Source organism: Ranitomeya variabilis, chromosome 5 (assembly GCF_051348905.1).
Source record: "Ranitomeya variabilis isolate aRanVar5 chromosome 5, aRanVar5.hap1, whole genome shotgun sequence".
Lineage (NCBI taxonomy): Eukaryota > Metazoa > Chordata > Amphibia > Anura > Dendrobatidae > Ranitomeya > Ranitomeya variabilis.
In genome coordinates this window covers 681,711,875-681,781,128 of record NC_135236.1, presented here as the reverse complement: position 1 = coordinate 681,781,128, position 69,254 = coordinate 681,711,875, and the positions used below count along the sequence as shown (strand labels likewise).

Below are 69,254 nucleotides of genomic sequence, written 5' to 3'. Positions count from 1 at the left end.
GAGTCTCTGGGCGATAGGAAGCCAGTGAAGGGCTTGGCATAGGGGAGAGGCCGGGGAATAGCGGGGAGACAGGTAGATTAGTCGAGCAGCAGAGTGTAGGATGGATTGGAGTGGTGCCAGGGTGCTAGAGGGGAGTCCATAGAGTAGGAGGTTGCAGTAGTCGAGGCGGGAGATGATAAGGGCATGCACTAGTGTTTTTGTGGTGTCACGGTCAAGGAATGCGCGGATCCGGGAAATGTTTTTGAGTTTGAGGCGGCAGGAGGAGGCAAGGGCTTGGATATGTGGCTTGAAAGAGAGGGCAGAGTCGAGGATTACCCCGAGGCACCGGGCGTGTGGGACTGGGGAAAGTGAGCAGCCATTGTGTTATGGTTCTCAATGGCAAGAGAACATAGCCCAGCAAACATAAGTACTAGCTCTTGGAAGGATGGAAGCTAAACTGACCATGAACTAAACCTGCCGCACAACTAACAGTAGCCGGGTAGCGTTGCCTACGTTTTTTATCCCTAGACGCCCAGCGCCGGCCGGAGGACTAACTAATCCTGGCAGAGGAAAATATAGTCCTGGCTCACCTCTAGAGAAGTTTCCCCGATAGGCAGACAAGAGGCCCCCACATATATTGGCGGTGATTTTAGATGAAATGACAAACGTAGTATGAAAATAGGTTTAGCAAAATTGAGGTCCGCTTACTAGATAGCAGGAAGACAGAAAGGGCACTTTCATGGTCAGCTGAAAACCCTATCAATACACCATCCTGAAATTACTTTAAGACTCTAGTATTAACTCATAACATCAGAGTGGCAATTTCAGATCACAAGAGCTTTCCAGACACAGAAACGAAACTACAGCAGTGAACTGGAACAAAATGCAAAAACAAACGAGGACTAAAGTCCAACTTAGCTGGGAGTTGTCTAGCAGCAGGAACATGCACAGAAAGGCTTCTGATTACAATGTTGACCGGCATGGAAGTGACAGAGGAGCAAGGTTAAATAGCGACTCCCACATCCTGATGGAAACAGGTGAACAGAGGGAATGATGCACACCAGTTCAATTCCACCAGTGGCCACCGGGGGAGCCCAAAATCCAATTTCACAACAGTACCCCCCCCTCAAGGAGGGGGCACCGAACCCTCACCAGAACCACCAGGGCGATCAGGATGAGCCCTATGAAAGGCACGGACCAGATCGGAGGCATGAACATCAGAGGCAGTCACCCAAGAATTATCCTCCTGACCGTATCCCTTCCATTTGACCAGATACTGGAGTTTCCGTCTGGAAACATGGGAGTCCAAGATTTTTTCCACAACGTACTCCAACTCGCCCTCAACCAACACCGGAGCAGGAGGCTCAACGGAAGGCACAACCGGTACCTCATACCTGCGCAACAATGACCGATGAAAAACATTATGAATAGAAAAAGATGCAGGGAGGTCCAAACGGAAGGACACAGGGTTAAGAATCTCCAATATCTTGTACGGGCCGATGAACCGAGGCTTAAACTTAGGAGAAGAAACCCTCATAGGGACAAAACGAGAAGACAACCACACCAAGTCCCCAACACAAAGCCGAGGACCAACCCGACGCCGGCGGTTGGCAAAAAGCTGAGTCTTCTCCTGGGACAACTTCAAATTGTCCACTACCTGCCCCCAAATCTGATGCAACCTCTCCACCACAGGATCCACTCCAGGACAATCCGAGGATTCCACCTGACCAGAAGAAAATCGAGGATGAAACCCCGAATTACAGAAAAAAGGAGACACCAAGGTGGCAGAGCTGGCCCGATTATTGAGGGCAAACTCCGCTAAAGGCAAAAAAGCAACCCAATCATCCTGATCTGCAGACACAAAACACCTCAAATATGTCTCCAAGGTCTGATTCGTCCGCTCGGTCTGGCCATTAGTCTGAGGATGGAAAGCAGACGAGAAAGACAAATCTATGCCCATCCTAGCACAGAATGCTCGCCAAAATCTAGACACGAATTGGGTTCCTCTGTCAGAAACGATATTCTCCGGAATACCATGCAAACGGACCACATTTTGAAAAAACAGAGGAACCAACTCGGAAGAAGAAGGCAACTTAGGCAGGGGAACCAAATGGACCATCTTAGAGAAACGGTCACACACCACCCAGATGACAGACATCTTCTGAGAAACAGGAAGATCCGAAATAAAATCCATCGAGATGTGCGTCCAGGGCCTCTTCGGGATAGGCAAGGGCAACAACAATCCACTAGCCCGAGAACAACAAGGCTTGGCCCGAGCACAAACGTCACAAGACTGCACAAAGCCTCGCACATCTCGAGACAGGGAAGGCCACCAGAAGGACCTTGCCACCAAATCCCTGGTACCAAAGATTCCAGGATGACCTGTCAACGCAGAAGAATGAACCTCAGAAATGACTTTACTGGTCCAATCATCAGGAACAAACAGTCTACCAGGTGGGCAACGATCAGGTCTATCCGCCTGAAACTCCTGCAAGGCCCGCCGCAGGTCTGGAGAAACGGCAGACAATATCACTCCATCCTTAAGGATACCTGTAGGTTCAGAGTTACCAGGGGAGTCAGGCTCAAAACTCCTAGAAAGGGCATCCGCCTTAACATTCTTAGAACCCGGCAGGTAGGACACCACAAAATTAAACCGAGAGAAAAACAACGACCAGCGCGCCTGTCTAGGATTCAGGCGTCTGGCGGACTCAAGATAAATTAGATTTTTGTGGTCAGTCAATACCACCACCTGATGTCTAGCCCCCTCAAGCCAATGACGCCACTCCTCAAAAGCCCACTTCATGGCCAAAAGCTCCCGATTCCCAACATCATAATTCCGCTCGGCGGGCGAAAATTTACGCGAGAAAAAGGCACAAGGTCTCATCACGGAACAATCGGAACTTCTCTGCGACAAAACTGCCCCAGCTCCGATTTCAGAAGCGTCGACCTCAACCTGAAAAGGAAGAGCAACATCAGGCTGACGCAACACAGGGGCGGAAGAAAAGTGGCGCTTAAGCTCCCGAAAGGCCTCCACAGCAGCAGGGGACCAATCAGCAACATCAGCACCCTTCTTAGTCAAATCAGTCAATGGTTTAACAACATCAGAAAAACCAGCAATAAATCGACGATAAAAGTTAGCAAAGCCCAAAAATTTCTGAAGACTCTTAAGAGAAGAGGGTTGCGTCCAATCACAAATAGCCTGAACCTTGACAGGATCCATCTCGATGGAAGAGGGGGAAAAAATATATCCCAAAAAGGAAATCTTTTGAACCCCAAAAACGCACTTAGAACCCTTCACACACAAGGAATTAGACCGCAAAACCTGAAAAACCCTCCTGACCTGCTGGACATGAGAGTCCCAGTCATCCGAAAAAATCAAAATATCATCCAGATACACAATCATAAATTTATCCAAATAATCACGGAAAATGTCATGCATAAAGGACTGAAAGACTGAAGGGGCATTTGAAAGACCAAAAGGCATCACCAAATACTCAAAGTGGCCCTCGGGCGTATTAAATGCGGTTTTCCACTCATCCCCCTGCTTAATTCGCACCAAATTATACGCCCCACGGAGATCAATCTTAGAGAACCACTTGGCCCCCTTTATACGAGCAAACAAATCAGTCAGCAGTGGTAACGGATACTGATATTTAACCATGATTTTATTCAAAAGCCGATAATCAATACACGGCCTCAAAGAGCCATCTTTCTTAGACACAAAGAAAAAACCGGCTCCTAAGGGAGATGACGAAGGACGAATATGTCCCTTTTCCAAGGACTCCTTTATATATTCTCGCATAGCAGCATGTTCAGGCACAGACAGATTAAATAAACGACCCTTAGGGTATTTACTACCCGGAATCAAATCTATGGCACAATCGCACTCCCGGTGCGGAGGTAGTGAACCAACCTTGGGTTCTTCAAAAACGTCACGAAAGTCAGACAAGAATTCAGGAATCTCAGAGGGAATAGATGATGAAATGGAAACCACAGGTACGTCCCCATGCGTCCCCTTACATCCCCAGCTTAACACAGACATAGCTTTCCAGTCAAGGACTGGGTTATGAGATTGCAGCCATGGCAATCCTAGCACCAAAACATCATGTAGATTATACAGCACAAGAAAGCGAATAATCTCCTGATGATCCGGATTAATCCGCATAGTTACTTGTGTCCAGTATTGTGGTTTATTACTAGCCAATGGGGTGGAGTCAATCCCCTTCAGGGGTATAGGAGTTTCAAGAGGCTCCAAATCATACCCACAGCGTTTGGCAAAGGACCAATCCATAAGACTCAAAGCGGCGCCAGAGTCGACATAGGCATCCGCGGTAATAGATGATAAAGAACAAATCAGGGTCACAGATAGAATAAACTTAGACTGTAAAGTGCCAATTGAAACAGACTTATCAAGCTTCTTAGTACGCTTAGTGCATGCTGATATAACATGAGTTGAATCACCGCAATAGAAGCACAACCCATTTTTTCGTCTTAAATTCTGCCGTTCACTTTTGGACAGAATTCTATCACATTGCATATTCTCTGGCGTCTTCTCAGTAGACACCGCCAAATGGTGCACAGGTTTGCGCTCCCGCAGACGCCTATCGATCTGGATAGCCATTGTCATGGACTCATTCAGACCCGCAGGCACAGGGAACCCCACCATAACATCCTTAATGGCATCAGAGAGACCCTCTCTGAAATTCGCCGCCAGGGCGCACTCATTCCACTGAGTAAGCACAGCCCATTTACGGAATTTCTGGCAGTATATTTCAGCTTCGTCTTGCCCCTGAGATAGGGACATCAAGGCCTTTTCCGCCTGAAGCTCTAACTGAGGTTCCTCATAAAGCAACCCCAAGGCCAGAAAAAACGCATCCACATTGAGCAACGCAGGATCCCCTGGAGCCAATGCAAAAGCCCAATCCTGAGGGTCACCCCGGAGCAAGGAAATCACAATCCTGACCTGCTGAGCAGGATCTCCAGCAGAGCGAGATTTCAGGGACAAAAACAACTTGCAATTATTTTTGAAATTTTGAAAGCAAGATCTATTCCCCGAGAAAAATTCAGGCAAAGGAATTCTAGGTTCAGATATAGGAACATGAACAACAAAATCTTGTAAATTTTGAACTTTCGTGGTGAGATTATTCAAACCTGCAGCTAAACTCTGAATATCCATTTTAAACAGGTGAACACAGAGCCATTCCAGGATTAGAAGGAGAGAGAGAGAGAGAAAGGCTGCAATATAGGCAGACTTGCAAGAGATTCAATTACAAGCACACTCAGAACTGAAGGGAAGGGGAAAAAAAAAAAAAAATCTTCAGCAGACTTCTCTTTTCTCTCCTTTCTCTGTCAATTAATTTAACCCTTTTTTGGGCCGGTCAAACTGTTATGGTTCTCAATGGCAAGAGAACATAGCCCAGCAAACATAAGTACTAGCTCTTGGAAGGATGGAAGCTAAACTGACCATGAACTAAACCTGCCGCACAACTAACAGTAGCCGGGTAGCGTTGCCTACGTTTTTTATCCCTAGACGCCCAGCGCCGGCCGGAGGACTAACTAATCCTGGCAGAGGAAAATATAGTCCTGGCTCACCTCTAGAGAAGTTTCCCCGATAGGCAGACAGAGGTCCCCACATATATTGGCGGTGATTTTAGATGAAATGACAAACGTAGTATGAAAATAGGTTTAGCAAAATCGAGGTCCGCTTACTAGATAGCAGGAAGACAGAAAGGGCACTTTCATGGTCAGCTGAAAACCCTATCAAAATACCATCCTGAAATTACTTTAAGACTCTAGTATTAACTCATAACATCAGAGTGGCAATTTCAGATCACAAGAGCTTTCCAGACACAGAAACGAAACTACAGCAGTGAACTGGAACAAAATGCAAAAACAAACGAGGACTAAAGTCCAACTTAGCTGGGAGTTGTCTAGCAGCAGGAACATGCACAGAAAGGCTTCTGATTACAATGTTGACCGGCATGGAAGTGACAGAGGAGCAAGGTTAAATAGCGACTCCCACATCCTGATGGAAACAGGTGAACAGAGGGGATGATGCACACCAGTTCAATTCCACCAGTGGCCACCGGGGGAGCCCAAAATCCAATTTCACAACACCATTGACATTGATGGATAGGTCTGGTGGAGGGGTAGAGTGAGATGGGGGAAAGATGATGAATTCTGTTTTGTCCATGTTCAGTGGTAGAAAGCGAGCAGAAAAGAAGGCTGAAATAGCAGACAGACAGTGCGGGATTTTGGTAAGTAAGGAGGTGAGGTCAGGTCCGGATAGGTAGATCTGTGTGTCGTTGGCGTAGAGATGGTACTGCATACCGTGGGATTCTATGAGCTGTCCCAGACCGAAGGTGTAGATGGAGAAGAGTAGGGGTCCTAGAACAGAGCCTTGAGGAACACCGACTGACAAGGGGCGAGGTGAGGAGGTGGTGTGGCGGAGGGAGACGCTGAATGTCCGATCTGTCAGATATGATGAGATCCAAGAAAGGGCCAAGTCTGTGACGCCAAGAGATGAGATTATCTGTAGCAGAAGGGAGTGGTCCACAGTGTCAAAGGCAGAAGACAGGTCCAGGAGAAGGAGGACAGAGTAGTGTCGCTTGTTCCTGGCAGTTAGTAGGTCATTGGTGACTTTAGTTAGGGCAGTTTCAGTTGAGTGATAGGAACGGAAGCCAGATTGTAATCGATCAAAGAGGGAGCAGGAGGAGAGGTGAGAGGACAGTTCAAGATGGATGTGTTGCTCCAGCAATTTGGAGGCATAAGGAAGAAGAGATATCGGGCGATAGCTAGACACAGAGGATGGGTCAAGGGAGGGCTTTTTGAGGATGGGTGTGATCTTGGTATGTTGTCAGGACTCACCTTGTGTGGTGGATCCTCTAGTCCCAGGTCTGGGTGAACACACGAATCCCAAGAGATTATGCAGCAGCAGGAAGGCACATGTGGAGCAAGGACTCGGAGCCCTCTTGGGCCGCAGGCAGACAGGATGCAGGAAAGTGCAAGACAATGCAGGAAGATGCGGCCAAGGTAGATAGAGGTGCACAGCAACACAAGCAGGACAAGAGTCTTAATACCAAGACACAGGTGTGCTTCTTGGTGGTCTTCTATGTTTCAGGCTTCTATAGCATCATCGAAGTCACGGATGTGGGTTTTTTGGCCATGATTTACTAAATAGCTGTAAAAATTCATGCTTTGATGCAATGTTCTTGCAGCAAATAAACATGATGTGCAGCGTGCCGAAACGCGCGTTGGGGATGACGCCATCCAGGAGACTAAGATCAGCATCAGCATTGTAAGTCACACCTCCACTTTTGGACTGACTTCCTATACTTTTATATGGTCTCTCCTTCTCAGTACACCTATTTCACACTGTTATTTGTGCCCAGATATTTCAAAGATGATTCATACATTTCAAATCACCATGGATTTATGGTGACACCAACTGTTGTTACGCTGCACTAGCACTTTATCTATTCATTCATTCATTTATAAACACCTTGCACTTTTTTGTTATACTTTTATCATATGCACATCTTGCGGTTTACATAATCTTTTGATTCATTCAATCTTTACATCAGTTTTTTACAACTTTTTTGTGCATTATTTATATCAATATATGTATCTTGCTTTTTGACAATTTGGCACTATAAACATCTACTTCCATTTGTTCTGGGTGCGCGTCCTTGTTTTTAATAACTTTTATTTTGTAATCTAATACATTTAATTTTGATTCTTCACCACGATAACTTTGGACTTTATGGTCTTTTTTTCTTCGCTATATTTACCGACTATCCATAATTTTACTTAGGGTCTGAATATTTTTGGTCATAGGATATTACTTGTTATTATATATGCTTATTTAATTTTAAAAGTACACTAATACCCTGCCACCATCAAATGTATTTTTTACTGCAATTTCAGAAAATTGCGCCAAAAATCGCACCCCGATCCTAGTGACAGAAAAGGAAAGTGCCGAGATAGGAAGCTGCTAAAACGAAGAGCAAAAGGTTCTAAAAAAAAAAAGCAGAGACATTTATTTTAATTTTCCAATTCCTTGTTCTTTCTTCCCCCCCAATCTCTTGGGGAATTGTGGCTCCCCAGCTGTAAAGAAAACTTCAACTCGCAGCGTGTTCAGACAGGTGTAAATCTTTAGGACATGCTGGGAATTGTAGTTTTCTTTAGAGCTGGGGAGCCATAAACTGCATTACCCTTAGATCCTAAAATAGTTTGTCACAACTTGTGGATTGCATAACTAGACAGTCCGATAAAGCCGACATCTACAGAGCGGTGTATAGGAGCAGGGTTACACCTAAGCTCAATAGACGGTGCTCAGCCAAAATACACAAACCAGTCTCATAATACCAGCACAGAACAATGGCGGCACTCCCCAGATACAGCGCCGCTTCTTTTATGCTCAAAAAGGTTCATAAAAGGCAAGAAAAATGCAGCAGGCAATGGTGGTTTTGCATTTTCCTGATGCATCATGTCACCCAGGGATGTCTTATAGCGGCCGTTGTGTTCCATGATCCAAGGTAAACACTTAGCAGAAGATATGAATCGTACCTTTTATGATCAGTTTATAAGTCACTGTATTACAAAAAAACAAAAAACAGTTCTTTTTTTTTTCCATTCGCAATATCCTTGCGCAGAGTCGGCCACCAATAATGTTGGGAAATGAGGAGATCCGTCTTCTGTCCGGCATGGCCAACCAATTTAGACGAGTGACCCAAGAGAAGGACCAGTTTCCTATCTGGTTCAGCACCAGAAGTCTTCCCGGAGGAGAGACGAGACAAATACAATGGAGCGATTGTAATTATTTTGAAGGGTTCAATAATGTGTTGAGCTGGAAGTGGAGAGGAAAGATGAAGCCGGGGGAAGGGGGGGAACAGAGACCACCTGGCCTGTCCGGGATTTATCTGTTGGGCGGACTGTAGATAGGCTAGATTCTTGTGGTCAGTGTAGGTAACCACCGGATGCATAGTTCCTTCCAGCAAGTATCGCCACTCCTCCAGAGCCTAGCAGTTCCTGATCGCCAATCCAGTAATTGCATTCCGGAGTGGAGAAAATTTTGGAAAATAAACCACAGGTCACCATGTGACCGGATGAGGACTTCTGGGTAAGAACAGCTCTGGCCCCTAAGGAAGAAGCATCCACCTCCAGAAAGAACTGCTTACTGTTGTCCGGACAGTGCAGCACAGGAGCAGAGAAGTTCTGTTTCAAAGACACGAAGGCACTTTCAGCCTCAGGAATCCATGTCAAAGGATTGGACCCCTTACAGGTCAGGGCAGAGATGGGAGCAGTCAAGGAGGAGAAATGGGAAACGAACTGGCGGTAGTAATTTGCGAATCCAAGAAACTTCTGGATGGCTTTCAAACCATCTGGATGGGGCCACTTCATGACAGCGGACACCTTCTCGGGATCCATCCTCAAGCCGGTCTTGGGGATAATGTAACCAAGAAAGTGAAGAGCAGACGAACTTTTCATATTTGGCGTACAGACGTTTCTTCCTTAACCTCTGCAGCACCTGGGATCTGGAGAGAACACCAAGATATCATCCAATTATACTACTACAAATGTGTAGGGAAGATCCCAGAAGATGTCGTTCACCAGTTCTTGAAAGATTGCAGGTGCAGGTGTGTTACAGAGTCCTAATGGCATAACCCGATACTCGTAGTGGCCATCAGGGATATTAAAGGCAGTCTTCCATTCATCTCCCTGGCGAATCCAGATCAGGATGTATGCCCCCGAAGCTCGAGTTTCGTGAAGACTCTGGAATCTTTAAGATGATTGAAGAACTCAGAGATGAGGAGCAGAGGATATTTATTCTTGATCATGATCTGATTGAGTCCCCTATAGTCAAAACAGGGTCGTAGTGAAACGTCCTTCTTTACAAAGAAGAATCCTATTCCAGCCGGGGAGGAACATTTCCAGATAAATCATCTAGCAAGATATTCTTGAACATATTCTGACATGGCTTGGGTCTTAGCCTGTGATGGGGCAGATTTGAGGAGGAGCAGAAGCGCTCGGAAGGAGATCGATAGGACAGTCATATAGCCTATGAAGTGGTAATGGCTCAGCCTCCCTTTTCTTAAAGACATCAACGTACCCCCAATATGGAGCAGGCAATCCTGGTAAGTCCGATGGAGAAGCCATAGGTTGAGCAGGACAAATGTTAAAGTAGACAAGTCTCGTGGCACTCCTGTCCCCAACAGAGTATTTTCCGCAGCCATGGCAGACCTAGCAGCAGAGGGTGAGACAAAGCCGACAGCACGTAGAGAGAAACCTTCTCCAAGTATGGCATTCCTACCGGAAGTACCATGGACTCAGTAACAAACAGTATGGTCTAGGAAAGAGGTCTCCCATCCACTGAAGAAACCACCAACGGATCCTGTAAACATTGGACCGGGATTTTATATCATTCCATAACAGCCTGTTGGATGAGATTACCCACAGAACAGGAGTCCAGGCAGGCTGACTTGAGGAACCGGATGTTGCCGCAGGACACCGACACTGTAAGAGTCAGCGATGGAGAGGAGTGTCTCCTGCCCAGGGTTGACTCTCCAACTGGCCCTAGCCTTTGGAGTTTCCCTGTCTCTCTGGGCAGGGTCGAATAAGGTGTTCAGGGTTGCAACAATAGAAGCATTTTACCTCAGCATGGCAAGTCTCCTGACGATGCTTAGCCATCTTCACCTGGTCAATCTGCATGAACTCTAGAGGAGGTGCCGAACCTGAGGCTTACTGTGTGACCGGCCTCTGGAAGATTGGAGCTAGAGGCACAGATTTTCTCTTTCGCGGATCACCTCTTTGGATTGCTTCTGAAACCTGATGTCTATTTGGGGTTGCCAAGGACTTTGGGTCATCCAGCAGGGTGAGTATATCATTCACGACCACCAGCCAGCTCATCCTTGATTCTCCCAGAAAAGCCCTCCCAGAAAGTAGCTGCCAGAGTCTCATTATCGCAGACGAGTTGGGACAACATGGTGTGAAAGTAAAGAGCATACTGGCCCAATAATTAGGTTACCCTGGCGCAACCTGAGTAGCATAGATGTTGCAGAGGAAGCACGGCTGGGGTAATCGAAGACCTTCCTGAAGGCCTCTAAAAAGGACTGGAGATTTGAAACGAGAGGTTCCCCTTTCTCCCGTAGGGGAATGAGCGATGCCAAAGCTGCTCCAGTGAGATGGGACATGATGAAAGCCACTTTGGCCTGGATGGAAACTAACTGGTGAGTCCAGAGTTCGAAGTGCAGAGTGCACTGATTAATAAATCCCCACAATAGGGCAAGGTCACCACCATAGTGTGGAAGCAGACAGATGGGGTCTTGAGCTGGGCACCCAGCTGACAAGCTGTTGGGTCACGACCGAGGTGGTCGCAGCTTGAGTCGGTGCGCTCGCTGTTGGAGATGTCAACAAATCAAGATGGGTGGTTAATGTCCGGAGAGAGAAGAGCATTTTATCCTACTGCTCCTTCTGGTGGGAGACCTCCAGATCTGAGAGAGGAGAGGTCTGAGAGCCAGCGGATTCCATGGCCTGAGCAAACTGTAACAGGCTGGATGGTGGATCCACTGTGTCAAAAAGCCCATGGAAAGCCTGGAGGGGCGTAACTAGGTGGCACCAATCTGACCTCGGATACACGGTGGCTGACAGTGCCACGATCCAAGGAGAGACAAAAAAAGGTGGGGCCAGGTGCTACATCAGGACTGAGCGCGGGTAGATGACAGCTGACCCCAGGGACAGGTAGCAGGACCGACCTGAAGGAAGGAGCAGTAGATGCAGGCTGACACTGTAGGAACACACAGATACAGACGGGACCGGCTGACATACAGATGTGCACTGTAGAAGGAGATGGCGTGCACACATCTGGAGGAAGAGCTGCCGGAGGAAGGGAGCAGAAAACTCCGGGATCATATAGTAGATAAATAGTTTCACCGCACACTCCAGAGTTTTCATGCAAATAATCTTCAATGATAGTTCAACACAAGTGCAAGTGTTGGACAAAGTGATGACATATACAAAGAAGAGACTCTAATGTTTCCACCCACTCGGGCATTGATCAGAAAGGCGCTCTGGGGGGAGGGGGACAAAAAACAATATGTCAGTGCACAAACATCAAGGTTATATACAGAAATATACAATATAGGAAAGGTTGCTTTAACACAAAGCTGATTCATCAACCCAGGTAACAGCAAACTGCGCGGGTGTCAGGTATTAAACATAATAATAATAATAATAACAACATATATGAGTGTAACTGGAGGAAGGAACCTTCCTGAAAGTGTCATCCATTGAAATCAAAGATAAAATAATGGGATATAGAGATGGATTATTCCCTGCACCACTTATAAAATTAGAAGTCCAATTAAGTAATCCTTTCTTCAACGCGTTTCGGAGCACCACGGCTCCTTCGTCAGGATACCACATAAAATGTTGCGTTTCCATGATTTTGCCACACACCTCAAATCACCGCATGTGGAGGCATCCAGATACAACGCATGTCCCTGCGTACCCAATGTTAAAGGTAAGTACGCGGGGCAATGCAGGCGGCAGTAGGCGGAGCTTCAGGGAGGAAGAAGGGAGGAAGTACGCTGCCATCTGCAGCCCTCCCGAGCGCAAATGTGAACCCAGCCTTAGCCAGATGCTTCCCACCTGGAAAGTGATGTGTGCATGCTGGAGTATCGGAATATGATTGTAGCCAATCTTAAGAGTGGATTTCCCCAAGACAGCAGTGAGGCGCACAGTGCACATCCCAGCTGTAGACGTCCAACCCCGGGAACGTCAAGGCGTCATCGCAAAAACATTAGCCGCAGCAGCAGCGGTGCACGTGGCAGAAGCAATTTATGTGAGTCGTTTCACACATTTTTTAGACCAGCCCGTGCACCAGCAGAACAGAGTATAAGGCTACGTTCACATTAGCGTTGTGCGACGCAGCGTCGGGCGCCGCTGCGTTGCTGCATGCGTCATGCACCCCTATATTTAACATGGGGGCGCATGGACATGCGTTGCATTTGCGTTTTGTGACGCATGCGTCGCTGCGGCGCACGCGTCAGGGCGCACAGGACGCAGCAAGTTGCATTTTTTGTGCGTCCAAAATCAAGCAAAAAAAGGACGCATGCGTCACAAAACGCTGTGTTGTGCATGCGTTCACATTTGCGTTGTGCGTTGCATCGCCGACGCTGCGGCGCACAACGCAAATGTGAACGTAGCCTAAGTCTGACACATGGTGAACGACTGGAGAGGACGATGCAGTCTGTGCCATCTCTGTGGTGCTTTCTGTGCCTGCTGTTGCTACTGCTGCTGTTGCTACTGCTGCTGTTGCTACTGCTGCTGTTGCTACTGCTGCTGTTGCTATTGCTGCTGTTGCTACTGCTGCTGTTGTTACTGCTGCTGTTGCTATTGCTGCTGTTGCTACTACTGCTGATGTTATTGCTGCTGTTGCGACTGCTGCTGTTGCTACTGCTGCTGTTGCGACTGCTGCTGTTGCTACTGCTGCTGTTGCTACTGCTGACGAAGCTGCTGGTGGCGACACGCGTTGGGCATCTGTGTTGCCTGCATTAGGACTCTAGGAGAGGGGATACCAGGTCGTGGCATTATTTGATATGGCTCATCAGGCAGGACTTATTGTGTAAGGTCCTTCTGCGGCCTGGATACTCCTTGGTATTTGGTTTACGTATGGGACAGTGTTTATCACACATTCTAGGTGGCTACATAGTCCACCAATTGTCTATTACTTGGCTGCACCTATACTTATTCCCTGGATGGTTAGAGGGATAAGGTGTCCAGTCCATTCATATAGACATGCTTGCAGGAAATATCAAGAGTGTTTGAAACTCCATGTACTGTGTAGACTATTCAGGGGAGTTTGGTGAATTTTATCATGACAAAGCTGTCTATATAGGTACGGAGGTACTTGCTATATCCCCTATTGTATATAAGAGTCCTATGTGGGTCACAGTCTTATCATGGACTATTGGTTTAGGCAGAATGATGCTTTTTAAATGTTTTTAAATGTGAGTCTTTTTGTCATTTATATACATTTTTCCAAATAAAGCTGTGTTAATATTCTTGCTATATCCTGTTGTGTGGTGATCCCCTTTTGTAAGACCTAGTCTGTCCTTTTTTTCTTAACATTGTTGCTACTGCTGCTGTTGCTATTGCTGCTGTTGCGACTGCTGCTGTTGTTACTGCTGCTGTTGTTATTGCTGTTGCTGCTGTTGCTATTGCTGCTGTTGCTATTGCGGCTTTTACTGCTGCTGCTGTTGTTACTGCTGCTGTTGCTATTCCTGCTGTTGTTACTGCTGCTGTTGCTACTGCTGCTGTTGTTATTGCTGCTGTTGCTACTGCTGCTGTTGTTACTGCTGCTGTTGCTATTGTGGCTGTTGTTGCTACTGCTGCTGTTGTTACTGCTGCTGTTGTTAATGCTGCTGATGTTAATGCTGCTGTTGCTACTAACAATTTTTTGAAATGTGGAGACTCCAAGTTGGGTCGCCATCTGGTGGGTAAATATGGCTCCCAGACAGCCCGGCCTGCACTTACTTTCACTAAACTACCTGTGTTACTTTCCTTACATTTTTCTACCAATTACTGTATGAAATTGATTTTGTGCCATCTGAGTGCGGCCCCCGTGGATAGGACCAGTTTCCCCAGCTTATCCCATAGATGATCATTAGTATTGATTATCTGGGACTGGGCACTTGGAGACAAGTCATCACCTTCATCATCATCTTTTTATCATGATCTTCATCTGGGACCCCGATAATTTATCCCTTCTACATTATTATTACAATTGTTTTTACACTCACTCTTCATGTGGACGTTCCCCCCTGTAATGAGGTGATTCATAGAAGAAACTCAGATGCACCCCGAGATTAATAAAGCCCATCTGTGCCAGAAGCAGCAGTAGTTGATCTCTTGGAGGTCGGGTTGGGGGGGAATGGGGGGTCGTAGGGAACAATCCTCTGATGTCCAGTGATACAATGTATACTACTAATGAAAACTGATAGTAAGAAAATGTGGCAGTAACGCGTCGCCATCTAGTGGACAGTCATAAAACTGCACCGTGAAGAATAAAATAAGCAATGTGCTGAATAATATATATTAGAGGGTTAATAAAATGGATAAGATGCAATCTACTGTATATAGAGGTGTTATCAGTCATTGCACAGGAGGAGGAGGTGAGCTGTGATATTATCTATTGTGAATGGTGGATCCTGTGTTATCTACTGTATATAGAGGTGTTATCAGTCATTGTACAGGAGGAGGTGAGCTGTGACATCACCTATTGTGTATGGTGGATCCTGTGTTATGTACTGTATATAGAGGTGTTATCAGTCATTGTACAGGAGGAGGAGGAGGTGAGCTGTGACATCACCTATTGTGAATGGTGGATCCTGTGTAATCTACTGTATATAGAGGTGTTATCAGTCATTGTACAGGAGGAGGTGAGCTGTGACATCACCTATTGTGAATGGTGGATCCTGTGTTATCTACTGTATATAGAGGTGTTGTCAGTCATTGTACAGGAGGAGGAGGAGGTGAGCTGTGACATCACCTATTGTGAATGGTGGATCCTGTGTTGTCTACTGTATATAGAGGAGTTATCAGTCATTGTACAGGAGGAGGAGGAGGTGAGCTGTGACATCACCTATTGTGAATGGTGGATCCTGTGTTGTCTACTGTATATAGAGGTCTGTGCCATCTCTGTGGTGCCTTCTGTTGTTACTGCTGCTGTTGCTATTGCTGCTGTTGCTACTGCTGCTGTTTGCACAACAGCATGTGAAATTGATTGTCAATCAGTGTTGCTTCCTAAGTGGACAGATTGATTTCACATAAGTTTGATTTACTTGGAGTTAGTTTCTGTTATGTTCCCTTTATTTTTTTTGAGCAGTGTGTGTGTATATATATTTATGTGCATCTGTTTGTCATATCCTGAACTCACAAGTGGTCAAATGATAAAGGCTGAGGAAATACCTGAGGTGTTTCGCCATACAAGGAGGCTTCCTCAGGGGCCTGTGTTATGGCTACACAGTATTTACATATATATAAAACAAATTAAGATACTAAACAGCCGTGTACCTTACAGGGAGCAGATCCAGTGACAGTGAGAGAACATCGTGATGAGGATAAAGTATCACAACTCCCATGACAGCGGCTATCCAGATGCCAAGTTCCTAAATAGTCCACAAGGTGAGTGACGCAGATGACAAGGACTCATACACAAGTTAAAATAAAAAAAAGAAAGAAAAGAATATTCATGGCAGTGTGAGGGATATTGAACAAGAATCAAGGAAAGGCTCCGGCACAGAGAAATATTTGTGGCCCTAGGTCATAAAACCCGGCTGGATCCTGATATAAACCATATCTTAGCCGTGCAGTATTTATCAGATGCAGTTGTGTTGCTGTACACTAGGTGGCGCCACACAACACCATTCGCTACATTGTATCTTTTCTGATCTTTTGTGGATTTACTTTAGACTTTTGTTCTCTTGTATCAGCATTTTCTATCTTCCTGTTTTTCTTTTTAGCGCTGATATAAAGGGATCGTCCTTCGTTCGCTGCCGCTGTGCGTGATTCCCCTTATACTGAACTGAGGACCTGATGAATATTGAGGAAAATTAACCAATATTCTGGATCCAGGAATTGAATAATGTTTCATTTTATTTTGTGACTCCAACAAACAATGCAGCCGATTTGCAGTCAGTGGGTACGAGGAGCAGAGCTGCAGTGTAAATCACGGATGGATGGATGGAGAAGACGGCGATTTCTGGATTTCCAACCACCAGACATGACTGATGCTGCAACTTTACCCCTTACCTTAAATCTTCACGTTCTTGTAAAAAGTTAGGTTAGTTGCAATGACATTTCATGTCCCCTTCCTCCAACATTCAGTGAGGGACAGGACCCCCGTGACTCCAGCAGCCAGTCTGGGGGATCCTCATTTATATTACATAGTGGACTATTGATGATGGGGTGTACAGATGAGAGGGACAGGCCTGGGGATAAGCAGGGAATAGAGGCCCGTGTGAATCAGCTGTCAGCAAGAAGCACGCTACCTGCACTACATGTACTGTAACACTCCGCCTGGAGTAGATGGCGCCCGTTTTGGCATGGGGAGCTCCCTAGTTTTGATAATCAGCCAAGATAAAGCAGACAGATGGGGGGCTGCAGTCCAAGCTGTCGGTTTTGCCTGTGCTGGTTATCAAAAATTGGCAAGACTGCATGTCTTAATTAATGTATTAATTTTTTTACACAGTGTGAGCCAGCCAATCACAGCCATGACAATACTTGAGCCGGAAGTGCCTACACAGTAAAGCTTTTTGATTGGCTGCCTATAGCCTTTAAACAAGCTTTGTTAGGGCTGCTGAAGCTGGGCAGTAACATGGAGTTCCAGGGGAAGCCCGTGTTCTGAGTCTGTGCATGGACAATAGGTGTTCGGTACAGACCCCGAACTTTACCGTTCGAGTTCGCCCATCCCTAAAGAATAATAATTTGTATTTAGAAGCATTTGTAGAAAATCCCGCAGACGCTGGTGCCGACACGTGGGAATCCATTCCACAACTGGTTGAGCGAGTATCGATGTCTTTCTGAATGTCATTCGATTTAGGAGGTGTAAAGGAGTTTACTCCACAGGATGGGAATTGGGTCTGACTCCGGTGCCGGAAAGAAGTGGAGTGAATGCGCTGATATGGGACTGTGCAAAGAACGGGAGGATTGGGAAGAAGGCGACGTCTGGGATAGGTTTATTCTGAAACTTCAAATTGACCTAAGACGGTTCTGGGTTTACATGGAGGAGTCGCCTGCAATAATAGATCCCAAGTGACCGGCTGCGCAGTATAAACACCTCTCCTATCCCAGAATAAGGCGATGTTCACACGAGACGGTAATGCAGCTTTACTTTCTGCTGCCAAATCGCTGCGTTTTACAGAATTTGCAAAGTGAATGAGATTTCAATCAATGTTTCCTTCACTTTTTAAGCATCAATATAGATTACTGAGAAAACTGATGGCGTTTGTCAGCAGCGGTTTGGGAAGGGACGATCGATCTCACCCGTGACTTGGATACTGGAAGAAGTGTTATTCTACGGTGTTATATTGTAGGTTTCTCCAATAAAAATTATCTGATTAAATATAAATAACTCCGAGCTCTGATGAGACTAGAACGGGCGGCCGGCAGTCAGGATGTGGCCAGAAGCCGATATCCAGATGCTGAGAGGGGCAGGAGCGCGGGGACCGAGGGGGCAGGAGCGCGGGGACCGAGGGGGCAGGAGAGCGGAGAATAAAGAGGCAGGAGCAAGGAAAACGAGGGGGCAGGAGCGCAGAGAATAGGGGGGGCAGGACAGCGGATATCAAGAGGGCAGGAGCGCGGAGAACGAGGGGGCAGGAGTCTGGATAATAAGGGGCAGCGCTGGGAATACGGAAATGTAAAAACATATGGAATGTTTATAATTGTCTATAATCTTGCTTATAATAGAAACAGCGACCTAAAGAACTAAAGACACTGAAGGGGGAAAATGTGAAAACCAAAATGTAAGTTAATCTCCAAGCATTTGGCTGTGACTATAGTACCCATCCTGCTCTCCACCTGCACTATATGTTCTGCACCGCCCTCTACCCATCCTGCACTATATGTTCTGTACCGCCCTCTACCTATCCTGCACTATATGTTCTGCACCGCCCTCTACCTATCCTGCACCATATGTTCTGCACCACCCTCTACCTATCCTGCACTATATGTTCTGCACCGCCCTCTACCTATCCTGTACTATATGTTCTGCACCGCCCTCTACCCATTCTGCACTATATGTTCTGCACCGCCCTCTACCTATCCTGCACTATATGTTCTGCACCGCCCTCTACCTATCCTGCACAATGTTCTGCACCGCCCTCTACCTATCCTGCACCACCCTCTACCCATCCTGCACTATATGTTCTGTACCGCCCTCTACCCATCCTGCACTATGTTCTGCACCGCCCTCTACCTATCCTGCACTATATGTTCTGTACCGCCCTCTACCTATCCTGCACCACCCTCTACCTATCCTGCACTATATGTTCTGTACCGCCCTCTACCTATCCTGCACCACCCTCTACCTATCCTGCACTATATGTTCTGCACCGCCCTCTACCTATCCTGTACTATATGTTCTGTACCGCCCTCTACCCATCCTGCACTATGTTCTGTACCGCCCTCTACCTATCCTGCACTATATGTTCTGTACCGCCCTCTACCTATCCTGTACTATATGTTCTGTACCGCCCTCTACCCATCCTGCACTATGTTCTGTACCGCCCTCTACCTATCCTGCACTATATGTTCTGCACCACCCTCTACCTATCCTGCACTATATGTTCTGTACCGCCCTCTACCTATCCTGCACTATATGTTCTGCACCGCCCTCTACCTATCCTGCACTATATGTTCTGTACCGCCCTCTACCTATCCTGCACTATATGTTCTGTACCGCCCTCTACCTATCCTGCACTATATGTTCTGTACCGCCCTCTACCTATCCTGCACTATATGTTCTGTACCGCCCTCTACCTATCCTGCACTATATGTTCTGTACCGCCCTCTACCTATCCTGTACTATATGTTCTGTACCGCCCTCTACCCATCCTGCACTATGTTCTGTACCGCCCTCTACCTATCCTGTACTATATGTTCTGTACCGCCCTCTACCCATCCTGCACTATGTTCTGTACCGCCCTCTACCTATCCTGTACTATATGTTCTGTACCGCCCTCTACCCATCCTGCACTATATGTTCTGTACCGCCCTCTACCTATCCTGCACTATATGTTCTGTACCGCCCTCTACCTATCCTGTACTATATGTTCTGTACCGCCCTCTACCCATCCTGCACTATGTTCTGTACCGCCCTCTACCTATCCTGCACTATATGTTCTGCACCACCCTCTACCTATCCTGCACTATATGTTCTGTACCGCCCTCTACCTATCCTGCACTATATGTTCTGCACCGCCCTCTACCTATCCTGCACTATATGTTCTGCACCGCCCTCTACCTATCCTGCACTATATGTTCTGCACCGCCCTCTACCCATCCTGCACTATATGTTCTGCACCACCCTCTACCTATCCTGCACTATATGTTCTGCACCGCCCTCTACCTATCCTGTACTATATGTTCTGTACCGCCCTCTACCTATCCTGTACTATATGTTCTGTACCGCCCTCTACCTATCCTGTACTATATGTTCTGTACCGCCCTCTACCTATCCTGCACTATATGTTCTGTACCGCCCTCTACCTATCCTGCACTATGTTCTGTACCGCCCTCTACCCATCCTGCACTATGTTCTGTACCGCCCTCTACCCATCCTGCACTATATGTTCTGCACCGCCCTCTACCTATCCTGCACTATATGTTCTGCACCGCCCTCTACCTATCCTGCACTATATGTTCTGTACTGCCCTCTACCTATCCTGCACTATATGTTCTGCACCGCCCTCTACCTATCCTGCACTATATGTTCTGTACTGCCCTCCACCTGCATTATACACTGTACAGCCTACCCCCTGTATTACTTCACCTGTCCGATAGCGCCCTCTCCAGGCGCCGCCCCGCTCTCCCTGCCCCAGGACGAGTTGCCCCTGCAGACATTGGGTCGGGGGGAATCATTTCCACGATTGTTCTGGCAGGACCAAGTGTCGGAGCCTCCACTGATCATTCACGTCGCCCGGATAATAATAACGGAGACGTTTCAGTTTTGAGCTTTAGTTTTATTATAAAAATTAACTCTGTTACAGCTCGTCGTACAGTAATGGCGGCTCTGTATACAGGCCGCCGCCGCCGCTGATGTATTATACACGGCGTACAAAGTCAGGCTCATAGATACAAAAAAAAAAAATAATTAAAAAACACATTAAAAGAAGAACTGTTGTATGAGCGCGCGGCGCAGACCAAATGTTGGTCAATATCATAAATCCTCCATACGTCCTCGTGCAGATCTGTCGTACCAGCGGCAGCAAAAAACGAGTCAGTGGTAACATAAGGGACAGAGATACCGAGACGGCAGGACCCCCATAATGACACCCGAGTCATGCCCCTCCTACGTGCCACGGCGGGACCCCCATAATCACACCCGAGTCATGCCCCTCCTACGTGCCACGGCGGGACCCCCATAATCACACCCGAGTCATGCCCCTCCTCTGTGCCGGCTGAGACATGGCGGGACCCCCATAATCACACCCGAGTCATGTCCCTCCTCTGTGCCGGCTGAGACATGGCGGGACCCCCGTAATCACACCCAAGTCATACCCCTCCTCTGTGCTGGCTGAGACATGGCGAGACCCCCGTAATCACACCCAAGTCATACCCCTCCTCTGTGCGACATGGCGAGACCCCCGTAATCACACCCAAGTCATACCCCTCCTCTGTGCGACATGGCGAGACCCCCGTAATCACACCCAAGTCATACCCCTCCTCTGTGCCGGCTGAGACCCCCTATTCCCATACCTAAGTAGCGCCCCTCCTCTGTGACAGACACCACGAGACCCCCATCCTGACACCAGAGTCATGCCCCTCCTCTGTGCCGCTTTGTGTCGGGCTTTGGTCACTGCAGACTTGACTGGTCCTAATGGGGCTGACACAACGAGCGGGCGGCCATTACATGCGGGACCCTGCACCGCAAACGGGGGCAACCGACATTTAGTTTTCCTCCACAAACAGCACCACACCTGGCTGAGAGTGGTACTGCAGCTCCGCACTTCAGCACAGCACCCACCAGGGGGCAGAAGTGGCACTGTCAAAAAAATAAAGTAAAAAAAGGGGGTCCTCTGTCCATGAGTGATTAACGCCCAGTTTCCCAGCCAGTCCCACTGCTCCCTCTAAACCACTTGTCCTTTCCACCATTTTCTGCTGCAGCGGCATCCGCTGAGAACAAACGCCTGAAATCCGCCATAGTGGTGAGTGTGCGTACTGCACGGACATACATGTCTATATACACAGGTATACGGCGAGTACAAAACGTTACATGGTCATAAATACAGTCCATTATCTACATCGTATAGAAAAACACTGAACATTCGCAGCTTTCATAAAATAGAAACTTCTGGAACTCTGCAACTCCCGGAGGACGCAGCCGCCGGAACAGACGATTGGGCGACGAGACAACCTTTGGCTTAAAAAAAAAAAATAAAAAAAAAAAAATATATAAAATTGCAACTTTAAGTCCACCCCCCACTTAATGGATTAGTGGTTTAGCCCAGCGCTCATCTCTAGCATCAGATTAGTGGTGAATGAGCAGGAGAGGAAGGAACCATCACACAGCAGGGGGTGATAGGACAGCCATTATCACAGGGCGGTTACACACCGCATCACTGCTACAGTTTTTACAACTACAACTTCCAGCATGTCCTGGATCTGAAGAACTACAGATTGGAGGAACAGACTCCAAGTTAGGTAAACAGTGTAGCCTAAAATGAGGCATCAGTGGAGTTCCCCTTTAATTCTTAAAGGTATATTACATTAAAAAAAAAAAAAAAAAAAAAAAAAAAAGTTAAAAATTTTCTGACAAACTGTAAATAAAATATAAAGTTACTCTCATAGGGGGTTAATCCTTAAAGTGACCCCAGGTCCAGTCGGCCATTTTCTTTTATCGCTTGGAATTATTTTTTTTGGCGTTAATCTCTGGCGCGGCGCCTCCTCGGCAGCGGATTAAGGCATTGTGTTTGTTCTGTCTGCAAAAATAGATAATTCTATATATTTATATATTTGTACAATATACGCGGAGGAGGGGAATCTTTTATACAAAAGCTTAGACGTCTGATGAAAGGGTCGGGGGGCCGCACGTTCACGCCATTAACGGCGCGGCCAGGAGGAGCTAAGAAAATATATAAATATCCATCTCTATGTACACGGGTCTGTCCCAGCCTCCCCTCCCCCGCTGCACGGGAACAAAAAATACAAAATCTGTACATGAAATCTGAACCGTTGAGGGTCCGCAGGGTCTATACAGGGCGGGGGGCTCAGGAGGAGTCCGTGCAGGGCGAGGGGGGCGGCGGGTACAGATGATGGGAGTAGCTGCGCTCCGTGTATGGCGACGGAGGACAACTCTCCTCAGCGGACAGGTACTGACTCCGTGGCGTCGGCGGAGGGGGCACCGGCTCGGAGTCGTAGTTCAGGTCGCTGGTGTAGTCCTTGGTGGTGGTGGACGTCAGCCGGTGACTGGGGGTGTAGTCGCTGTCGCACACATCCGTGCTGCACGGCGTGGTGGGAGGCGCAAAGTGGCGGTAGCTGTACGGTCTGTAACTGCGGGAGAAAAGACAGTGACGGATCAGACGCGACAATATAGGACTGCGGGCAGTGACGGATCAGACGTGGTAATATCGGAGTGCAGGCAGTGACGGATCAGACGTGGTAATATCGGATTACGGTCAGTGACGGATCAGACGTGGTAATATCGGATTACGGTCAGTGACGGATCAGACGTGGTAATATCGGACTGCGGTCAGTGACGGATCAGACGCGACAATATCGGATTACGGTCAGTGACGGATCAGACGTGGTAATATCGGATTACGGTCAGTGACGGATCAGACGTGGTAATATCGGACTGCGGTCAGTGACGGATCAGACGCAGCAATATCGGACTGCGGTCAGTGACGGATCAGACGCGACAATATCGGATTACGGTCAGTGACGGATCAGACGTGGTAATATCGGACTGCGGTCAATGACGGATCAGACGTGGCAATATCGGATTACGGTCAGTGACGGATCAGACGTGGTAATATCGGATTACGGTCAGTGACGGATCAGACGTGGTAATATCGGACTGCGGTCAATGACGGATCAGACGTGGCAATATCGGATTACGGTCAGTGACGGATCAGACGTGGTAATATCGGACTGCGGTCAATGACGGATCAGACATGGCAATATCGGATTATGGTCAGTGACGGATCAGACATGGCAATATCGGATTATGGTCAGTGACGGATCAGACACGGCAATATCGGATTACGGTCAGTAACGGATCAGACGTGGTAATATCAGATTACGGTCAGTGACGGATCAGATGCGGTAATATCGGACTGCGGTCAGTGACGGATCAGACACGGCAATATCTGATTACGGTCAGTGAACGGAAACCTTCATATTCTATGTAGCAAAGCACGCTGCTCTGCCAGAACGGCGCCCCCAGCTGACCGTGGGCTGCGAGCGGCGCTGTGGCTCATTTCCATCAGCTGCAATACCAGAAACGACCAGCGGCCCGGAGGTGGCGCCGTATCAGAAATTTTAATACTCACAGCTGAGAATTCGTGACAAAGCATCAATAGTGTGTTTATGACAATGTATCAGTTGTAAGCAGGTCGTCCGGCTGTGATACAGTTGTAACAAATCTGCAGCTGTGAGAAAGGCTTTACCGGAATTCAAATATTCAATGACAGCAAGCAGAGATCTCGATGTAGGAGTCTCCGGAGTAAAGTCCCGGTAGAGAGGGAGCTGGACGTCATGTCAGCCGCTTACCTGTACGAGCCCCCTTACCTGTACGAGCCCCCTCACCTGCGCGAGCCCCCTCACCTGCGCGAGCCCCCTCACCTGCGCGAGCCCCCTCACCTGCGCGAGCCCCCTCACCTGCGCGAGCCCCCTCACCTGCCCGAGCCCCCTCACCTGCCCGAGCCCCCTCACCTGCGCGAGCCCCCTCACCTGCGCGAGCCCCCTCACCTGCGCGAGCCCCCTCACCTGCGCGAGCCCCCTCACCTGCGCGAGCCCCCTCACCTGTACAAGCCCCCTTACCTGTACGAGCGGTGCGTGGACGGGCTGTTGGAGGAATAGCCGAACTCCAGGGTGTAGTGCGACCGCTCCGTGGCCGGGGAGGGCGGAGGGTTCAGGATCTGAGACGGGGGAAGGGAAGACGTCAGTGAGAAGCCTCCGCGTCAAGTCTCCCACAACAGGGGGGAGTCCCACTACATACACCACGTACATCTCACAGCTGAGGTTCTGCTACAATGCCAGGATCACAGGATTCTGGCTGCACAGATACATATTTTCATTTCTGACTTTTTCCCTCCTTTTCTTCCAAGAGCCATAACTTTTTTATTTTTCAGCCCCCGCAGCCGTACGAGGGCTTACTCTATGGAGGACGACGGGGGGCTTACTCTATGGAGGACGACGGGGGGCTTACTCTATGGAGGACGACGGGGGGCTTACTCTATGGAGGACGACGGGGGGCTTACTCTATGGAGGACGACGGGGGGCTTACTCTATGGAGGACGACGGGGGGCTTACTCTATGGAGGACGACGGGGGGCTTACTCTATGGAGGACGACGGGGGGCTTACTCTATGGAGGACGACGGGGGGCTTACTCTATGGAGGACGACGGGGGGCTTACTCTATGGAGGACGACGGGGGGCTTACTCTATGGAGGACGACGGGGGGGCTTACTCTATGGAGGACGACGGGGGGCTTACTCTATGATGGAGGACGGGGGGCTTACTCTATGATGGAGGACGGGGGGCTTACTCTAAGGAGGACGGGGGGCTTACTTTATGGAGGACGGGGGGCTTACTTTATGGAGGACGGGTTGTACTTTTTTAATGACACCATTGAGGTCATCATATGATGTAACGGGGGAAAGAAAAAGAGTGGGAAAAAAGCCACCCCTGGCTTCGATCCTGGGTGTTCGTACAAGCCTCCTAGTGCACCCCCAGTCATCAGGTCCAGGGACCCCCCCAAGCTCCAGCCCAGTGACTAATGGCCAATGATGAGTGGGGCCGCAGTCTCCTGGAGGTGCCGGGGAGACAGATTCGAGACTCACCGGTGGGAAGTAAGTTCCTTTGGTGCTGGAGGAGCTGCTGGACGAGGCTCCGGTCACGTGAGCGCGGTCATACGGCGGTCCGCTGCTCCCACCCATGATGCTGAGTGAGCTGATCACAGATTTCCCACGGGACATTCCTGCAGAAAGACCCCGGAAATATTAACTACACCTGGAGGTGACGTGGTTAAAAGCCCAGACCGGCAGCAGGAAACCCCATCCCCCTCCGTACAATGGACGCCCACATGTAACTGAATACGGGTCACATCCTGGCACTCGGGGGAGGGCGCTTACAGGATGGCGGCTGCTCCGTGTAGTGCAGGACGTAACCTCCTATGTGGGGTATAAGGCGCCGACACTTACACGGACAGTGCCAGTAGATGGCGGCCCTCACCTGGCAGGGAGCTGGTCAGCGAGCTCGGGTGCGGCACGTAGCCCAGCGGCACAGAGGCCGGACCGTGCACCACATAGTCGTTCGCCATGGTCTCGCCGTCGCCCTTCATACGGGGGCACAGAACCTTGTGGCACACAAAGTACACCCCTCCGACCAGGAAGACGGTGAGGACGACGCCGATGATGGAGCCGATGGTGCTGGTGGAGGGTGGAGACGGCTCCTCGGTGGGATCTGAGGAGGACAACACATGTGAGGTGCAGGGCTGAGCTGCAGCAGATGAAGGCGGGAGTGGAAGGGAGCGTCATGGCCGACTTACAGCAGCCCAGTTCATCGGAGCTGTCACTGCAGTCGCGGTTGTGGTCGCACCGCCGGTGTTTCCCGATGCACTGACCGCTGCCGCAGTGGAACTGCTCCGCCGTGCAGATCTCTGAGAGAGAGAAAAAAAAAAAAAAGACGGAGGCCCATTAAAATCAGCTGCTGCCAAACTACAACTCCCAGCATGCTCCCATCTGGCGGCTCACCGTTGCAGCTCTTCTCGTCGGACTTGTCCTGGCAGTTGGCCTCGCCGTTGCACCGGTAGGAGGAGTCGATGCACTGCCCGCTGGCGCACTGGTACTGGGTGCTGGAGCACTTGGGGCAGTTGTGCTCGTCGCTGTTGTCCATGCACTCCATGAAGCCGTCGCAGCGCCACTCGGCAGGAATGCAGTCCACCTCTCCGGTGTAACAGGTGAACTGCTGCGGGGAGCAGGTGGGGGGCTCTGCAGGAGGAAACCACAGAATGAGGGGCGGACAGTCATGACCTGTGCATTCCGGGGGTCTGGGGGGTCACCCACCTCCGCAGGACAGCTCATCCAGCAGGAGGACCAGGTGCACGGGGCAGGAGCAGCGCGTGGTGCCGTCTCCCTTCACGATACAGATGTGGCTGCAGCCGCCATTGTCCTGGGCACAGGGGTGCTCCTCTGTAAGAGAGAACGCCATCACCACACCGGTCCGAGAACGAGCCGCCATATTGTCCGTGACGGCGGCACTCACTGTATTCCTTCACGCTCAGCTCCGTCACCGCGTGGATGTCCGTCAGGAAGGGGATCCGGGCCTGGATTTTGGTGCGGCCCTCGCGGCCCGATTTATCGATGCGTTCGATCATCTGCTGCTGCCGGTCGATCCAATACAGGTGGTTACCGAACACCGTCAGCCCCACCGGCTGCAGCACGTTGGAGTCCTCCAGAACGATGCGGTTCCCGCCTGTCACACCGGAAACACAACCGTTAATCCAGAAACCGTGCACAGCTCGCTTTAAGAGCGATCACATGCGCCAACACTTACCGGACAGGTCGCTGCTCTCGATCCGCCGCAGGTCAGAGTCGGCCCAGAACAACTTCCCCATCTTATTATCCAGAGCGAGTGCGATGGGTTTACTGAGGCCGGTGAAGAAGAGGACCTCGCGCTCCGTCCCGTCCAGAGCCGCCCGCTCGATTTTGGCCGAGCGCTCCTGCAGGTTGGTGAAATACATGTACCTGCAGCGGCAGAAGGAGGGTGGCATTGGGTAAGTACCGGTCAGGGACCATTATCAGCGAGCACAGCGTCACCGCGCACTCACCCGCGCTCCGGGTTCACCAGGATGGCTCTGGGCCGGTCCTGCTCGCCCCTCAGGACTATCCCGACAGCGCGGCCGTCCATGCGGGTGACATTGATCACGTTGGTCACCTCGCAGGTCCAGTAGATGAAGCGGCTGTAGATGTCGATGCTCATGTCGTACGGCTGCATGTCCAGGTTCTGGTTGGGGTTGTTGTTGGAAACCACGGTGACATTCTGCAAGGAAAAGGTTAACGGGTGAACTCGTCGTTCGCCGATCTGCAAGGGTCTGAAGCGGGTCGCGTGCCGCCAATCACCTGCGTGCCATCTTCCAGGGATCTGCGGATGCTCTGACGGGAGTCGATCCAGTACAGGTGCTTCTCCACGGGGTCGTAGTCGATGGCGCGCGCGTTGCGCAGGTTGTGGATGGGGAGGATGATGTCCGGACTCTGCTGCTCGTCGATCACCATCCGGTTAATGGCGTTTTTCTGACTGAAGAGCAGGAAGGCGCTGGGAGCTGAGAGCGAAGATCGGACATTAGTACGGTGCACGGACCACTAAAACCCCCAGGGGGCAGCACTACTCACCACTACAAGTCTTATTGTCCGCGTTCAGGGAGTAGTGCACCGGGCAGCCGCACGTGTAGCCGCTCACCGGCGTGGCCAGGCACAGATGGGAGCAGTGGCCATTGCTGGACGCACACTCGTTCCACCCCGACTGCCGGGAGGAATGAAACACCAGGATGTCCATCACGTAGTCAAGGTGGCCCTGGATGATGGTCCGGTTCTGCCCGCTGGTTTTGTTGGCTCTCTCGATGCTTCGGCGGCTCCAGTCCGTCCAGTAGATGAAATCCTGGTACTGGGTGAGACCGAAAGGGTGCGGCAAGTCGTCGGCTATGACCTCCCGGTCTTGCCCTGTGGAGGAGGACAGCTCGTTACACGGCACTAATCTCATTCCCGCTCCCCTATAGATATTGCATCATGTGATACTGGCCATAACAATCCCCATCACTTGCGTCCACAGCTCCTATGCAGAGCAATGCATCTGCAGATAAACTAATGCAACTTCAATTCCAAGTCTCCTGTATTGTGGCCACATCAGCAGTGACCTATGAGGTCCAGTGTCATTTTATTGTAGCCCAGTTACAATTTCCTTCTGTAAATGCTGAGATCTGAGCAGAGCTGTCATGCCATTGCAGAGTTCATATCACGAATTACCAGTGAACACTCACTGGTGACTCCATGCAGCGACGAGGACAAGTCAGTGGCTGAAATCATGACTGCAGAACTAGTGCAAGCTCATTACTGTGATCTGAACCCAGCAATGAAATGATGGCTCTGCTCAAATCACAGTAATTAATGGTGAACGTGAACCAGCGCTGCAGTGGTGACTGTGTTCAGAGACGAGGACACGTCAGTGGCTGAAATCACGACCACAGTGCTGGTGCACGTTCACCAGTAATTCATGTGATCTGAACCCTGCAATGACATGACGGCTCTGCTCACATCACCATAATTACCAGTGAACATGCACCAGCGCTGCAGTGGTTATTGCAATCAGAGACAAGGACAAGTCAGTGGCTGAAATCACTACTGCAGCGCTGGAGCACGCTTATTATTGTGATCTGAACCCTGCAATGACATGACGGCTCTGCCCAAATCACAGTAATTACTGGAGAATGTGCACCAGCTCTGTAGTGGTGACTGTATTCAGAGACAAGGACATGAAGTGGTTGAAATCAAGACCTCAGCGCTGGTGCAATGCTCACGGGTAATTACTGTGATCTGAGAGATGCACCCGCAATATGACATGACTCTTGTGCTACATTTTTTTTCAATGAGCATATTACAGCTTAATCCTCCAGTCCTGCGCTGATGCACTGTGACATAACTGCAGCTGGGAGAAGTAGAAGATCAGGACGGGGTTGTTTCTAGCCCAAAACTAAGTGTCTGCTTTCACTGAAAGCAAGCAGGGATACTGAAAAATGACAGTCACACAGCCGGGAGGAGAGCGGTGCACTGTGGGCAGAGACGGCGGCGTCCCCCAGCGAGGATCAGTTACGTAAAACACCGTGTTAAACATTTCCCCCTGGAGATAAATCCTTTCTAATGCAAATGATCCTGGTGCGGCGAGCCGAGCCTGGCACCGGTCCACCAGCCGCTCGCTTCCTGAACAGGCACGGCGCGGGCAGCCGGCGGCGGCACAGCTGGGAGCCGCTCGTTCACCTGCAGGAACCGCGTTGGCTCCTGGCCCAGCACACGAGGTCTCGTGCAGCAGAACGTCATGTCTCCAGTCACATCCAAAGCTGCAGCGACTACAAGGCAGAGGGTCGTTATCACTCCGTCTCGGCATCATCCCTCTGCATCTCCCAGCGCAGGGACAATCATTTACAAAATTTTGATTGCAGCTCTGGATGTAACTCCTGCACATGTAAAGTAACAGGAAGGACCACTCACCCAGCATGCTGGAGGACTCGATGAGATTGGTGTCAAGGTCCGTCCAGTAAAGCCTCCTCTCCGCGTAGTCAATAGTCAGCCCGTTGGCGCGGCCCACATTGGGCACCAGGGTGATGCGCTCGCTGCCGTCCATAGATGCCCTGTCAATCTTGGGTTTTCCACCCCACTCTGTCCAGTACATAAACCTGGAAAAGGAAATGCTGCATGTTATGGGTATGCAGAGCACCGCAGCAGAGCAGGAGACCCCGTCGAGAGGGCCAGCGTGGCGACCAGACCGTCGAGAGGGCCTGCGTGGCAATCAGACCGCCGAGAGGGCCAGCGCAGCGCCCAGACCGCCGAGAGGGCCTGCGTGGCAATCAGACCGCCGAGAGGGCTGGCGCAGCGCCCGGAGCGCTGAGAGGGCCAGCGCAGCGCCCAGACCGCCGAGTGGGCCGGCGCAGCGCCCAGACAAGCATATAACACCACTATAGATGTAGCCCTTACAGTAGCAGCTAGGCGCCGGGGCCGTGCGTCCGTGTCTGCGTCCCTTCTTCTCAGCCCTGACCTACTTTACGCGGGAGGGAGAGGCCGGCAGGAGGATGCTCCTGCTCTCACTAAATAGCCGGATAATATTTCAGGTTTGTGTAATTATGGATAGCGGGAGGTGAGCGGATACACGTCTCATTGTGTGCGGCTCTGTGCAGCGTAACAAAGGACGGCTGAAATCCGACAATCAGAAGAATCCGCCATTTCCTCCTTCCCAGAAAAGAAAACCGATCACTCGTCCAATCTATCAGTGGTGATCGGGAGCAGGGACAGTCAGCCATCAGGGGGCAGCAGAGAGTAAGGGCCGGACACCGGGGGGCCGCGCTGTGGCCATGTGCATTACTCACCCCTCTGCGGGGTCCAGTGCCAGCGCCCGCGGGCTGTCCAGGTCCTTCCACACCAGGATCTGCCGGTGGAGGCCGTCCAGCTTGGACACCTCGATGCGATTGGTGCCAGTGTCGGCCCAGTACAGGTTCTTCCCCAACCAGTCCACCGCCATGCCTTCTGGGTAATCCAATCCGAACTGCACCACGTGCTCCAGAGCGCTGCCGTTCATGAAGGCCCGACTGATTGTCTGCAAGGAAAGAAAAGAAATAAGATCCGAGATTCGGCGACCATAAACGACGCTCTGGTCCCATCAGATTCAGAGCTGGACTGACGGCGAGCGCAGCTCTGGAGGTGACTGGAGCATGGGCCGCCTTTTACCTTCAGGCTTATGTCAGTCCAGTAAATCCTGTTGTCCGACACGTCGAAGTCGAGTGCGGACGCCTCCTTCACCCCGGTCAGCGGGATGGCCACGTTGTTGTTGTTGGTCTCCAGAGAGATGCGGCGAATGTCGGCCCGGCGGGAGAAGAGGAGGAAGGCTTCGGGCACGATGCACGTCTTCATGTCATTGATCAGCTCCAGGCCGATGGGGCAAGCGCAGCGCGGCCCCTGGGGGCGGAAGAGGCAGAGGTGGCTGCAGCCTGCGTTGTTCTCGGCGCACGCGTTCGTCCCTTCAAAAACAAATTAAAAAGTTATTAAAAACATTGGGAGAGATCGTCCATGGCCCGGCGGGACCGCGGACTACGCTCACCAGTCATCCTGTGGATGTTGGTGGCCTTCAGTCCCATCAGGTCGGGCAGCTGGTCGATGATGACCTCCCGCTCGCCCGTGTGCTTGTGGACCCGCTCGATGCTGCGCCGCTGCCAGTCCGTCCAGTAGACAAAGTCCCCCAGCAGCGTGAAGCCGAAGATATGCGGCAGCTTGTCCTCCACCAGTACCCGCCGGCCCGTGCCGTTCGTAGTCATCACCTGCAGGAGTCGGGGAGAAGAAACATCCTCATAGCAAGCAGAAGCCACGTCCTGCTCACACAGCTGAGGGGTCGGTACAATGCACCAGCGGGAGGACCGCCGCAAACATCGATCCTTTTACAGAGTGGGGATGGGGTGGACGCCCGCAGTAGCCGGGATGTCTCCGTACACATGGAGCAGTGTAGTATTCTGGCACCGTGCCCAGTTTCTTCCTCCTTCTACGTCGGATGCTGGGGGTTATACTTCTTCACCAGAGACACTGCGTCTAATAGATGGAGCGACGCGGCAGGGACGGGGTTAAGCGTGCCGTCATGTGCGGCTGATGATCGGCGCACCTCTCGCCTCCCGCTGCTGCGGCACAATGACAGGCGGCCATCTTTTCTGGGAGATTAATGTCACACAGTCTGCTGCAAGCTGCCAGATAAAACGGGGAACAAAAGCCTCGTGTGCGCCCCCCGCTGGGGCCTATTAACCAGCGCGGGCAGCTTATCCGCGACTCAGGAGAACCCACAAAGCGCCGGCTGCACTTACAAGTCAAGAGACAAATTTACATATATAGAAATGTCGCCAATTAATGGCCGACCGCCCCGGCGATTATCACAGCGAGCGCCCAAGGCGAGGACCATCCCGCCGCACCGCTCCCCTTCTCTAGAGTTTCTCCTTCTTTTCTCCCCTTCAGCATTATGACTCCGTTTTCCGCGGTCAGATGAGGGTTATTATTATTTTTGGAGGAGCAAATACAATGTTTTGGTTTTTATTTTAGGTGCAATGATACATTGTAACAAGCCATTTAGAGGAAATGCGATTGCACCAAACCGTCAGCTGTGAGAAGTTATCACGCCTGTCCATGTTCTCAGCCTCGGCATAAAAGCCGTGAAGGTTTCTATCCGCTGACAGCCGGCAGAGATATTACGCACCTCTATCTTGTCCGTCTTGGCGTCGCCCCAGTAGATCTTCCCCTCCGTGTAGTCCAGTGCGAGGCCGTTCGGCCAGCCCAGCGAGGTGTTCACCAGCACGATCCGATCAGAACCGTCCATTGCCGCGCGCTCGATTTTTGGGATTTCTCCCCAGTCCGTCCAGTACATATAACTGGGGGAAGAAAAAAAAAAGGAGCTGTGAGCGCCGCATCCTCAGTCGGTGGTTCCCGACTACAACAAGGTCGCGTACGACCACTTGTTTGCTGCAGTCAGTCACTGGCTCCCACAATCACTGCTGAGGCCGGTGATTGGCTGCAGCGGTCACATGGCTGTACGTTGGCGGTTGTCCTTCTTACCCGTTATTTGGGTCCAGCACGATCGCCCTGGGTTCGTCGAGGTCTTCAGAGATGAGAATTTTGCGCATGGTCCCGTTTAGCCGTGTCACCTCGATGCGGTCGGTCCCAGTGTCCGTCCAGTACAAGTTCCGCGCCACCCAGTCCACGGCGATGCCGTCAGGATGGGACACCTGGGACACGACGATGAACTGACTGGCGGAGCCGTCGATCTGCGCCCGGCGGATGGCCCGCACCTCGTCATCCGTCCAGTAGATGTAGCCCTCCGCCGGGTCGTAGTCTATGGCGATGGCGTGGCGGATGTCATCCAGGGGGAGGACGATGTCCGTGAAGTCGGGGGTGTCCAGAGAGATTCTCCGCAGGTCCGTCCGACGGGCGAGAAGCAGCAGCTCCGTGGCACCTGCGGACATAGAGAGGGGGCGCCATTAGCGTCTACAGGCCGGGGGCGTCTACAGACCGGGGGCGTCCACAGACCGGGGGCGTCCATGGGATATCTGGGGGCGTCCATGGGATATCTGGGGGCGTCCATGGGATATCTGGGGGCTCGGCAAAGGTTACTTATCAGTGGGTCAGGGGTCTGTGCAGAGGGAAATGTGTTTAGTCTAGTGACGTCCCCTCCACAGACTGCAGGATTTAGGTAATCCCCCCCAACACAAACATGAGGCCCCTCAGGAGAATTCCTCAATGTTGACTTAAGGGCAGGGACCACATTCCTGGGCAGACAAAGGAGGGAGAGATGGAGGAGGGGACAGAGGAGGGGACGGGCTCAGCTCTGGAGAGAGAGAGCCGCACAGACCGGGCCTCACAAAGCCGAAGGTTCTCAGGGAGCGATCACCAAAAAATCCGCTCTGTGTCCTGTGACTAACCGCGCACAGGAGCCAGACAAGAAAACCGGGAACACCAGCACCAAACCAGTAACAGGATCCTCACTGGCTACTAACCATTACCCTGCCATTCCCAATATACACAGGACTGCACAATTGGCCAGTTATACTGCAGAGCTGCACTCACTATTCTGCTGGTGCAGTCACTGTGTACATACATTACATTACTGATCCGGAGTTACCTCCTGTATTATACCCCAGAGCTGCACTCACTATTCTGCTGGTGCAGTCACTGTGTACATACATTACATTACTGATCCTGAGTTACATCCTGTATTATACCCCAGAGCTGCACTCACTATTCTGCTGGTGCAGTCACTGTGTACATACATTACATTACTGATCCTGAGTTATATCCTGTATTATACCCCAGAGCTGCACTCACTATTCTGCTGGTGCAGTCACTGTGTACATACATTACATTACTGATCCGGAGTTACCTCCTGTATTATACCCCAGAGCTGCACTCACTATTCTGCTGGTGCAGTCACTGTGTACATACATTACTGATCCTGAGTTATATCCTGTATTATACCCCAGAGCTGCACTCACTATTCTGCTGGTGCCGTCACTGTGTACATACATTACATTACTGATTTTGAGTTATATCCTGTATTATACCCCAGAGCTGCACTCACTATTCTGCTGGTGCAGTCACTGTGTACATACATTACATTACTGATCCGGAGTTACCTCCTGTATTATACCCCAGAGCTGCACTCACTATTCTGCTGGTGCAGTCACTGTGTACATACATTACATTACTGATCCTGAGTTATATCCTGTATTATACCCCAGAGCTGCACTCACTATTCTGCTGGTGCAGTCACTGTGTACATACATTACATTACTGATCCGGAGTTACCTCCTGTATTATACCCCAGAGCTGCACTCACTATTCTGCTGGTGCAGTCACTGTGTACATACATTACATTACTGATCCTGAGTTATATCCTGTATTATACCCCAGAGCTGCACTCACTATTCTGCTGGTGCAGTCACTGTGTACATACATTACATTACTGATCCTGAGTTATATCCTGTATTATACTCCAGAGCTGCACTCACTATTCGGCTGGTGCAGTCACTGTGTACATACATTACATTACTGATCCTGAGTTACATCCTGTATTATACCCCAGAGCTGCACTCACTATTCTGCTGGTGCAGTCACTGTGTACATACATTACAGATCCTGAGTTACATCCTGTATTATACCCCAGAGCTGCACTCACTATTCTGCTGGTGCAGTCACTGTGTACATACATTACATTACTGACCCTGAGTTACCTCCTGTATTATACCCCAGAGCTGCACTCACTATTCTGCTGGTGCAGTCACTGTGTACATACATTACATTACTGATCCTGAGTTACCTCCTGTATTATACTCCAGAGCTGCACTCACTATTCTGCTGGTGCAGTCACTGTGTACATACATTACTGATCCTGAGTTACCTCCTGTATTATACCCCAGAGCTGCACTCACTATTCTGCTGGTGCAGTCACTGTGTACATACATTACATTACTGATCCTGAGTTACCTCCTGTATTATACTCCAGAGCTGCACTCACTATTCTGCTGGTGCAGTCACTGTGTACATACATTACTGATCCTGAGTTACCTCCTGTATTATACCCCAGAGCTGCACTCACTACTCTGCTGGTGCAGTCACTGTGTACATACATTACTGATCCTGAGTTACATCCTGTATTATACCCCAGAGCTGCACTCACTATTCTGCTGGTGCAGACACTGTGTATACACATTAGTGAGCCTGTATTATACTGCAGAGCTGCGCTCGCTGGCCTCGTGTTATACCCGGTGACGCTCTCTACATATCCCCGTCTCCCTCGTATCTGACACTCACCTTGTAGACACGTCTTCCCATCACCCCGGAGTCTGACGCCCGTCGGACATGCGCACTGGTAATACGGCTTCACCGGGGACATGAGGCAGAGGTGAGAGCAGCCGCCATTGTGTCCGGCACATGGATTTGTAGCTGCAGGAGGAAAACAGAACAAAACTTTTTGGCATTGCAGGAAATCCATTAACCGCAATGATCCGTACTGTATCTATAGTAACACCGCAATGATCCGTACTGTATCTATAGTAACACCGCAGTGATCCGTACTGTATCTATAGTAACACCGCAATGATCCGTACTGTATCTATAGTAACACCGCAATGATCCGTACTGTATCTATAGTAACACCGCAATGATCCGTACTGTATCTATAGTAACACCGCAATGATCCGTACTGTATCTATAGTAACACCGCAATGATCCGTACTGTATCTATAGTATGATCTCCTGCATCAAAGGCTCAGACCCACAATCCGAGTGCAGCGGTTACTGACCGTTCGGCTGCCTCAGCTGGCTGAACACGTGGATGTCCATCGGGGAGAAGATGTTGCTGTCCACCTCCCTCCAGTCCTCCCCCGTGTACTTGTTACACGCCAGAATGGAGCGCGTGTTCCAGTCCGTCCAGTATATGGTGTCGCCAAAGAGCGTGAGGGCGAAGGGGTGCGGGAGCGAGCCCTTCACTACGGTTTGTCTGGAAAACAACGGGAAGAAGTTAGAGCCAACAAGACACAGCCGCCTCCGCCGACAGAGCTGCCTACGCAGCCGCCACTGACACAGAGCCGCCTACGCAGGGGCCGCCGAGACAGAGCCGCCTACGAAGGCATCGCCGTCAGAGCCGCCGATACAGAGCCACCTACGCAGGCATCGCCGTCAGAGCCGCCGATACAGAGCCACCTACGCAGGCATCGCCGTCAGAGCCGCCGATACAGAGCCACCTACGCAGGCATCGCCGTCAGAGCCGCCGATACAGAGCCACCTACGCAGGCGCCGCCGACACAGAGCCGCCGAGACAGAGCCGCCTACGAAGGCATCGCCATCAGAGCCGCCGACACAGAGCCACCTACGCAGGCATCGCCGTCAGAGCCGCCGATACAGAGCCACCTACGCAGGCATCGCCGTCAGAGCCGCCGATACAGAGCCACCTACGCAGGCGCCGCCGACACAGAGCCGCCGAGACAGAGCCGCCTACGAAGGCATCGCCATCAGAGCCGCCGACACAGAGCCGCCTACGCAGGCGCCGCCGACACAGAGCCGCCTACGCAGGCGCCGCCGACACAGAGCCGCCTACGCAGGCGCCGCCGACACAGAGCCGCCTACGCAGGCGCCGCCGACACAGAGCCGCCTACGCAGGCGCCGCCGACACAGAGCCGCCTACGCAGGCGCCGCCGACACAGAGCCGCCTACGCAGGCGCCGCCGACACAGAGCCGCCTACGCAGGCGCCGCCGACACAGAGCCGCCTACGCAGGCGCCGCCGACACAGAGCCGCCTACGCAGGCGCCGCCGACACAGAGCCGCCTACGCAGGCGCCGCCGACACAGAGCCGCCTATGAAGGCATCGCCGTCAGAGCCACCGACACAGAGCCGCCTACGCAGGGGCCGCCGAGACAGAGCCGCCTACGCAGGGGCCGCCGACACAGAGCCGCCTACGCAGGCGCCGCCGACACAGAGCCGCCTACGCAGGCGCCGCCGACACAGAGCCGCCTACGCAGGCGCCGCCGACACAGAGCCGCCTACGCAGGCGCCGCCGACACAGAGCCGCCTACGCAGGCGCCGCCGACACAGAGCCGCCTACGCAGGCGCCGCCGACACAGAGCCGCCTACGCAGGCGCCGCCGACACAGAGCCGCCTACGCAGGCGCCGCCGACACAGAGCCGCCTATGCAGGCGCCGCCGACACAGAGCCGCCTACGCAGGCGCCGCCGACACAGAGCCGCCTACGCAGGGGACGCCGACACAGAGCCGCCTATGAAGGCATCGCCGTCAGAGCCACCGACACAGAGCCACCTACACAGGGGCCGCCGACACAGAGCCGCCTACGCAGGCGCCGCCGACACAGAGCCGCCTACGCAGGCGCCGCCGACACAGAGCCGCCTACGCAGGCGCCGCCGACACAGAGCCGCCTACGCAGGCGCCGCCGACACAGAGCCGCCTACGCAGGCGCCGCCGACACAGAGCCGCCTACGCAGGCGCCGCCGACACAGAGCTGCCTACGCAGGCGCCACTGACACAAAGCCGCCTACGCAGGGGACGCCGAGACAGAGCCGCCTATGAAGGCATCGCCGTCAGAGCCACCGACACAGAGCCACCTACGCAGGGGCCGCCGAGACAGAGCCGCCGACACAGAGCCGCCTACGCAAGCACCTCCGACACAGAGCCGCCTACGCAGGGGCCGCCGAGACAGAGCCACCTATGAAGGCATCGCCGTCAGAGCCACCTACGCAGGCGCCGCTGACAGAGCCACCTACGCAAGCACCTCCAACACAGAGCCGCCTATGAAGGCATCGCCAATAGAGCCGCCTACGCAGGCGCCGCCGACAGAGCCCCCTACGCAAGCACCTCCGACACAGAGCCGCCTATGAAGGCATCGCCAACAGAGCCGCCTACGCAGGCGCCGCCGACACAGAGCCGCCTACGCAGGCGCCGCCGAGACACAAGCGGCACTCACAGAGGTCGCTGGATAAACCCTTTATAATAGCCCACCCCTGTATGCAGACATGGGGGCCCTAAACAGCGCAGTGCCAGGGGCCCTAAACAGCGCAGTGCCAGGGGCCCGGGCTCTGATGGACACAGTAAGGCTATGTGCACACGTTGCGGATTTTAATGCGTTTTCGCAGCATTTTTGGAAACACGGAATCAAATCCGCCGTGTAGTACAGTAACAATGATGGTCAATGGGAATTTGAGAATTGCTGTGAAATATCCACGTTGTTTCTCTGTTTTTTTTCCACAGCATGTCAGTTCTTTGTGCGGAAATGCAGCGTTTCTGCACCCATTGACTATAGATTGAGTGAGGCAAATCTGCAAATCAAAAAACGCATGACAATCCGCAACAAATCCGCTAGTAATCCGCATCAATTCCGCATTAAATCCGCAAGCATTTTGGCCTGCGTTTTCTGCCAAGAGATGCAGATTCTGTGCGGGAAATTCTGCAGGCCAATCCTCAACGTGTGCACATACCATAACCCTCTGGTCACCCAGCTTTCCCAGGAGCGGATACAGCCCCTTTCCTCGGACTCCAGCAATTCCTGAGAAGTGTCTGTGGGGGGCGCTATGATCGCCAGCGACTCCATGTCATGTCCTCAGTCACAAGCACCCCTTTATGTAATCAGCCTGCGGAGGCCGCGAAAACAAAGGAGACTTTATGGGGAGAAAAAAAAAAGAATCATGGAAAGTACAAGTGGCGTCCGCAGCCGCTTCCTGCCGGGGGAGATTATCACAGGAGCAACGAAGAACACATCCCCAGAGGTGAACGAGCGGCCGCCGCTGCGCAGCTGGAAGACATTGCCGCTGACTAATATAACTAATTTAGGTTCTGTGACCCCCGGGAAGAACAAAGAGCGGCGAGGAAACACACAGGAGGAGCGGACCCCGCTAACCACCACAACGTATAATATACAGGTACTGACGAGCTGCAAGATCCCACAGCAAAGATCACTAGATCCCCTACAGACCGCCTCCAGCTCAGCCTCAGTGAATACAATCATCTGGACACTTACATTGAGGAGTTTCTCATGGCAAAATGTTTTGGACAGTTTGTTACAATGTGTCAGTGCAGGGGAAAAGGATTCTTTTAGAACGAGGGCGCAGGGGAGAGTGCAGCAAATCATCGCTGGCACTGAGCCGAGATCCAACAGCCCCGACCGATGCAAGTCACCAAATATTGTCAAGATCTCTGCTTGCTGCCAGTGAATGGAAATAGGACAATGTATCAGCACAGACAGGACATAATACAAGGGACGGCCCTGGCACACTGTAACGGACACGCAGCTGTACGAGCTGGGCAAAATAAAGGCTCCGAGTGTCTGCACTGCTGATGGGCTCGTTACAATGTATCAGCGCAGGCCGGAGAGGATCTGTGCTACACCGAGACACTAAATAAATGTAGCAAGAAGTCTGTAAACAAAGTTACAAGAAATCCCATAATCTAGAAAGGGACAATAATAAATGAGCGAGAGAACCAGGGAAAGGTCCAATAATCCGGCATCTATTGGGTCTAAGCGTTCCGGATTACAGGAATGTTTCTTTATAGAGAGGAGCTGCCGGGGAAATGAGGACGCGAGGGACCGCCATCAGCGGAACATCCTCACCGGAATCCGCCCGACACCCCGCTATACTAGCAGGCCATTAACCCCTCGCGGGCACCCCGCACTCACCGGAAGGAGCCGTCCAGGTTGGACTTGTGGATGAAGCTGAGCTTGGCGTCGGCCCAGTAGAGCTTCTGCTCCTCGTAGTCCAGCGTCAGTCCGTTCGGCCAGTAAATGTCGGAGTCAATGATGACGGAGCGCAGGGAGCCGTCCATGCCGGCCCGCTCAATCTTTGGCACCTCGCCCCAGTCCGTCCAGTACATGTACCTGAAAGAGAAAGAAGCAGGCGTCAGAGCGGTGCGCCCCCATAACTGATCACAGCTGGGGGTTTGTTACAGGAGCCTCCAGCCCAGACAGTCCCGAGTGTATGACAATGTATCAGAACACGGAGAGGTCCGGCGCGGTGCAAGGGTTAACGGCGCAGGGATGGGCACGCGGCGCGGGGATCACACGGCAGGTGAGCGCTGCAGACAATTAACCTTTGTAGATGACAGGTTCAGCCTCGGGACGACAAGTCAGAACAGACGATCGCGGCAGCGCCAATTAGTAAGTCATTATGTGGAACCACCACAAAAACGCGTCTCCCCCTCCCCCAAAATCACAGATTAACCCCTTCCCAACAGCCGCCGCTCGGCATAAGTCAGGGGCACGAGGCTGCAGATAACTCCCCCGGACGGTGGTTCTGGGGGCACACGGAGAGGGCCACACACGGGGGCCCAGCGCACCACCAGCAGGGAGGGGACATAGTGTTAAAAATGTTCCCGAAGAAACAAGCGACCGAGCGTCGGGTATTTCTCTGCCTCCATCACAGCCCGGCGGCCACCGGTCACTGCACCATAGAACATGATGAAAAGTGGGGGGAAATGTTCAATGCCGACATCTGGGGGGATTCTATGTTATTTACTGGGAGGGAAAAACGTTCTGGCAGCGAGAATTCTCCAGGTCTGTACGGTTATAGGAATACCGAACATCAGGGGCGGCCTCATCTGTGGGGTTATTATTATTTCAGGGGTAAAACAAAACAAAAATGCTAATTTTCTGTTTTTTTTTTGTTTTTTTTTAACCGTTTTCTGTTTGTGGAACTTTTGGCATTTTAATTGCTCATTACTACATTGTCCGGTCCAGTGCCGGGAACGCGGTGATCCCGGCGTCTCCATTTCCAGCGCCTCGGACGCGGTGATCCCGGCGTCTCCATTTCCAGCGCCTCGGACGCGGTGATCCCGGCGTCTCCATTTCCAGCGCCTCGGACGCGGTGATCCCGGCGTCTCCATATCCAGCACCTCGCACGCGGTGATCCCGGCGTCTCCATTTCCAGCGCCTCGGACGCGGTGATCCCGGCGTCTCCATTTCCAGCGCCTCGGACGCGGTGATCCCGGCGTCTCCATATCCAGCACCTCGGACGCGGTGATCCCGGCGTCTCCATATCCAGCACCTCGGACGCGGTGATCCCGGCGTCTCCATTTCCAGCGCCTCGGACGCGGTGATCCCGGTGTCTCCATATCCAGCGCCTCGGACGCGGTGATCCTGGCGTCTCCATTTTGTTTCACGGTGTTCACAGAACAGATTACATGTAATATTCTGACACCTCGGACGGCTCTGGCACAGACACCGACCAGCTTCATTTTTTATTCTTAAAGACGTTTTACATTATTTTTGTCTTAATGGACTTGAATCTGTGACTGACCGCGCGGTCCGTGTGCCGCAATATACCGCCAACACCACGGCCTCTAGTACGGTGGATGGTGGGAAGGGCTCACATACAATCCAGCCTCAAGAATGGACCCTTATCGGGAGCAGCAGCAGGGACCAGAGCCCGGGAGAAGCAGCAGCAGCAGGGACCAGAGCCCGGGAGAAGCAGCAGCAGCAGGGACCAGAGCCCGGGAGAAGCAGCAGCAGCAGGGACCAGAGCCCGGGAGAAGCAGCAGCAGCAGGGACCAGAGCCCGGGAGAAGCAGCAGCAGCAGGGACCAGAGCCCGGGAGAAGCAGCAGCAGCAGGGACCAGAGCCCGGGAGAAGCAGCAGCAGCAGGGACCAGAGCCCGGGAGAAGCAGCAGCAGCAGGGACCAGAGCCCGGGAGAAGCAGCAGCAGCAGGGACCAGAGCCCGGGAAAAGCAGCAGCAGCAGGGACCAGAGCCCGGGAGAAGCAGCAGCAGCAGGGACCAGAGCCCGGGAGAAGCAGCAGCAGCAGGGACCAGAGCCCGGGAGAAGCAGCAGCAGCAGGGACCAGAGCCCGGGAGAAGCAGCAGCAGCAGGGACCAGAGCCCGGGAGAAGCAGCAGCAGCAGGGACCAGAGCCCGGGAGAAGCAGCAGCAGCAGGGACCAGAGCCCGGGAGAAGCAGCAGCAGCAGGGACCAGAGCCCGGGAGAAGCAGCAGCAGCAGGGACCAGAGCCCGGGAGAAGCAGCAGCAGCAGGGACCAGAGCCCGGGAGAAGCAGCAGCAGCAGGGACCAGAGCCCGGGAGAAGCAGCAGCAGCAGGGACCAGAGCCCGGGAGAAGCAGCAGCAGCAGGGACCAGAGCCCGGGAGAAGCAGCAGCAGCAGGGACCAGAGCCCGGGAGAAGCAGCAGCAGCAGGGACCAGAGCCCGGGAGAAGCAGCAGCAGCAGGGACCAGAGCCCGGGAGAAGCAGCAGCAGCAGGGACCAGAGCCCGGGAGAAGCAGCAGCAGCAGGGACCAGAGCCCGGGAGAAGCAGCAGCAGCAGGGACCAGAGCCCGGGAGAAGAAGCAGCAGCAGGGACCAGAGCCCGGGAGAAGAAGCAGCAGCAGGGACCAGAGCCCGGGAGAAGCAGCAGCAGGGACCAGAGCCCGGGAGAAGCAGCAGCAGGGACCAGAGCCCGGGAGAAGCAGCAGCAGGGACCAGAGCCCGGGAGAAGCAGCAGCAGGGACCAGAGCCCGGGAGAAGCAGCAGCAGGGACCAGAGCCCGGGAGCAGCAGGGACAAGCAGCAGGGACCTGTACTGAGAGATTCTTTTTATCCTCTTCATTAATGATCTTGTGGATGGATTGACAGTAAACGACCCCAAACCATGTAGGATATAAGCTCTGACCCTGACATTACAATATAACAGAATGATCTGGATGAGACGTCAGATGGACAAACACTCATCAGATGAGATTAATGTAGATAAATGCAGAGTAATCACCGAGGACGGAGGGATCCTACAGCTCCATATACATTACATGGGAGAATACTCGGGATACAGGACAGAAGGAGGACGGGGATTCTGGGCACATGTAGGCTGAGCAGCAGCTCTCGTTGCTTTTGCGGCTGCTGCCTGACATTAAGACTTTGGGCCGGGCAGTGGAGTCAGTGCGCCAAACCAGCGACTACGACATTTCCCCGACTCCACAGCCCCGGTCACTACCGAGCATGGACGTAGTGCAGCACAGACTCATTTCCACTAAAAGCCGAGATCCTCAGCTCTGGAACACAACAGACATATATAGGACATTTCAGAACTTTCCCAAATTATTAAGGAAACATTTCCAGCACGTCCGGCCTTGTACTACGGCCCCCAATGTGTCGTATATTGTTGGAGAAGCTCCATTTTATACCGAGTGACTCCACAGCTCTGGATGGGATCCCAACGTATCGTTACCCCTCTATAAATCACTGGAGAGGACACATGTAGAAACGGGATCCAGATTTGGGCTCCACATTTTAAAAAGTATATTCAGACGTCACAATCAGTTCAACGACGACAACTAGACCGAGGCATCACAATGGCGGGATCTCATACACAACCACACCGACAAAAGGGTGAAAAACAAAAATGAGAGAATTTACAATGATGTGCTGGAAAATGTCAGAAGAGGCCACAATGTCACCGTTCCCCCCTCCACAATGTCACCGTTCCCCCCTCCACAATGTCACCGTTCCCCCTCCACAATGTCACCGTCCCCCCCCTCCATAATGTCAGCGAGCGATGGATACAATGTAGTCATCAAACCAGAGAACAATCATCAGCAGCAACAATCACCAGAGAAATAGGGAAGGGCTGGGACCACCAAAGACACAGGGACCCCCCATCTGTAACACTCACATTCCCAATAGCATTTATTTACAGAAGACCTAAGCCATTAACACAAATATTTACAGGAACTCAGAAGAAGGCTAGGTGCCCATGTTGCATCCTTTAAGGGTATGTGTACACGTTGCAGATTTGACGCAGTACCATGTAAACCTATGGAAAACCAAATCCGCAGTGCCCATGCTGCAGAGAATACCGTGCGGAAAAGCTGCGGTTTATTTTCCGCAGCATGTCAATTTTGTGCGGATTCCGCAGCGTTTTACACCTGCTCCATTATAGGAATCTGCAGGTGTAAAAACGCATGTGAAAACCACGGTAAATACGCAGGTAGTTCGAAGGGCGTTTTACCTGCGGATGTTTCAGAATCTGAGCGGAAAAATCAGCACACGAATCCGCAATGCGTGCACATACCCTAAGCGTTTTTGGGGCGATTTTTTGCGGCAGAAATGTTTAAAAAACGCTTACAAACAGCATCTCATTATTTTCTAATGCAATCCGCAATTTGTGTGACCATGATGCGTTTTTTTTCCGCAGCAGAAACGCATTGTGGTAAAAAAACGCAGCATAATCATTTTTGCAGAATCGCGGCAATTCCGCGCCCATAGATATCCATTAGAAAATTGCTTGATAAACACATGTAAAACGCGTCAATTACGCATATAAAGCGCAAATAAATCAGCATCTATTCCTGCGAAGGGTATGCAGAATTGAAGCTGAAAATTCTGATTCTATTCTGCAACGTGGCCACATAGCCTAACACCGAACATTTACTGCACCCGCCAGACTGTCCGCACCACAAAGAAATGGCGACAAGTGCGGACACAAGTGCCTCAAGCAAAGAACAACTACACCCATCATTGTAGTCACAATACAGCAGTTATATTATTGTACATATGGGCAGTATTATAGTAGTTATATTCCTGTACATAGGGGCAGTATTATAGTAGTTATATTCCTGTACATAGGGGCAGTATTATAGTAGTTATATTCTTGTACATAGGGGCAGTATTATAGTAGTTATATTCTTGTACATAGGGGCAGTATTATAGTAGTTATATTCTTGTACATAGGGGCAGTATTATAGTAGTTATATTCTTGTACATAGGGGCAGTATTATAGTAGTTATATTCCTGTACATAGGGGCAGTATTACAGTAGTTATATTCTTGTACATAGGGGCAGTATTATAGTAGTTATATTCTTGTACATAGGGGCAGTATTATAGTAGTTATATTCTTGTACATAGGGGCAGTATTATAGTAGTAATATTCTTGTACATAGGAGCAGTATTATAGTAGTTATATTCTTGTACACAGGGGCAGTATTATAGTAGTTATATTCTTGTACAAAGGGGCAGTATTATAGTAGTTATATTCTTGTACATAGGAGCAGTATTATAGTAGTTATATTCTTGTACATAGGGGCAGTATTATAGTAGTTATATTCCTGTACATAGGGGCAGTATTATAGTAGTTATATTCTTGTACATAGGGGGCAGTATTATAGTAGTTATATTCTTGTACATAGGAGCAGTATTATAGTAGTTATATTCTTGTACATAGGAGCAGTATTATAGTAGTTATATTCCTGTACATAGGGGCAGTATTATAGTAGTTATATTCTTGTACATAGGGGGCAGTATTATAGTAGTTATATTCTTGTACATAGGGGGCAGTATTATAGTAGTTATATTCTTGTACATAGGAGCAGTATTATAGTAGTTATATTATTGTACATAGGGGCAGTAGTATAGTAGTTATATTCTTGTACATAGGGGCAGTATTATAGTAGTTATATTATTGTACATAGGGGCAGTAGTATAGTAGTTATATTCCTGTACATAGGGGCAGTATTATAGTAGTTATATTATTGTACATAGGGGCAGTAGTATAGTAGTTATATTCCTGTACATAGGGGCAGTATTATAGTAGTTATATTCTGGTACATAGGGGGCAGTATTATAGTAGTTATATTCTTGTACATAGGAGCAGTATTATAGTAGCTATATTCTTGTACATAGGGGCAGTAGTAGTTATATTCCTCTACATAGGGGCAGTATTATAGTAGTTATATTCTTGTACATAGGAGCAGTATTATAGTAGTTATATTATTGTACATAGGGGCAGTAGTATAGTAGTTATATTCTTGTACATAGGGGCAGTATTATAGTAGTTATATTCTTGTACATAGGGGCAGTATTATAGTAGTTATATTCTTGTACATAGGAGCAGTATTATAGTAGTTATATTCTTGTACATAGGGGCAGTATTATAGTAGTTATATTCTTATACATAGGGGCAGTATTATAGTAGTTATATTCTTGTACATAGGAGCAGTATTATAGTAGTTATATTCTTGTACATGGGAGCAGTATTATAGTAGTTATATTCTTGTACATAGGAGCAGTATTATAGTAGTTATATTCTTGTACATAGTGGGCAGTATTATAGTAGTTATATTCTTGTACATAGAGGCAGTATTATAGTAGATATATTCTTGTACATAGGAGCAGTATTATAGTAGTTATATTCTTGTACATAGGGGGCAGTATTATAGTAGTTATATTCTTGTACATAGGAGCAGTATTATAGTAGTTATATTCTTGTACATAGGGGCAGTATTATAGTAGTTATATTCTTGTACATAGGGGCAGTATTATAGTAGTTATATTCTTGTACATAGGGGCAGTATTATAGTAGTTATATTCTTGTACATAGGGGCAGTATTATAGTAGTTATATTCCTCTACATAGGGGCAGTATTATAGTAGTTATATTCTTGTACATAGGGGGCAGTATTATAGTAGTTATATTCTTGTACATAGGGGCAGTATTATAGTTATCATACTCTGCAGTATGGTGAATGGTATATTACATTTATTACCGCTCCCCACCACCAGTGATCTGTTTTCCAGGTGCCGCAGCCTGTGTTAGCTATAATTAATCCCGGCCCCATCACAACCACAATATAGCAGCACTTCACAGCTCCGAGGCTTCCCAGGGTCGGTGGAGGAGATTCTCATTGACTTGCATGGGATGGGGGAGGGGATTCTGCATTCAGGGAGACCACATAGAAGCAGCTGTGCGCTCACACATGGACGCTCTCCTCCCCCCACACACAGAGGCTTGTAATCAGTCCCCTTCTGTAATTAGGACAGGCCCGGCCTCTGGCACTGTTCCCTCCACACATCCCTATTCTCCAAATGGGGAGGAAAAAAAAAAATATGTAAACCAGGAGGGAAGTGCAGCAGCAGCAGCGGCTCCTTGTCTGCTCCCTCCAGTGAGAAGCTCCTTATTCAGCTCATTATCTCCCCGCTGAGCTCACAGCAAGAACCAGGAGCTGTCAGCACAAATGGAGCCCACCGGACACAACAAGGCCAGGGGGGGGGGGGATGGGAGGAGCGGAGCAAGATAGGGGGCAACCGAGATCCGACCCCGCACCGTATATTGGGAGGTCACACAGATCTGACCCCGCACCGTATATTGGGAGGTCACACAGATCTGACCCCGCACCGTATATTGGGGGGGTCACACAGATCTGACCCCGCACCGTATATTGGGAGGTCACACACAGATCTGACCCCGCACCGTATATTGGGAGGTCACACAGATCTGACCCCGCACCGTATATTGGGAGGTCACACAGATCTGACCCCGCACCGTATATTGGGGGGGTCACACAGAGATCTGACCCCGCACCGTATATTGGGAGATCACACAGATCTGACCCCGCACCGTATATTGGGAGGTCAGACAGAGATCTGACCCCGCACCGTATATTGGGAGATCACACAGATCTGACCCCGCACCGTATATTGGGAGGTCACACAGAGATCTGACCCCGCACCGTATATTGGGAGGTCACACACAGATCTGACCCCGCACCGTATATTGGGGGGGGGTCACACAGAGATCTGACCCCGCACCGTATATTGGGAGGTCACACAGATCTGACCCCGCACCGTATATTGGGAGGTCACACACAGATCTGACCCCGCACCGTATATTGGGAGGTCACACAGATCTGACCCCGCACCGTATATTGGGAGGTCACACACAGATCTGACCCCGCACCATATATTGGGAGATCAAACACAGATCTGACCCCGCACCATATATTGGGGGGGGTCACACACAGATCTGACCCCGCACCGTATATTGGGAGGTCACACAGAGATCTGACCCCGCACCGTATATTGGGAGGTCACACAGAGATCTGACCCCGCACCGTATATTGGGAGGTCACACAGATCCGACCCCGCACCGTATATTGGGAGATCACACAGATCTGACCCCGCACCGTATATTGGGAGGTCACACAGAGATCTGACCCCGCACCGTATATTGGGAGGTCACACAGATCTGACCCCGCACCGTATATTGGGAGATCAAACACAGATCTGACCCCGCACCGTATATTGGGGGGGGTCACACACAGATCTGACCCCGCACCGTATATTGGGAGGTCACACAGAGAGATCTGACCCCGCACCGTATATTGGGAGGTCACACAGATCTGACCCCGCACCGTATATTGGGAGGTCACACAGATCTGACCCCGCACCGTATATTGGGAGATCAAACACAGATCTGACCCCGCACCGTATATTGGGGGGGGTCACACACAGATCTGACCCCGCACCGTATATTGGGAGGTCACACAGAGAGATCTGACCCCGCACCGTATATTGGGAGGTCACACAGAGATCTGACCCCGCACCGTATATTGGGAGGTCACACAGAGATCTGACCCCGCACCGTATATTGGGAGATCACACAGATCTGACCCCGCACCGTATATTGGGAGGGGTCACACAGAGAGATCTGACCCCGCACCGTATATTGGGAGGTCACACAGATCTGACCCCGCACCGTATATTGGGAGATCAAACACAGATCTGACCCCGCACCGTATATTGGGGGGGGTCACACACAGATCTGACCCCGCACCGTATATTGGGAGGTCACACAGAGATCTGACCCCGCACCGTATATTGGGAGGTCACACAGAGATCTGACCCCGCACCGTATATTGGGAGGTCACACAGATCTGACCCCGCACCGTATATTGGGAGGTCACACAGATCTGACCCCGCACCGTATATTGGGAGATCACACAGATCTGACCCCGCACCGTATATTGGGAGGTCACACAGAGTCTGACCCCGCACCGTATATTGGGAGGTCACACAGAGAGATCTGACCCCGCACCGTATATTGGGGGGGTCACACAGATCTGACCCCGCACCGTATATTGGGGAGATCACACAGATCTGACCCCGCACCGTATATTGGGAGATCAAACACAGATCTGACCCCGCACCGTATATTGGGAGGTCACACAGATCTGACCCCGCACCGTATATTGGGAGGTCACACACAGATCTGACCCCGCACCGTATATTGGGAGATAAAACACAGATCTGACCCCGCACCGTATATTGGGGAGGTCACACACAGATCTGACCCCGCACCATATATTGGGAGGTCACACACAGAGATCTGACCCCGCACCGTATATTGGGAGGTCACACACAGATCTGACCCCGCACCGTATATTGGGAGGTCACACACAGATCTGACCCCGCACCGTATATTGGGAGATCACACACAGATCTGACCCCGCACCGTATATTGGGAGATAAAACACAGATCTGACCCCGCACCGTATATTGGGGAGGTCACACACAGATCTGACCCCGCACCGTATATTGGGAGGTCACACACAGATCTGACCCCGCACCGTATATTGGGAGGTCACACAGATCTGACCCCGCACCGTATATTGGGAGGTCACACAGAGATCTGACCCCGCACCGTATATTGGGGAGGTCACACACAGATCTGACCCCGCACCGTATATTGGGAGGTCACACAGATCTGACCCCGCACCGTATATTGGGAGATCACACACAGATCTGACCCCGCACCGTATATTGGGGAGGTCACACAGATCTGACCCCGCACCGTATATTGGGAGGTCACACAGATCTGACCCCGCACCGTATATTGGGAGGTCACACAGAGATCTGACCCCGCACCGTATATTGGGGGGGGTCACACAGAGATCTGACCCCGCACCGTATATTGGGGGGGTCACACACAGATCTGACCCCGCACCGTATATTGGGAGGTCACACACAGATCTGACCCCGCACCGTATATTGGGAGGTCACACACAGATCTGACCCCGCACCGTATATTGGGAGGTCACACAGATCTGACCCCGCACCGTATATTGGGAGGTCACACAGAGTCTGACCCCGCACCGTATATTGGGGGGGGTCACACAGAGATCTGACCCCGCACCGTATATTGGGGGGGTCACACAGAGATCTGACCCCGCACCGTATATTGGGAGGTCACACACAGATCTGACCCCGCACCGTATATTGGGAGGTCACACACAGATCTGACCCCGCACCGTATATTGGGAGGTCACACACAAATCTCACATTTCATTCCTGCAATCAAACCTCCATCTTCCCAATTGCACATAATCCTTTTTTAGTGTTGGTCGTATCGTCCGCCGCCGTTTGGCAAAAGGGGATAAAATTGGCAAATCTCCACCCCGAGGACCAGTACCAGGATCGGGCTGCACGTGGGTCAGATCCTCCGAGCAACACGAGATGCTAAAAAAAGCGAAGACAACTCTCCCCCACCCAGCAGCCACACCAGCGCTGCCCAGCAGCCACACCGCCCAGTAGCAACACCGCCACCACCCAGCAGCCACACCACCCAGCAGCCACACCACCCAGCAGCCACACCACCCAGCAGCCACACTGCCAGACCGCCCACACCCAGCAGCCACACCGCCCACACCCAGCAGCCACACCGCCCACACCCAGCAGCCACACCGCCGCCACTCAGCCACACCGCCCACACCCAGCCCGCCGCCACTCAGCAGCCACACCGCCCACACCCAGCAGCCACAACGCCCAGCAGCCACACCGCCACCACTCAGAAGCCACACCGCCCACACCCAGCAGCCACACTACCCAGCAGCCACACCGCCCCCACCCAGCAGCCACACCACCGCCACGCCACCCAGCAGCCACACCACAGCCGCCCAGCAGCCACACCACCCAGCAACACCGCCGCCACACCACCCAGCAGCAACAGCGTCCAGCAGCAACACCGCCGCCACCCAGCAGCCACACCACCGCCCAGCAGCCACGCGCCACCACCGCCCAGCAGCCACACCGCCGTCACCCAGCAGCCACGCCACCCAGCAACCACACCACTGCCACCACCCAGCAGCCACACCGCCCAGCAGCCACGCCGCCGTTGCCCAGCAGAAACGCCACCGCCATTGTCCAGCAGCTACACCACCGCCATTGCCCAGCAGCCACGCCGCCGCCATTGCCCAGCAGCCACGCCGCCGCCATTGCCCAGCAGCCACGCCGCCGCCATTGCCCAGCAGCCACCCTATAGCGGGCATTTTCTCTGAAGGCTGTGCTGAGGGGAGGGGGGACCCAATTAATTTGTGAGCCGCTGATGAGGCTCTGGCCTTTGCTCGGCATCTGACTGCCTGCTGCTGTGATCACATGGCCCCGCATCAAAGGAAACAATCAGCAATTCAGCGAGTAAATAGAAAGCAGACCTCCGGGATGTGAGGCCAAGAAATCTCCACCAAATGTGAAAAAAAAACCCCGCGATCAGCGGCGCCCAGGAACCCGACGATGACGGAGTCACTCACCCTCGGGTGGGATCCAGGGCGATCGCTCGGGGCTGATCCAGTTCTTGCCAGAATATAACTTTCCGTAAAGTTCCATCCAAGTTAGAAACTTCTATCCGGTTGGTCTCCGAGTCCGTCCAGTACAGCTTCTCTCCCAACCAGTCACAGGCCAGTCCGTCTGGCGACACAAGTCCGCCGATCACCACGTCCTGCGAGCCGCCGCTCTGGTTGAAGTTGATCCTTTTTATGGCTTCCTCGCTGACGTCGCTCCAGTAGATATATCCACGGAGAAACACAAAGTCCACGGCGGCCGCGTCCTCCAGGCCCGTGACCAGGACGGTGGAGTTCCCCTTAATCCCGGCCGCGTCCACCAGCCGCAGGTCACGCCGGTTGGCATAAAGTAGTAAAGGCGAGGCTGCAAGGAAAACACAGGAGAAAGAGGGTGAGTGCAGAGAAACACAATGGGTGGTCCGATTACTAGGACCCCCGCCGCTACTCTGAAATGTGCCGGTGTAATGGAGCGCCTGCACAGCAGCTATAACCACTGTCTACGCGGTGCTGGCCGGAGACCGCCGAATACGCCGCTGCCCCCCGATAGGACGATCAAGGTGGGCCCCTAGTGGTAAGACCACCCAAGGAACTTATCACTCATCCTGCACATACAGAACTCACAAATTAACTGGAAACAAACTATTTCAATTATGTTCACTTTTTCAGGTGCAGCCTGCAGTGTAAAGAATGGAGGTTTTTATCCTCATCTTCCCATGGTTATACTGTACATGTAGGCAGGAAACCCTCCATGCTTTATACTGCAGGACGCATCAGGAATAACAGCATATACTGCAGGTTCTGTCACTATGGGAGATGAGGAGGAATGAGGGGAATCATTTAGACCCCGATATTGAACACAACCCGCCCCCCACTATGTCCAACACACAGGAGCAGACGCAGGACACTCCAGAATCGCACTGACAGTTCTGATCCGGGGGTCTCACATCCCCCGATGACCGGACATGTGAAGCGCAGACCCTGCGGATATAAAGACTTCCAGGTGTGGGGGCAACAGCTGAGCGCAGGCTCAGAAAACACATGGAGTGCAGGAATCTGCTGGCAGCAGCCCCCGCTGTCCTGGGGTGACCCCATCTGCACCACTGCAATGGTGGGATCCACCCTGTAGTACTGGGGTGCCCTGACCCACGGCGGCTATGAATGGACGTGAGCAGAGGGCCACAGAGCGAGCGAGCAGAGGGCCACAGAGCGAGCGAGCAGAGGGCCACAGAGCGAGCGAGCAGAGGGCCACAGAGCGAGCGAGCAGAGGGCCACAGAGCGAGCGAGCAGAGGGCCACAGAGCGAGCGAGCAGAGGGCCACAGAGCGTGCGAGCAGAGGGCCACAGAGCGTGCGAGCAGAGGGCCACAGAGCGAGCGAGCAGAGGGCCACAGAGCGAGCGAGCAGAGGGCCACAGAGCGAGCGAGCAGAGGGCCACAGAGCGAGCGAGCAGAGGGCCACAGAGCGAGCGAGCAGAGGGCCACAGAGCGAGCGAGCAGAGGGCCACAGAGCGAGCGAGCAGAGGGCCACAGAGCGAGCGAGCAGAGGGCCACAGAGCGAGCGAGCAGAGGGCCACAGAGCGAGCGAGCAGAGGGCCACAGAGCGAGCGGAGGGCCACAGAGCGAGCGAGCAGAGGGCCACAGAGCGAGCGAGCAGAGGGCCACAGAGCGAGCGAGCAGAGGGCCACAGAGCGAGCGAGCAGAGGGCCACAGAGCGAGCGAGCAGAGGGCCACAGAGCGAGCGAGCAGAGGGCCACAGAGCGAGCGAGCAGAGGGCCACAGAGCGAGCGAGCAGAGGCCAGAGCAGTGTCACCATCCGGACAGACATCTGAGCAGTGTCTGTACCCGACAAGAACCTTTTGTCAGTGACTTTCAACCCTTCACTTGCTGGAGAGGCAAACAAAGGTGGCCGGCTTCTGGCCACGTGTCCGCGGCTGGTTTGGCTCCTCTGTTCTATGATTTCTGCCAGTAACCACTTTGTGCTTCCACCTTCTCAGGAGCTGAGGATCTGCTACAATGTGTCCCATCAGCAGCCATCAGGATGGATTACACAGATCTGCCTGTGAGATACATTGTAACAAGGCCCTGAGTTGTGACCTGTGGTTTAGACACCGACCCTATATTAACAAAACAATCAGTAATATGTAACGGGAGGTGATCTGAGATCAGCGGCGCCCGCCAGGAAGTGATGTGCAATCTGTGGTTTCCAGAATTGTGGGCCCCCCACCTCCAGTGCGGGGGGCTGGGGGGGACTCCAGGACCACCTCTATCATATGGTAATGTGGTGGCCTCTTCATCAACAGTATTTTGAGTTTTCCATTGAGGAAAGAACTCCTGAATTTTACTGAAGGAGGAAAAATCCTGGATCACTGCCCCCAACAAAGCCATTAGCATGCAAATGAGAGGGGGAGGGGACGCTTACTGATCAGTCCAGCAGCCAAAACAAGCAGCCAGGTCCTGCACCCTCCCAAATACAGCCAGACACACAGCCTGACACTACAACCCCCATCATGCACATGGGTACAAACGGGGGGGGGGGTGACACCCTGAGAAACAGAACATCCAAGCTGCCCTACACATATACAGGGGAGATGACCCCCCCCCCAGATCACATCCCTAGTAACCTCTACACCCCCCACATTACCACAGTATTACAGACCTGCACCCCCCACGTTGATGCAAGATCCAGGCAAACAATCTCAGGAACCCCAAATTCTCATAACTGCAAACCCAACGCCCCAGGACCCCCGCTCTAATCATAAAAGCCAGTGCTTAATCCCACTAGTTTCCCATGAACCCCAAAATCCCCCTCCCCTCCCCCACCTCACCTGTTCCCAGCACTTGATTTACTCCTTGATTCTTCTGATCTGAGCACTCCTACCCCCAATCCTCCCAAGTTATTCCCAGTCCCCGAATTCTCTCCCCAATTATTCCCAAGTTCTCCCAGTCCCAGCACTCTCCTCCCAGGTTGTGTCACGGACTCATCCAGGGACGGTCCCGCTGCGGTCCGGTCCGATGGGCGTCGCGGTCCGGTGTCTCCCATCTTCTTACGATGACGTCCTCTTCTTGTCTTCACGCTGTGGCTCCGGCGCACTGCAGTACTTTGCTCTGCCCTCAACAGGACAGATCAGTACGTCTGCGCCGGAGCAAAGACAAGAAGAGGACGTCATCGTAAGAAGATGGGAGGCCCCGGACCGGATGCCCATCGGAACCGAACCGGGACCGCCCCTGGGGGAGTATAATCTAACTCGTCTTTCTTAGGCTACGTTCACATTTGCGTTGTGCGCCGCAGCGTCGGCGCCGCAGCGCACAACGCAAACAAAAACGCGGCAAAACGCACGCTAAAACGCTGCGTTTTGCGCCGCATGCGTCCTTTTTGGCCGAAAGTTGGACGCAAAAAAAAAATGCAACTTGAAGCGTTTCTTGCGTCCAACGCTTGCGGCCATGCGGCGCAAAACGCAGCACAACGCATGTCCATGCGCCCCCATGTTAAATATAGGGGCGCATGACGCATGCGGTGACGCTGCGGCGCTGACCGCAAATGTGAACGTAGCCTTACCTTTCAGGTTACATCGGGGGCTTATCTACAGCATCACAGAATGCATTACAGAATGCTGGAGATAAGCCCCCGATGGCGGTGGCCACAGCTCATTCTCGAGTTTTGGGGGTCACAGGTTCCCTTTAAACAGCATAAATCATACAAACACTTATGCTCAAAAGTTTACACACCCCGGCAGAATTTTTGCTTTCTTGGCCTTTTTCCAGAGAATATGAATGATAACACAAACTTTTCCTCCTCTCATGGTTAGTGGTTGGGTGAAGCCATTTATTGTCAGACTATTGTGTTTTCTCTTCTTAAATCATAATGACAACCCAAAACATCCAAATGACCCTGATGAAAAGTTCACACACCCCATTTCTTAATACCGGGTATTGCCCCCTCTAACATCAATGACAGTGTGAAGTCTTTTGAGGTAGTTGTGGATGAGGTTCTTTATTTTCTCAGATGGTAAAGCTGCCCACTCTTCTTGGCATAAAGCCTCCAGTTCCTGTAAATTCCTGGGCTGTCTAGTATGACCTGCGCACTTGAGATCTCCCCAGAGTGGCTCAATGATACTGAGGTCAGGAGACTGAGATGGCCACTCCATAACCTTCACTTTGTTCTGCTGTAGCCAATGACTGGTCGACTTGGCCTTGTCTTGGATCGCTGTCATGTTGGAATGTCCAAATATGTCCCATGCGCAGCTTCTGGGCTGATGAGTGCAAATTTGCCTCCAGTATTTCCGGATTACGTGCTGCATTTATCTTTCCTTCCACTTTGACCAAGTTTCCTGTGCCTTTGTAGCTCACACATCCCCAAAACATCAGCGATCCACCTCCGTGCTTTACAGTAGGAATGGTGTTCCTTTCATCATAGGTCTTGTTGACCTCTCTCCAAATGTAACATTTATGGTTGTGGCCAAAAAAGTTCAATTTTGGTCTCATCACTCCAAATTACCATGTTCCAGAAGTTTTGAGGCTTGTCTCTGTGCTGTTTTGTGTATTGTAGGTGAGATACTTTGTGGCATTTACGCAGTAATGGCTTTCTTCTGGAGACGACCATGCAGACCATTTTTCTTCAAGTGCCTCCTTATTGTGCATCTTGGAACAGCCGCACTGCTAGTCATCAGAGAGTCCAGTATTTCAGCTGATGTTATTTGTGGGTTTTTCTTTGCATCCTGAATAATTTTCCTGGCAGTTGTGGATGACATTTTTCCTGGTCTACCTGACCGTGGTTTTGTTTTACAGAGCCCCTGATTTTCCATTTGTTAATTACAGTGTGAATGCTGCTGACTGGCATTATCAACTCCTTGGATATCTTTTTGTATCCCTTTCCTGTTTTATACAGTACAACTACATTTTCCCGTAGATCCGTTGACAATTCTTTTGCTTTCCCCATGACTCACAATCCAGAAACGTCAGTGGCTGGATGAAAGATGCAAGAGTCTGTCTGGATCCCAGAAACTCACTCAGCTTTTATGCGCACACACTGATTACAAGCAAACAGGTCACAGGTGAGGATGTTACCTTTAGTATCCATTCACACTCATTTGTGTCAACTTCTGTGCATGTTATCAGGCCAAAATCACCAGGGTATGTGAACTTTTGATCAGGGTCATTTGGATGTTTTGTGTTGTCATTATGATTTATAAAAGAGAAAGCACAGTAGTCTGACAACAAATGGTTTCACCCAACCACTGACCATGAGTGGAGGAAAAGTTTTGGTGTTATTCATATTGTCTGAAAAAAGGCCAAGAAAGCAAAAATTCTGCCGGGGTATGTAAACTTTTGAGCACAACTGTATATACATGCATTGCCTCAATAAACAAACTGCATAATAGCCCAATAGCATCATGGATCCTTTGAAAGCACAGGTGTATTAAGAAACCATGTCCAAACATGTAGATTGACACTTATCTCAGAAGGGCTGGTACCCCATCCTGATGCATTTCCCCCCTATTGCCAATCCAAATGGGGTTCATCAGGGGAAATGGGAACGTGAGCCACAGGCAGCATCTGTCACCGACCGCTGCGCACGTTCAAGAGGGCCCAGATCCTTCTCTAAACATTCCGCCTGAGCAAGATGGCTCCAGGTGCCATGTGTACAGGGACGACTTCCAGAACCAGACGTGCCCACTGGAACCGAGTATGCGCCCGAGCAAAGGCCTCACAGGTGAAGAGCAGGGGTGCATGTAGGATAAGGCCCAGATGATTGGGCCGGAGGCCATCACAACATGCACACTCCTCATCACAACATGCACACTCCTCATCACAACATGCACACTCCTCATCACAACATGCACACTCCTCATCACAACATGCACACTCCTCATCACAACATGCACACTCCTCATCACAACATGCACACTCCTCATCACAACATGCACACTCCTCATCACAACATGCACACTCCTCATCACAACATGCACACTCCTCATCACAACATGCACACTCCTCATCACAACATGCACACTCCTCATCACAACATGCACACTCCTCATCACAACATGCACACTCCTCATCACAACATGCACACTCCTCATCACAACATGCACACTCCTCTCCTATCTAGAGGGGCAGAGCCTTTATAATACACGGTCAATGATTAGGTCTTTAAAAGGGCAGCAGGTCACATAAGGCACACGATAAACTGCACATGACGATGCCGAGTTATGGATGATGTCAGCGAGTACTTGTATACAGAGGGGTAAAGAGACAGAGAGAAAACAAGGGAATAAGAAAATATATAAGTAATGAACGGTCCCCAATGGGAGATATGGACCCAACAACAAATAAAACTAGTGAAGCCAAGTTGTTTGTCTATGTTCTCCCGGTCGCCGCACTCTCCCCCTGATTCTTCCCAGGTTCTCCCGGTCGCCGCACTCTCCCCGATTCTTCCCAGGTTCTCCCGGTCGCCACACTCTCCCCGATTCTTCCCAGGTTCTCCCGGTCACCGCACTCTCCCCCTGATTCTTCCCAGGTTCTCCCGGTCGCCGCACTCTCCCCCTGATTCTTCCCAGGTTCTCCCGGTCCCCGCACTCTCCCCCTGATTCTTCCCAGGTTCTCCCGGTCGCCGCACTCTCCCCGATTCTTCCCAGGTTCTCCCGGTCGCCGCACTCTCCCCCTGATTCTTCCCAGGTTCTCCCGGTCGCCGCACTCTCCCCCTGATTCTTCCCAGGTTCTCCCGGTCGCCGCACTCTCCCCCTGATTCTTCCCAGGTTCTCCCGGTCGCCGCACTCTCCCCCTGATTCTTCCCAGGTTCTCCCGGTCGCCGCACTCTCCCCCTGATTCTTCCCAGGTTCTCCCGGTCCCCGCACTCTCCCCCCTCCCCCTCAGGTTCTCCCGGTCCCCGCACTCTCCCCCCCCCCCTCAGGCTCTCCTGCTCCCCGCAGTCTCCCCCCCTCAGGTTCTCCCGGTCCCCGTACTCTCCCCCCCTCAGGCTCTCCCGGGCCCCGCACTCTCCCCCCCCTCAGGTTCTCCCGGTCTCCGCACTCTCCCCCCCCTCAGGTTCTCCCGGTCTCCGCACTCTCCCCCCCCTCAGGTTCTCCCGGTCTCCGCACTCTCCCCCCCCTCAGGTTCTCCCGGTCTCCGCACTCTCCCCCCCCTCAGGTTCTCCCGGTCTCCGCACTCTCCCCCCCCTCAGGTTCTCCCGGTCTCCGCACTCTCCCCCCCCTCAGGTTCTCCCGGTCTCCGCACTCTCCCCCCCCCTCAGGTTCTCCCGGTCTCCGCACTCTCCCCCCCCTCAGGTTCTCCCGGTCTCCGCACTCTCCCCCCCCTCAGGTTCTCCCGGTCTCCGCACTCTCCCCCCCCTCAGGTTCTCCCGGTCTCCGCACTCTCCCCCCCCTCAGGTTCTCCCGGTCTCCGCACTCTCCCCCCCCTCAGGTTCTCCCGGTCTCCGCACTCTCCCCCCCCTCAGGTTCTCCCGGTCTCCGCACTCTCCCCCCCCTCAGGTTCTCCCGGTCTCCGCACTCTCCCCCCCCTCAGGTTCTCCCGGTCTCCGCACTCTCCCCCCCCTCAGGTTCTCCCGGTCTCCGCACTCTCCCCCCCCTCAGGTTCTCCCGGTCTCCGCACTCTCCCCCCCCTCAGGTTCTCCCGGTCTCCGCACTCTCCCCCCCCTCAGGTTCTCTCGGTCTCCGCACTCTCCCCCCCTCAGGTTCTCCCGGTCTCCGCACTCTCCCCCCCTCAGGTTCTCCCGGTCTCCGCACTCTCCCCCCCTCAGGTTCTCCCGGTCTCCGCACTCTCCCCCCCTCAGGTTCTCCCGGTCCCCGCACTCTCCCCCCATCCCCCGGTCTGTCCAGTCCCCGCACTCTCCCCCATCCCCCGGTCCCCGCACTCCTCCCCCGGTGGTCCCGCACTCACCCCTCAGCAGGCAGCTCAGGCTGCAGACCAGCAGGCTCCTCAGCACGGCGCCCATGTCGCTGTGTGTCCGCTGCACATCGCGCTCACTGCCCGGTTCTCTCCCCGCGGCCTCGTCCCCGCTCCGGACCCTCCATGCTGCGTGTGAAGCCGCAGCGGACTCTTTTCCTCTTCTGCTCCAGCGGCGGATTAATTTGTTTCCCAGTCCCCGAGCCTCTCACTGCTGTGCCAGAGCGGGACCGTCCTCACTAACCGCGGATCTCTCCGGTGCTCGACGCTTTGTATCCTGTATCCGGCGCTTTCCGGTCAGCTGCGCGCACAGGAGAAGAGGGCGCGGAATTCCGCAGGGACTACTTCCTCTCCTCCCTCCCCCTCTTCTGCGGCCGGAACTACATTCCCGAGGCCTCCTGTTCTCCGTGCGGCGCAGACCGCGGGCTGCGGACCCGGGAGAGGGGCGACGGGACACGGGGGACGGTGGAGAGGGGGGACGGGACACGGGGGACGGTGGAGAGGGGGGACGGGAGGACAGAGAGGGGAGAGAAGGGGGACGGGAGGACAGAGAGGGGAGAGAAGGGGGACGGGAGGATGACGGATGCGAGAGAGGGAGGACGACAAGAGGAGGACAGGAGAGGAAGGGACGGGAGGATGACGGACAAGGGGACGGAGGAGAGAGAGGGGGACAGGAGAGAGAGGGGACGGAGGGGAGAGGGGGACGGAGGGGAGAGGGGGGACGGAGAGAGGGAGGGGGACGGGGGGATGGAGGAGAGAGGGAGGGGGACGGGGGGATGGAGGAGAGAGGGAGGGGGACGGGGGGATGGAGGAGAGAGGGAGGGGGACGGGGGGAGGAGAGAGGGAGGGGGACGGGGGGAGGAGAGAGGGAGGGGGACGGGGGGAGGAGAGAGGGAGGGGGATGGAGAGAGGGGATGGGGGAGAGAGAGGACGGGGGAGAGAGGGACGGGGGAGAGAGGGATGGGGGGGAGAGAGGGATGGGGGAGAGAGGGGACAGGGGATGGGGGAGAGAGGGGACAGGGGATGGGGGAGAGAGGGGACGGGGGGATGGGGGAGAGAGGGAGGGGGACGGGGGGATGAAGGGGAGGGGGGATGAAGGGGAGGGAGGGGGGATGGGGGAGAGAGGGGACGGGGGATGGGGGAGAGAGAGGACGGGGGAGAGAGGGATGGGGGGGAGAGAGGGATGGGGGGGAGAGAGGGATGGGGGAGAGAGGGGACGGGGGGATGGGGGAGAGAGGGGATGGGGGAGGGAGGATGGGGGAGAGAGGGGGGATGGGGGGAGAAGAGAGAGGGGGGATGGGGGGAGAAGAGAGAGGGGGGATGGGGGAGAGAGGGGGAGAGAGGGGGGGATGGGGGGAGGAGAGAGGGAGGGGGACGGGGGGATGAAGGGGAGGGGGGATGGAGAGAGGGGACGGGGGATGGGGGAGAGAGAGGATGGGGGAGAGAGGGGACAGGGGATGGGGGAGAGAGGGGACGGGATGGGGGAGAGAGGGGACGGGGGGATAGGGGAGGGGGGATGAAGGGGAGGGAGGGGGGATGGGGGAGAGAGGGGACGGGGGATGGGGGAGAGAGGATGGGGGGAGAGAGGGATGGGAAAGAGGGGGAGAGAGGATGGGGGAGAGAGGGAGGGGGACGGGGGGATGGAGGAGAGAGGGAGGGGGGATGGAGGGGAGGGGGATGGAGGGGAGGGGGATGGAGGAGAGAGGGAAGGGGGATGGAGGAGGGGGGATGGAGGAGAGAGGGAGGGGGGATGGAGGAGAGAGGGAGGGGGGGCGGGGGGATGGAGGAGAGAGGGAGGGGGGGTGGGGGGATGGAGGAGAGGGAGGGGGAGAGGGGACGGGAGGATGACGGACGGGGGACGGAGGGGAGAACGACGGATGGGAAGGACGGAGGAGAGGGGAGGACGATGGACGGGGTGGGGGGACAGAGGAGAGAGAGGGACAGGAGAGAGATTGGGACGGAGGAAAGGGTACGGGAGCATGACGGACGAGGGGGCGGAGGAGAGGGGACAGGAGCATGACAGACGGAGGAGAGGGGACGGGAGGATGACGGATGGAGGAGAGGGTGAAGACGGATGGGGAGGACGATGGACGGGGAATGGAGGAGAAAGGGAGGACGACGAGGGGGATGGAGGAGAGAGGGAGGGATGGAGGAGGGATAGAGGAGAGGGAGGGATGGAGGATGGATGGAGGAGGGGGATGGAGGGGAGAGGGATGGAGGGGAGAGGGAGGGAGGGAGGAGAGAGGGAGGGGGACGGAGGAGAGGGAGGGGGACGGAGGAGAGGGAGGGGGGACAGAGGAGAGGGGACAGGAGGATGACAGACGGGGGGACGGAGGAGAGGGGAGAAGAACGGACGGGAGGGACGGAGGACGGGGTGGGGGGACGGAGGAGAGAAAGAGGGGACGGAGGAGAGGGTGGACGGGGGGACGGAGGAGAGCGAGGGGGGATGGAGGAAAGGGGGGACGGGAGCATGACGGACGAGGGGACAGAGGAGAGGGGAACGGGAGCATGACGGATGGATGAGAGGGGACGGGAGGATGACGGATGAAGGAGAGGGGGGACGGAGGAGAGGGGGGTGAAGACGGATGGGGAGGACGACGAGAGGGATGGAGGAGCAGGGGACCGGAGATGGAGGAGAGAGGGAGGGGGGACGGAGGAGACTGGGGACAGAGGAGAGGGGATGGGAGGATGACGGACGGGGGGTTGGAGGAGAGAGAACGACGGACGGGAGGGACAGAGGAGAGAGGGGAGGATGACGGACGGGGGACAGGTGAGAGGGGACGGAGGAGAGAGACAGGGGAAGACGGATGGGAGGGGGGACTGAGGAGAGGGAGGACGACGGACCGTGGGACAGAGGAGAGGGAGGACGACAGACGGGACAGAGGAGAGGGAGGAGGAAAGACGGGGGACAGAGGAGAGGGAGGATGACAGATGGGGACAGAGGAGAGAGGGAGGACGATGGGGGACAGAGAAGGGAGGGGGATGAAGGATGGGAGAGGGGGATGGAGAAGAGGGAGGACGGGGGAGAGGGGGATGAAGGATGGGAGAGGGGGATGGAGAAGAGAGAGAAGGGGGAAGACGGATGGGAGAGGGGTTGGAGAATAGAGGGGGGACGGGAGGATAATGGACAGTGGAGATGGAGGAGAGAGGGAGGAGGACGACGAACGGGTGGGCGGAAAAGAGAATAGACAAGAGGATGGGGGGACGGAGGAGAGGGGGGACGAAGAAGAGGGGGAAGATGGATGGGGGAGGGGGATGGAGGAGAGAGGGAAGACTGATGGGAGAGGGGGAAGACGGAGGGGAGAGGGGGACGGTGAAGACATGAGAGTGGGGGGACGGAGGAGAGGGGGAAGACGGATGAGAGAGGGAGAAACAAGAGGGGAAAACGGATGGGAGAGGGGGGACGGAGGAGAGACAATGGAGAGTAGGGGGGTACAACAGAGGAGATAGTGGGGATGGAGGGGAAGGGGTCGACGGAGGAGAGAGAAGGACGAAAATGGAGGAGATAAATGGGTGGTGAGAGGAAAGGGGGAATGTAGGAGAGAGGGGGGGTCACAGGAGTGGATGTAGACACGGGACACAGAAGGAGATGGAGAAGAGAGGGCTGGATCGGGGTAACAACAAAGAGAAATCGGGGATGGCAGAGGAGAGGGGATGATGGATGAGAAGGGCGACGGAGGAGAGCGTGGGGGACGTAGGAGAGGGGGGCGACGACAATGTAAGGGGTCGACAGGAGAGAGAAGGGTGAAAACGAAGGAGATAAATGGGTGGCGGGGGGAGTGGAGGACAGGCAGGACGACGGAGGAAAGAGGAGAGATAGGAGAGAGGGGACAGAGGAGTTAGAAAGGGGGACGGAGCACAGAGGGATGACCGGGGGGGGGGGGGGGGTCACAGGAGTGGATGTAGGAGAGCGGTGGCAAGGGTGACAACAGAGGAGAGAGGAGGGGACAATGGAAGAGAGAGGGGAGTGCCCGGGAGGACACAGAAGGGGATGGAGAAGTGAGCAGTAGTAGGGGTGACAACGGAGGAGAGAGAGGGGTGGTGGAGGGACAATGAAGGAGAACGAAAGACAGCTTGGCTGGTTGTCAAAAATTGTAGGAAAACCATGCCATTTATTAAATTATTTACATAAAAAAAACCTACGGCATGGGGACCCCTCTATTCTTGATAACCAGCCTTTCTAAAGCTAACCGCTAAGGGTTGCAGCCCACAGCTGTCAGTTTTGCCTCGCTGGTTATCAAACATACAGGGGAACCCCACATCATTTATAGCGCTGGCTCATGAATGCTCCCATAATCCACTGCCTGCTCTCGCTGTTATTAGTAGCAGCAGGCGTAGGCTGATCGGAGTAGTAGTCCCATCAGCTGATGCCTGTCACTCATCTGACAGCGTGGGAGCCGTGGCTCTCTGATCGGCGGTAATGATCTTACATCTGGTTAGAGGCAGTGTTTGCTGCACTGTCATGTTTGTTTGAACCCAAACGGCCACGAGTTCACCTATCACTTTTCATGATCCCATGAATGACATGTAGGCCCTGACACCAGTAACTCATGTGCACCCACATAAGGACACTACCCCCATGATGTCTCACTGGAGGCACCAAGTATTTTTCTAAATGAAGCCCCCACCATGCTTCACTGTAGGCATCACTAAGCCCCCACCATGCTTCACTGTAGGCATCACTAAGCCCCCACCATGCTTCACTGTAGACATCACTAAGCCCCCACCATGCTTGGCAGGAGCTTAGCGGTGGTCAAATTTGAGAAGATCCAAGTAAATGACGTCTTGCCTTATTGTGCTTCATGGATGATTGCGGGGCGGCAGTCTTCCTCACTGACTTGAACTCTATAGAAAGTCTTGGGCAGCTGTGAAGCCGGCGGGTGGACGATGCTGAGGTGCAGCGGTCAGTAAGGTGCCAGGCTCTGGAGCAGCCTCCTGTTACTTGTGATCAGATAGTTACATTGTTTCATTGATTTATTGCAAACAGCTGGAAGCTTCTATATTGTCCTAATACCTAAGGTTACACCGGGCCGGCACTGTATATAGGGGAGATCCTGGGTGTAGATAGCACTGAAACTGTGCTATTCCAGTGTCGCGGATCGGCCGCACACGACACATAATACTCTCTGCTTATCCCAACCACAGCGCGCTGCCTGAAGTATGCGGAGGACCGGGCCCCACCATAGTGAGCCGAGAAAATGTAGCCCCAAAATCTCCGTCCACAGTCAGATCTCGGGTCACGTGGGAAAAAAGGAATTCAGCGGAAAAACAGAGAACGGGACAAACTCTCCCATCCTGTAACCCAAGAACCTGCCGGGGGGCAGACGCCTCATCGGGCCCAGAAAGCCCCCCAAAGGGGTCCGCCAGACCATGCACGCATGTATCTAAGCCTGTCCTGTGTGATACTGTCTGCTGAGCTGTGTATCTAATCCTCTCCTGTGTGATACTGACTGCTCAGCCGTGTATCTAATCCTCTCCTGTGTGATACTGTCTGCTGAGCCGTGTATCTAATCCTATCCTGTGTGATACTGTCTGCTGAGCCGTGTATCTAATCCTCTCCTGTGTGATACTGTCTGCTGAGCCGTGTATCTAATCCTCTCCTGTGTGATACTGTCTGCTGAGCCGTGTATCTAATCCTCTCCTGTGTGATACTGTCTGCTGAGCCGTGTATCTAATCCTCTCCTGTGTGATACTGTCTGCTGAGCCGTGTATCTAATCCTCTCCTGTGTGATACTGACTACTGAGCCGTGTATCTAATCCTCTCCTGTGTGATACTGTCTGCTGAGCCGTGTATCTAATCCGCTCCTGTGTGATACTGTCTGCTGAGCCGTGTATCTAATCCTCCCCTGTGTGATACTGTCTGCTGAGCCGTGTATCTAATCCTATCCTGTGTGATACTGTCTGCTGAGCTGTGTATCTAATCCTCTCCTGTGTGATACTGTCTGCTGAGCTGTGTATCTAATCCTCTCCTGTGATACTGTCTGCTGAGCCGTGTATCTAATCCTCTCCTGTGTGATACTGCTGAGCTGTGTATCTAATCCTCCTGTGTGATACTGACTGTTGAGCTGTGTATCTAATCCTCTCCTGTCTGATACAGTCTGCTGAGCCGTGTATTTAGTCCTATCTTGTGTGCCACTGTCTGCTGAGCCGTGTATCTAATCCTCTCCTGTGATACTGACTGCTGAGCCGTGTATCTAATCCTATCCTTTGATACTGACTGCTGAGCCGTGTATCTAATCCTCTCCTGTGTGATACTGTCTGCTGAGCCGTGTTTCTAATCCTGCTTCTGCCAGTCTGAATGTAATGCCGCCACAATTGTCCTATATAATGTCTGTATGGCTGCACCACATAGTCCTCCATACAGTATTATGGGCACCACATAGTCCTCCATATAGTATTATGGGCACCACATAGTCCTCCATACAGTATTATGGGCATCAATTAGTCATCCATACGGTATTATCGGCACGATATAGTCCTCCATACAGAAATAGGGATACTGCACAGTCTCCCATACAGCATTATGGGCAACCACATAGTCCTCCATACAGTATTACAGGCACCACATAGTCCTCCATACAGTATTACAGGCTCCACATAGTCCTCCATACAGTATTATAGGCACCACATAGTCCTCCATACAGTATTATTAGCTCCACATAGTCCTCCATACAGTATTATGGGCACCACATAGTCCTCCATACAGTATTATAGGCACCACATAGTCCTCCATACAGTATTATGGGCTCCACATAGTCCTCCATACAGTATTATGGGCTCCACATAGTCCTCCATACAGTATTATGGGCTCCACATGGTCCTCCATACAGTATTATGGGCTCCACATGGTCCTCCATACAGTATTATGGGCTCCACATGGTCCTCCATACAGTATTATGGGCTCCACATGGTCCTCCATACAGTATTATGGGCTCCACATGGTCCTCCATACAGTATTATGGGCTCCACATAGTCCTCCATACAGTATTATGGGCTCCACATAGTCCTCCATACAGTATTATGGGCTCCACATAGTCCTCCATACAGTATTATAGGCACCACATAGTCCTCCATACAGTATTACGGGCACCACATAGTCCTCCATACAGTATTACGGGCTCCACATAGTCCTCCATACAGTATTATAGGCACCACATAGTCCTCCATACAGTATTATAGGCACCACATAGTCCTCCATACAGTATTATAGGCTCCACATAGTCCTCCATACAGTATTATGGGCACACATAGTCCTCCATACAGTATTATGGGCACCACATAGTCCTCCATACAGTATTATGGGCTCCACATAGTCCTCCATACAGTATTATGGGCACCACATAGTCCTCCATACAGTATTATGGGCTCCACATAGTCCTCCATACAGTATTATGGGCACACATAGTCCTCCATACAGTATTATAGGCTCCACATAGTCCTCCATACAGTATTATGGGCTCCACATAGTCCTCCATACAGTATTATGGGCACACATAGTCCTCCATACAGTATTATGGGCACCACATAGTCCTCCATACAGTATTATGGGCACACATAGTCCTCCATACAGTATTATGGGCACCACATAGTCCTCCATACAGTATTATGGGCTCCACATAGTCCTCCATGCACAGTGAACAATAACTGACATTGTAGATATTCATATATAAATTCTGTCAAGAATAGATCTATTACTGACAGTGAGGGCTGCTCCCAATCATATATTAATCCTACATAGAAAACACGGAGCCACTATGCTCTCAATAAATGTGTTGAGACCAATATATTAAAGAATGTACACATATTATCACTCACTCACATACATATACAGATTTAGAACATATTAGTACATGGACAAGGAAGAGACGGGAAGAACTCTAGATACCAAGCGTCTACCTCAACTTCCCTCTAAGTATTACATTACGGCACACGATATTATCAGCATAATCCTTCCATAAGGGTTAGCATCAATTTACATATGAATGGGTCGGCTTAATAAACATCCACAAACAAGTGTTGCCACCATCCCCACATATAAAGTGCCAATCATAGTGCAGAGTACATAATACCAAAAATCTTACCCATGTGGGGGGGAGCAAAGAAGGGAGGAGGTAGTGACCCAGTGGTCAGGGACGCTTGTACCGGTAGCCCCGACGCGCGTTTCGTGTATGCAGGCTTCCTCGGGGGGGCTGTGTCACACAGAATAATGGGCCCTATATAATGCTCCATACAGAATAATGGGCCCTATATAATGCTCCATACAGAATAATGGGCCCCATATAATGATCTATTCAGAATAATGGGCTCCATATAATGTTCCATACAGAATAATGGGCTCCATATAATGCTCCATACAGAACAATGGGCCTCATATAATGCTCCATACAGAGGCCCTACATAATGATCCTTTCAGAATAATGGGCTCCATATAATGCTCCATATAGTATAATGGGCCCTATATAATGATCCTTTCAGAATAATGGGCTCCATATAATGCTCCATACAGCATAATGGGCCCCATATAATGCTCCATACAGTATAATGGGCCCCATATAATGCTCCATACAGATTAATGGGCCCTATATAATGATCCTTTCAGAATATTGGGCTCCATATAATGCTCCATACAGTATAATGGGCCCCATATAATGCTCCATACAGTATAATGGGCCCCATATAATGCTCCATACAGTATAATGGGCCCCATATAATGCTCCATACAGTATAATGGGCCCCATATAATGCTCCATACAGTATATTATACTGTGATCACTACAGGATGGAGAATGAGGGCTGCACCTGATACCTGGGATCTGCCTGGAGCAGGTGATGGATCAACCATGTGACAAACTAAAAAGAAGCCTCTTCTGGACACAGGGATCAGAAGAGATCAAATGAGCCGCCATGACAGCCGTCTGCCCAATTAGAGGAGAAAATAGCCTAAAGAGAGCACAATGGGGTCTCCGTATGTGGGGCCTCTGCACGTGGGGTCTCTGTATGTGGGGTATCCGCACAAGAGGTCCCTGCACGTGGGGTCAATAATAAATCCAGACGTGTGAGTGCAAATATCACTAGCGTCCACTACCATCACTGTACACGGTCGATCCTCCTATGTGTATGGAGATCATAGCCAACAGCAAAACCAGGGAAGTGATGGCACAACCGTGCACCGTGTCCTCTCAGCAATGTGCCGCTATCATCCATCAGAAAAAATGCATTAAAAATTACTGGTGGACACAACTGCAAAGCACAGAATGGTGTGAACAGCAGAAAAGTCCT

General features: G+C 52.2%; 1 protein-coding gene across 1 annotated transcript; it reads right to left on the bottom strand.

Annotated features, from left to right (window-relative positions):
* Window positions 1-20,699: 20,699 nt before the first annotated feature.
* LRP6 (LDL receptor related protein 6) lies at window positions 20,700-60,270 on the bottom strand. Its single transcript, XM_077267142.1, has 23 exons — window positions 59,970-60,270; window positions 52,047-52,440; window positions 40,393-40,590; window positions 36,515-36,711; window positions 36,024-36,155; window positions 33,273-33,669; window positions 32,917-33,088; window positions 31,783-31,999; window positions 31,413-31,702; window positions 31,055-31,281; window positions 30,183-30,367; window positions 28,314-28,640; window positions 28,044-28,243; window positions 27,752-27,963; window positions 27,478-27,668; window positions 27,187-27,396; window positions 26,988-27,113; window positions 26,676-26,912; window positions 26,471-26,581; window positions 26,155-26,385; window positions 25,764-25,900; window positions 24,742-24,839; window positions 20,700-23,250 (listed from the first exon to the last, which is right to left on the bottom strand). The coding sequence occupies exons 1-23, from the start codon at window positions 60,022-60,024 to the stop codon at window positions 22,968-22,970; spliced, it is 4,827 nt and encodes a 1,608-aa protein (XP_077123257.1). The 5' UTR covers window positions 60,025-60,270; the 3' UTR covers window positions 20,700-22,967.
* Between the last annotated feature and the right edge of the window lie 8,984 nt (window positions 60,271-69,254).

Excerpts from the sequence above, each read along its gene's own strand:
- LRP6 (XM_077267142.1), bottom strand. The coding sequence starts at position 60,024 with ATGGGCGCCGTGCTGAGGAGCCTGCTGGTCTGCAGCCTGAGCTGCCTG. Across the intron at positions 27,669-27,751 it reads CTGGTGAACCCGGAGCGCGG|GTACATGTATTTCACCAACC; the intron begins GTGAGTGCGCGG and ends CTGCCGCTGCAG. Across the intron at positions 26,582-26,675 it reads CGACGAGAAGAGCTGCAACG|AGATCTGCACGGCGGAGCAG; the intron begins GTGAGCCGCCAG and ends TCTCTCTCTCAG.